The sequence below is a fragment of the Salmo trutta genome, chromosome 24, assembly GCF_901001165.1.
Source record: "Salmo trutta chromosome 24, fSalTru1.1, whole genome shotgun sequence".
Taxonomy (NCBI): domain Eukaryota; kingdom Metazoa; phylum Chordata; class Actinopteri; order Salmoniformes; family Salmonidae; genus Salmo; species Salmo trutta.
The window spans coordinates 23,347,763-23,419,851 of NC_042980.1; the positions used below are offsets into that span (position 1 = coordinate 23,347,763).

Genomic DNA, 72,089 nt, shown 5'->3' on the forward strand with positions numbered 1-72,089 from the left:
ACACTTTGTCTGAGATTGCTGGTGTTGTGAAGGACAGCACTGTGACAGGGGTCAACATCCCACAGCTGATTGGACTGGAGGATGGTACAGTTCTGGTGGAAAGCTATGGCTGGCAACACCTACTCCGTACTTCAGACAGATCAAGTAGTACCAGCACTTCGGGTGAATATAATTTTCATTGCAATGTACGAGGTTATTCTTATCTAAACTTGGGAGGTGAATTGATGTTGTGCAAGGTTGTAATGTCTTCAAATTTTTGTTTGTTATTTCCTGTTTTACAGCTTCAAAGCTCTGGAGCCTGGAGTTGTTGTCGCCAAGAAGCGTTCAGACTAGAGGTCGACCGATTAATCGGAATGGCCAATTAATTAGGGCTGATTTCAAGTTTTCATTTCAATCGGTAATCGGCATTTTTGGACACCGATCATGGCCGATTACATTGCACTCCACGAGGAGACTGCGTGGCAGGCTGACTACCTGTTATGCGAGTGCAGCAAGGAGCCAATGTAAGGTGCTAGCTAGCATTAAACATATCTTATAAAAAACAATCAATCTTAACATAATCACTAGTTAACTACACATGGTTGATGATATTACTAGTTTATCTAGCTTGTCCTGCGTTGCATATAATCAATGCGGTGCCAGTTAATTTATCATTGAATCATAGCCTACTTTGCCAAACGGGTAATTTAACAAGCGAAAAAAGCACTGTCGTTGCACCAATGTGTACCTAACCATAAACATCAATGCCTTTCTTAAAATCAATACACAGAAGTATATATTTTTTAAACCTGCATATTTAGTTAGTTAAAAGAAATCCAGGTTAGCAGGCAATATTAAACTAGGAAAATTGTCACTTCTCTTACGTTTATTGCACGCAGAGTCAGGGTATATGCAACAGTTTGGGCCGCCTGGCTCGTTGCGAACCAATTTGCCAGAATTGTACGTAATTATGACATAACATTGAAGGTTGTGCAATGTAAAATTAATATTTAGACTTATGGATGCCACCTGTTAGATAAAATACGGAACGGTTCCGTATTACACTGTTTTCGAAATGATAGTTTCCGGATTTGACCACATTAAATGACCTAAGGCTCGTATTTCTGTGTGCTATTATGTTATAATTAAGTCTATGATTTGATATTTGATAGAGCAGTCTGACTGAGCAGTGGTAGGCAGCAGCAGGCTCGTAAGCATTCATTCAAACAGCACTTTCGTGCGTTTGCCAGCAGCTCTTCGCTGTGCTTCAAGCATTGAGCTGTTTATGACTTCAAGCCTATCAGCTCCCGCGATTAGGCTGGTGTAACCGATGTGAAATGGCTAGCTAGTTAGCGGAGTGCCCGCTAATAGAGTTTCAATCGGTGACGTCACTCGCTCTGAGACCTTGAAGTAGTTGTTCGCCTTGCTCTGCAAGGGCCACGGCTTTTGTGGAGCGATGGGTAACGATGCTTCGAGGGTGGCTGTTGTCGATGTGTTCCTGGTTCGAGCCCAGGTAGGGGCGAGGAGAGGGACGGAAGCTATACTGTTACACTGGCAATACTAAAGTGCCTATAAGAACATCCAATAGTCAAAGGTATATGAAATACAAATGGTATAGAGAGAAATAGTTCTATAATTCCTATTATAACTACAACCTAAAACTTCTTACCTGGGAATATTGAAGACTCATGTTAAAAGGAACTTCCAGTTTTCATATGTTCTCATGTTCTGAGCAAGGAACTTAAACGTTAGCTTTTTTCATGGCACATATTGCACTTTTACTTTCTTCTCCAACACTTTGTTTTCGCATTATTTAAACCAAATTGAATATGTTTCATTGTTAATTTGAGGCTAAATGGATTTTATTGATGTATCATATTAAAATAAAAGTGTTCATTCGGTATTGTTGTAATTGTCATTACTACAAATAAATAAATACATCAAAAAAATTGTCCGATTAATCGGTATCGGCCTTTTTGGTCCTCCAATAATCGGTATCGGTATCAGCGTTGAAAAATCATAATCGATCAACCTCTAGTTCAGACTCAGTCAGGACCAGGTTTCAGCTGCTGCGCCACGCTGACATCCTTCCTCCAATAGATGGTCTGCCTGTACAAGCACCACCTGGACTGAACACAGCTAGACAAACGTATCATTTTGAGAAGATCAGGGAGTTTTGCGACGAAGAGGCTTTGTACATCAAATGGCCTGCACCAAAGTTAAGGGCAGGACAGAAACAGTCTCTCCGAATATAGATTCCTTTATTCACGCGTGGTTCGGACGGACCAGTCATCAGCGCTATCTGCAGTGCCTCTATTCAAATGACCCTCTCCTAACACACACGCCATACGTTGTTGCTACTATTTATTATTTATCCTGCTGCTCAGCCACTTTACCCCTGATTGTATGCATATAACTACCTCTTCTATCACAATTGTTATTGATATTGTTTATGTACATACTGTATATTATTTTACTTATATTGACACTATCTATTTCTGATATTGCTACTATGCAAGTAACCATTGGCTGTACCATTTACACCTTCTGTAGAGACCCATCCACATAGCAAGACTAAGCAAAATAATTATATATAAAATGAATCTTGATGTGTGTGATCGTAACATGATTTTGTGACATACCGCAACAATATCATGTGACCGTATCAAGTGTCCACCACATAAATATAGGGCGCATGCATCTGTTTATGTACTGTACACGTGCACCTCACTCAGGTTTTAACTCAGGTTGCATGACCTTAGCTTATGTATGAAATACTATGTGATAAGTGCGTGTGTAACAGTATACAAAGTATGCTAATGTACTGGTGTGAAGGCATTTGGGCAGTGGTGTAAAGTATTTGGGGGGGGAATCTGTACATTACTTTACTATTTATATTTTTGGCAACTTTTACTTCACTACATTCCGAATGAAAATAATGTATTTTTGACTCCATACATTTTCCCTGACACCCAAAAGTACTCGTTACATTTTGACAGGAAAATTGCCCAATTCACTCACTTATCAAGAGAACATCCCTGGTCATCCCTACTGAATTTGATCTGGCAGAGTGTGCCCCTGGCTATCCGTCAATAAAAAAAGGTTTAATATAAGGAATTTGAAATGATTTAAACTTTTGAGACTGAGGTACATTTTAGTCATTCCTTGTACTTTTGATATGTATTTTTAAAACCAAATACTTTTATACTTTTACTGAAGTAGTATTTAATGGGTGACTTTTACTTCAGTCATTTTCTATTAAGGTACCTTTACATTTACTCAAGTACTTTTTCCACCACTGGATGTGGCTGGGGGTTATAGCATTTCTTTCACATAACCCATCAATTTAAACAAATGTGTCTGGGTAAGCGTCATCTATTTATAAAATATTTTTATCTGGACACTTTCTGTTTACCTGGAATTTTTCCATATTGTAGGCTACCACCACTTTTAGGCTTAATCTTTACTACACTACTCACTGTTTAGCACAGTGAGTAGTGTAGTAATGACGGCCATATTATCTACGAAGAGAATTCTCTTCGATTATAATCACAGCCGTGTATATCCCCCCCAAGCAGACACCTCGACAGCCCTGAAAGAACTTCATTGAACTCTATGTAAACTGGAAACCACATATCCTGAGGCTGCATTTATTGTAGCTGGGGATTTTAACAAGGCTAATCTGAAAACAAAGCTCCCTAAATTTTATCAGCATATCGAATGCACGACCCGGGCCGGAAAAATCCTGGATCATTGTTACTCTAACTTCCGCGACACATACAAAGCCCTCCCTCGCCCTCCTTTTGGCAAATCTGACCCCGACTCCATTTTGTTGCTCCCAGCCTATAGACAGAAACTAAAACAGGAAACGCCCATGCTCAGGTCTGTTCAACGCTGGTCCGACCAATCTGATTCCACGCTTCAAGATTGCATTGATCACGTGGACTGGGATATGTTCCGGATAGCGTCGAACAACAACATTGATGTATACGCTGATTTGGTGAGCGAGTTTATTAGCAAGTGCATCGGTGATGTTGTACCCACGGCGAATATTAAAACCTTCCCCGACCAGAAAACGTGGATTGATGGCAGCATTCGCGCAAAACTGAATGCGTGAACCGCTGCTTTTAATCAGGGCAAGGCGACCGGAAACATGACCAAATACAAACAGTGTAGCTATTCCCTCCGCAAGGCAGTAAAACAAGCTAAGCATCAGTATAGAGACATAGTAGAGTTGCAATTCAATGGCTCAGATATGAGAGGCATGTGGCAGGGTCTACAGTCAATCACGGACTACAAAAAGAAAACCAACCCTGTCGCGGAGCACGATGTCTTGCTCCCTGACAAACTAAACAACTTCTTTGCTCGCTTTGAGGACAATACAGGGACACCGACACGGCCCACTACCAAAACCTGCGGGCTCTCCTTCACCACAGCCAACGTGAGTAAAACATTTAAACGTGTTAACCCTCGCAAGGCTTCCGGCCCAGACGGCATCCCTAGCCGTGTCCTCAGAGCATGCGCAAATCAGCTGGCTGGTGTGTTTACGGACATATTCAATCAATCCCTATCCCAGTCTGCTGTTCCCACATGCTTCAAGAGGGCCACCATTGTTCCTGTTCCCAAGAAAGCTAAGGTAACTGAGCTAAACGACTATCGCCCCGTAGCACTCACTTCCATCATCATGAAGAGCTTTGAGAGACTAGTCAAGGATCATATCACCTCCACCCTACCTGACACCTTAGACCCACTCCAATTTGCTTACCGCCCCAATAGGTCCACAGACGACACAATCGCAATCACACTGCACACTGCCCTAACCCATCTGGACAAGAGGAATACCTATGTAAGAATGCTGTTCAACGACTACAGCTCAGCATTTAACACCATAGTACCCTCCAAACTCATCATTAAGCTCAAGACCCTGGGTCTCGACCCCGCCCTGTGCAACTGGGTCCTGGACTTTCTGACGGGACCCCCCCAGGTGGTGAGGGTAGGAAACAACATCTCCACCCCGCTGATCCTCAACACTGGGGCCCCACAAGGGTGCGTTCTCAGCCCTCTCCTGTACTCCCTGTTCACCATTGACTGCGTTGTCATGCATGCCTCCAACTCAATCATCAAGTTTGCAGACGACTTCACTGTGTCATTACTAGATATGTTAATTGATTTACTTATTTTTAACTGTTAGTTTGTTTTGCTAAAATATCACTTGTTGTGTCAGGTTAACAACTTAGCTAACGTTAGCTAGCTAGCACTATATTGACAGGTGTGATTCTGTGGGAAAACTGACTGAGACATCTAGATAACATTAGCTAACAACAACATAGCAAACGTTAATTTGACCAAATAATTCTGTAACATTAAAATTAATTTACTCAACCACGAAGAGACTGAGAAATCTAGTTAACTAATTAACGTTAGTAACTAACTAAGTATGGTTGTTCTATTCTTTTCTACATGGTCCCAGGGGTAGGGCCTACCTGCTTTTAACTTGTGCCGTCCTGTGTGATGCTCCAGCAGCATGGCTCGTCACAGCTGCTTCGCCCATGGCGTGAACCTTTATTGATTTGCCATATGGATGTCCCATGGATCTTTAACAAGCCAGTTTTTTGGTGAGCCACGAGTCCAGGAATTTACATTTTCCAGGCATAGCTTTAGGTTCGCTTAACGTTAGCTTTCTCGCTTGCTTGCTGCTGTTTAGCCTGCATCATTCGACTTCAATCACTCATGCACGCACGTGACCGTTGCAATTTCTCGAGGCAGGTGGCGTTAAAAAAAATCTAAAGAACTTCAATTTCAATTCTTGCACAAAATATATAAATTAAAGCACTTTCAATGACCCATGTCTATTTATGTCTATTTTCAAAAACTTTCAAAGCCTTGATTTTGTTTTTGCAAATTCACAAACTTTCAAGGATTCCAAAGACCCGTGGGAACCCTGTGGAGAGCTCTCCTTTGTGTACACCCATTCAGCATTGTTCATACCCTCTTAAGCCAGACCCACCCATCTCTTTAAGGATTCACATGTGAGGTCATCAAATCAAATTTTATTGGTCACATACACATGGTAGCAGATGTTAATGTGAGTATAGCGAAATGCTTGTTCTTCTAGTTCCGACCATGCAGTAATATCTAACAAGTAATCTAACAATTTCACAACAACAAAGGAATGAATAAGAATATGTAAATATAAATACTAACTTTGTCCGTGATGTGTACGCCGAGGAACTTAAAACTTTCCACCTTCCCCACTACTGTCCCGTCGATGTGGATAGGGGGGTGCTCCCTCTGCTGTTTCCTGAAGTCCACGATCATCTCCTTTGTTTTGTTGATGTTGCGTGTGAGGTTATTTTCCTGACACCACACTCCAAGGGCCCTCACCTCCTCCCTGTAGGCCGTCTTGTCGTTGTTGGTAATCAAGCCTACCACTGATATTTGAAAATAAAATAAACCTTAACGTTACGTTAGCCAACTTGCGGCAAGCAGAGCTGGGCAGTGAACATTTAAAATAAATGACAGTTTGCTAACGTTAGCTGAAAGTTTACATTTAGTTAAAGGACGTTCACTAGAGTTGTTAGTGACAACGTTTAATGACTAATGCTAGCCAACGTTAGCCAGCTAGCTAGTCATTCATCAGACTTGGACACTTATTTTCTTACAGCTCTATTGAACTATGTGGAAAAGTCATCGTCATCTACATCACCACCTAGACAATCTTCTACAACTGCTACCACATTCACCACCTCCTCAAGATAGTCCATCATTACTGGCGTACCCAAAGAGGACACATTGCGGGCTGAGACATTGTGGTGTCTGAATATTATGGGTGAGTGGCATGGTTTATAAACTGTCACCTGTAACATGAAATTATTTTTAGGAACATGTTATGTTTGTTTTCATATTCTCTCTCTGTGACACACACACACGTTCTCACACAGGCTAGAAACAGAAATAAGGGTTTGATTTTAATCTTCTTCTTTTTTTTTACTCGTGGGTGTGCTGTTCTCATCGATGTTCCCAGACAGTGCAATAGCCAAGACCTTTGCATGCTGGGCAACAATTCCAGCTATGTGTGCACACGTGGCATGGCTCCTAATTTCAAGCATTTGTTGTCTAAAAAACTGTCTGCTGGGGAGGAGGACTATCTACTTCTCTTTGATGAGAGCCTTAACAGAAAATCACTTTATGGAACATGCGTCTGCGTTGGACCTTAAAGTGGTCTATGAGAAGAGCACCGAAGATCTACCAACGAAAATCATGGTTTATTCCATGGATGGACCAAATGTAAATTGGTAATTTTACTCAAAGGTTGAGAAGTCCCTCCTAGATTTTTATGTACACCTTATAAACATTGGCAGGTGCGGTCTCCATATTGTACATGGAGCATTTCAGAAGGGAGTGGAAGAAACAGTGGAAAGTCGATAGTGTACTGCATGCTATGTACCAACTTCTGAAGGATACTCCAGCCCGTTGGGAGGACTACTTTAACATCATTGGATCATCAGATCCCCAATGCCACTTAAGTTTTGCAAGACACGATGGGTTGAAAATGCGCTGGTGCTTGAAAGACCTTTAGAGTTTTAACCCCATATGGCAACATATGTGAAGGCTGTAGAGAAGAGATGTCTAAATACAGGCACAAAGTCCTTTGAGGTGATTCAGGAGGCTGTTAAGGACCCTCTCAAGACAGCAAAACTGAATTTCATCTTGTCAGCGAGCAAAGAAGTGACACCATTCCTCACACGCTACCAGACCAATAAGCCCATGGTGCCTTTTCTCTCTACAGACTTGTTCAAGCAGCTTAAGAGCTTGATGAGCAGATTCATTAAGCCAGACCTCATGAAAGAAGCGAAGACCCCTTAAAACTTCTTGATGTCGAGGTGAGCCAGTCATCCAATCACATCGACTCCTCACAGGTCGACTTGTGCTTTGTTACTCAAAGAATTGTGAGAGACTTGTCCGCAGGGATGAAAATTGGACAGAAAACATTGATGGACTTCAAAATCGCTTGCAAGAAGTGTATGCTCAAAACTGTTAACAAACTTATTGAGATCTCCATTGAAGTACTCTCTGGTCTCGCATCTTTCTTTCTTGGATCCAAGGGAAATGGCAGGCACAAATGGAAAGATGCTGTGTACAGAAACATTGAAGAAGGCCCTGACCTACCTTGTAAATAGACATTGGGTGAAGGAAGAAGTTTGTGATGACATCATTCATCAATACTCACATTTTATTGATGATATTGTCCAGGCCCAACACTCAGACTTTGCAAACTTTGATCCTGTCCAAGACAGCGTGGACACATTTTTACATATCAAAGGACAAAGAGCTCAGAAATCTATGGAGACTTTGCTGCCAACTCCTCTTACTGTCACACGGGCAAGCCTTAGTAGAGCGCGGATTCTCCATCAATCGGCAGATTGAAGTGGAGAACTTGAAGGAAGATTCGTATGTAGCACAGAGATATACAGTTGACCACATAAGAGCTGTGGGTGGCATACATGTGTGCATTGACAGACCGCTGCTGATGTCAGTAGCAGTTGCAAGGCAGAGGTATGTGACACATCAAGAAGAACAGAGACAGAGAAGAATGGATGAGCAAAAAAACAGAGAAAATACCTTATAGATGAAATAGATGAACTGAAAGGGGAGAAAAGACGACTGACAGATGACATAAATGCTCTCTAGACCCCAGCAGACAAATTCACACTCAAAGCAGCGAGCACAGGCAACCTCACTCTTATTGCCAAGTCCAATAGCCTGAGAAAGGGTGCCAAAGATAAAAGAGCACAAATAGCTGAAATAGCAACACTACTCAACAAAAAAGTGAATGACCTGAAAAGCAAATGAAGGGGCATAGCAGCAAAAAGCAAGGGTTGGGCACTGTTTTAACAGTTTGAGAAAGGGCAAAACACTACTCAATGAGTAAGTGATAAAAAAAAGAAAAAGCAAATGAACCAAAAAGGCCAACAACCCCAGAACACAATGGTTGGGGAAGTGTTTTATTTATTTTGATCCAATTCATTTTCATCTAATCTTTTATTGTTGCAAAACATGTTATTTATGGTCATGTGTTTTTGTTTATTTATCTATTCATTCGGTCATGGTCATGAAAAAAAGGTCATGTTTTTGCTCTGTGCCATGTTTTGTGTTGTTAAGCTGGTGCTAATGAAATAAATGAGAAATTACTTAGCTCTTCAACTCGTAAATAAGTCTCTGTCTCTGTCGCTCAACTTACACAATATATTGTTTTGCTGTGCTGTGTTAGAGAAGGCAAGAGACCACGTAGTCTGCCATCACTGTAACACAGCACAATTGAGAAGTGTTCACACATTCAAGCCTCTCTCTTTTTAATTGTTGTCTGTGAGCTTCTGTAAAGCCTGCTAGTTGTCATTATAAAAATGATCAGTGTTTACAGTAATTAACCTTGATCCGTATCTCAAACTATGCCATTTGGGTCCTTGAATTTGAGGGAATTGGGCCTGGAAAGTCCTTGAAAAGTCCTTGAGTTTGATGTTTAAGAAGGTGTGGGAACCCTGTCTCCAGTCCAAAACATTCAAAGGCCCTTATCTCAAAAGGGAGTTTACAAGTTTATCAACTTTCAAAGCAGAATTACTTTCCCATTGTTCCTCAACAATGCAGTGTATGATATATAATTTTGTAGCTCTGAGTTTCTACTTTAACTTGGGGTCTGTGGTAGATGTGACGTTAACGTTAGCTAGCTAGCTAAAAAAATAGCTAAAATCCCAATCCATAGTGTAACGTTACTAGCAATACAAACCGATTGTCATTGCTAGCAAGCCAGCCTTTGAACTTCAGCTGGCAAGCTAACAGCAAGCTTTAACTAGCAATTCAAACCGATTGCCATAGCTAGCTAAAGTTAAGAAAATAGGTTCAATGTTAGCTTGTTAACATTAGGCTATAACTAGCAATGCGAAATGGCATTCTGAGAAAACATCACTAACATTACACACACTTCATACATTTAAGTTAATGTTAGCTAGCAAGCCAGCCATTGAATTCCAGCTGGCTAGCTAACCGCAAGCTTAAACTTGCAATGAAAACAACTTTCTGACAAAATTAAAAACTTATAATATCTGAAACTGTAGCTAGATTCTTTCCCGAATACATGGATGAAAGCCTCACGGCAGACTGCAACCCCTTTTATTACATTTTCAGAGTCAGAGTCAGAATGGCATGAACGTCCTCCAGAAAGTAATCCATCACAACTTTTTACACTGACCATTGTCGATTATGCCTGATAAATTCAGGGCAGCAATGTTATTGAGAGCAGTAGCAACATATTTTCAGCTCTCCATGGCTAATGTTATATCTTTCGAAAAAACTTCAGGAGAAAGGATTATCTACTCATAACGAGCAGCTCATTTTTATAGACACAAGCTGCTACACCGCAGACCAATCCAAACTCATCTCTCGGCATGTCCAGCCCACTCATTATCTCAGCCAATCATGGCTAGCGGGATGGTTGCTGTCTTTTTCTGTGGCTAAACCAACTAGGTTCGTAATTTAACAATTTTATTCATATTTACAGATGGCATACAAGTTTGTTATTAAGGCACATGAAAGTTCACATGTTCGAGAAGGCATTTCTGTCCAAAAAATGTATTACGTTCAAACGGCTCTCCTGTGAAGTTGTAACTTGCGACATACGCCAAGTTTCCTGAATCGGGTCACATATATGGGTATGTGTATGTATATATATATATAAATATATATTTTTACCCCCAAAATATATGGGGGATTGGAAATGATGCAGACAATTACATTGATGGAAGCTACAATCTATCCGCTATATTAAAGCTGATCCACCTTGTAAAAAAAAATAAAAATACTTGTGTAGTGAGAGCGGCTTTATCTCAATGCTACCTCATACCTGCCAAATTTCTGTCTGCTTGAACGGAAATTTCTCAGATACACATGAAAACATGAATTGACCCAGGGAACCGATAGAACATCACTCAGCGATGCACACAAACAATATAACATTCAAAATGGGTGAATATTTACCTTAATAGGCACTTAATATAGTATTTTTTTTTTACCTGTTGAGATGGGAAGACATGTTTTTTATTAAGTTGAACATTTGCTCTTTATGACAGAATGTTAAAATTAATTTAAATAAATTGTTACGGTAATGGTTAAGGTTTGGGATACGGTTAAAACCCCAAAATGCAAAATGAGTGTCTAGCCAATTTGTAAGTCGCTCTGGATAAGAGCGTCTGCTAAATGACGTAAATGTAAATGTAGCCCTGGGATTGAAAACTCGACCCTCGGAGCTGGAGCTCATCCGCCATCCCCGTTTGCAACACCCTACTTTATTGTAATAGCTCTCACCGTTGCCCCAGTGACCGGTTTTCAGTGGTGTAAAGTACTTAAGTAAAAATACTTTATAGTACTACTTAAGTAGTTTTTTGGGGTATCTGTACTTTACTTTAGTATTTATTTATTGACAACTTTTATTTTTCCTCCACTACATTCCTAAAGAAAATAATGACATTTTTACTCCATACATTTTCCCTGACACCCAAAAGTGCTTGTTACATTTTGAATGCTTAGCAGGACAGGAAAATTGTTGGGAGATGAATTCAAAACCGGCAGTGGTGGAAAAAGTACCCAATTATCATACTTGAGTAAAAGTAAAGATACCATAATAGAAAATGAAACAAAAGTGAAAAGTCACCCAGTAAAATACTACTTGAGTAAAAGTCTAAAAGTATTTGGTTTTAAATATACTTAAGTATCAAAAGTAAATGTAATTGCTAAAATATATACAATATTTCAAAACCAATGTGTTAATTGGGGATATTCTCCCTTTAGAAAAAATTAAATGAAACACCATTTTCAGTAAGACAAAACATTAAAAAAAATCAATATTTTTCAGTATAAACAATTTCATACTTAATAATGTGGTTTAACACTTGGTTTAACATTGACAACAATGTCATTTTTTTAAACTATCTAAAACATAACACTTGGGAATATAGGTACAATGATATTTTTTTTGATTCTCTGCAAAATAGATTTGCTGAATTGTTTTCTTAAATCTGAACGATTATTCAGCTGAATTAACAAAGATTAAGATATGTACAGTATATTTGGGACTATGTTATGTGGACTAAATAACACCTTAGCATGGGAACGCTATGCATCAACAGCTTCATCACACCCCTCTCTTTGTGATACATTTCCATATAAATATATACATTTTTCTTTTAAATACAGTGGCTTGTGAAAGTATTCACCCCCTTGGAATTTTTCCTATTTTGTTGTCGTACAACCTGGAATTACAATAGATTTTTGGGGGGGTTTGGATCATTTGATTTACACAACATGCCTACCACTTTGAAGATGCAAAATATGTTTTATTGTGAAACAAGAAATAAGACCAAAAAAAAACGGAAAACTTGAGTGTGCATAACTATTCACCCCCCAAAGTCAATACTTTGTAGAGCCACTTTTTGCAGCAATTACAGCTGCAAGTCTCTTGTGGTATGTCTCTATAAGAATGGCACATCCAGCCACTGGGAGTTTTGCCAATTCTTCAAGGCAAAACTGCTCCAGCTCCTTGAAGTTGGATGGGTTCTGCTGGTGTACCACAATCTTTAAGTCATACCACAGATTCTCAATTGGATTGAGGTCTGGGCTTTGACTAGGCCATTCCAAGACATTTAAATGTTTCCCCTTAAACCACTTGAGTGTTGATTTAGCAGTATGCTTAGGGTCATTTTCCTGCTGGAAGGTGAACCTCCATCCCAGTCTCAAATCTCTGGAAGACTGAAACAGGTTTCCCTCAAGAATTTCCCTGTATTTAGCGCCATCCATCATTCCTTCAATTCTGACCAGTTTCCAAGTCCCTGCCGATGAAAAACATCCCCACAGCATGATGCTGCCACCATCATGCTTCACTGTAGGGATGTTATTCTCGGGGTGATAAGAGGTGTTGGGTTTGCGCCATACATAGCGTTTCCCTTAATGGCCAAAAAGCAACATTTTAGTCTCATCTGACCAGAGTACTGTCTTCCATATGTTTGGGGAGTCTTCCACATGCCTTTTGGCGAACACCAAATGTGTTTGCTTATTTATTTTTTTAAGCAATGGCTTTTTTCTGGCCACTCTTCCATAAAGCCCAGCTCTGTGGAGTGTGCAGCTTAAAGTGGTCCTATGGACAGATACTCCAATCTCCACTGTGGAGCTTTGCAGCTCCTTCAGGGTTATCTTTGGTCTCTTTGTTGCCTCTGTAATTAATGCCCTACTTGCCTGGTCCATGAGTTTTGGTGGGCGGCCCTCTCTTGGCAGGTTTGTTGTGGTGCCATATTCTTTATATTTTTTATAATGGATTAAATGGTGCTCCGTGGGATGTTCAAAGTTTCAGATCTTTTTTTATAACCCAACCCTGATCTGTACTTCTCCACAACTTTGTCCCTGACCTGTTTGGAGAGCTCCTTGGTCTTCATGGTGCCGCTTGCTTAGTGGTGTTGCAGACTCTGGGGCCTTTCAGAACAGGTGTGTATATATACTGAGATCATGTGACAGATCATGTGACACTTAGATTGCACACAGGTGGACTTTATTTAACTAATTATGTGACTTCTGAAGGTAATTGGTTGCACCAGATCTTATTTAGGGGCTTCATAGCAAATGGGGTGAATACATATGTACGCACCACTTTTACGGTTTTAATTTTTTTTCATTTTTTGAAAGAAGTAATTTTTTTCATTTCACTTCACCAATTTGGACTATTTTGTGTATGTCCATTACACGAAATCCCCCCAAAAATCTATTTAAATTACAGGTTGTAATGCAACAAAATAGGAAATACGCTAAGGGGGATGAATACTTTTGCAAGGCACTGTAGTTTACAAAATGCCATCCCTCTCTCTCTGGGTCAGAGGTCAAAGCTCAGAGGTCAGCCAGTGTCATCTGCCACACAGAGATGACCGTGTGTCTAACTAAGGGCTTTCCCCCCAGCACCAGTAGCAAATCAGGCAGATTTTGTGCTATGCTCTCATGGCTTTCCTCTGGTTTACCTGAACCACCCTCCTCTATATTCTCACAGCTCCACTGCTTACTGAAGGCCTCTTGGTTCTCAAAGGTCAGACAGTTCCCAAACCGCTGAGCGTCATTCCCACTTAGACCATTACAATAGTCCTCCACTTCAGTCAATAGCTTCTCCGAGCTACTAAACGTCTCCAGCTCTATAGTGCCCTCTGTCTCTGAAGAGGATGGGAAGCATTTGTTCTTGAATGGCCGTATCTTGCTGTCAAGTATGTTTCTGATGGTGGTGCTGGGGGTCAGGGTGGTGCTGGTGGTGGTGTTGATGGTGGTGGTCACGGCAGGCTGGTAGCTAGGGCCCAGGCCAGCACAGCAGTGGTAGATCCTGTGGGGAGGTGGGTTGGAGCCGGGTAGCACGGCTAGCTTCCCCCAGGTCTGGGTGGTGAAGCTGTACCTGTGGATAAAAAGCATCTGCTAAATGGCATATCTTATATTATTATATATTCAATGTAGCTTGCTTTAGCAAGCACACTCTAGATATTTCTCTTACTTCTGACTTATAGTTATTACTATTATTTAGGATGCAATTTCTCTTACACCATTTACGATAGAAACTTCATTCAAAATGTGAAGAGTGACTCAGGTTTGAATGGTGAAGCTGTACCTCCATAGACAGCTCCTGGGTGTGTGCTGGCTCTCTCCTCCTCCAAACAGAAGCATGCTGTCCCTGTAGGCCACAGTTGAGTGGCCCACCAGCTTAGAGGGGCCTGATCTATATAACACATCCACAGGACAGACAGGAAGGAAGGAAAAACAATACAACGCATTGTTAAACAAGCGACACAATTAATCTATTGTTAGTTTTTTTGCTCCGTGTGGAAAAGATAACATCACTTAGATTGTTGATTTACTTAATGTGCTGTGTATACATAAACTGCACAATCCAAATTATTTATTAAAATGTAACAATTGATAGTGAATGATGATAGAGGTTTGTGAGAGGTTAATGCTACAGGTTAAGCAAATTAATCTGGTCACTAGGCGCCAGATAACATATTGTCTGGTTTCAGCTGTTTTGCATTTCCTGTTGAGAGTAGAAATGCTGAACAAATTGCCACACAAAATAATTGAGCCCATAAAGAGAAATTATAATTGACATGATTGTCACGACTTCCACCGAAGTCGTTTCCACTCCTTGTTCGGGCGGTGTTCGGCGGTCTTCTAACCATCGTCGATCCACTTTTCATTTTCCATTTGTTTTGTCTTGTTTTTTACACACCTGGTTTCCATTTCCATCATTAATTGTTGTGTATTTAACCCTCTGTTCCCCCCATGTCCTTGTGTGGAATTGTTTGTTTGTAAGTGCTTGTACGCTATGTTACTGGTGCGCGTCGGGTTTTGTACCTATGCAGGTTTCTTTTTGTATTGCCGTGGGTTTTTGAATTAAAACTGCTCCGGCTATTACCTATCTCTGCTCTCCTGCGTCTGACTTCACTGCCACCAGTTCCGCAACCCTTACAATGATATTGCCGTCCATAAGGCTGTTGAGGTTGTCAGTGCCTGAAACAGACCTGGGTCAAATACATTATCTCAAATACTTTCAAATACTTGACCGGAACTTGATTTAGCTTACCCAGTACAACGGAACCAATGGAATGGTCTTAAAAGTGTCCTCCATAAGGGTATTGAAAGTTGTCAGTGCCTTAACTCTATTTTCATAGATCTGTAGTATCCAGTGAAACCCCAGAGGCAGAGAGAGAGAGAGATAGAGACAGAGACAAATAAAGAGGGAGCAGAGATCACTCACGTGGCGTTGAGACAGCTCCAGGAATGACTGGTAGAGTTCCATCTCCACAGATCCCTCTGCTCCCTCAGGCCTCTCAGACCCCCGAACAGGTACATGCAGTCCAGGTGGGTCATGGCAGAGTGGCTGTGTCTGGGACCAGGACCCACCTCTGTCTGGGTACAGTCCAGCAGGGACCACAACATTGTGTCTGACACACACATGGATGGACACACACACACCCAAGACAGTGTTAAGTGAAGTGTTGGTAAATTCAAAACATATTCCAGTCATGACATCATTATTGTTTTCTCTGGAAATGTGACGGCAATGCGTTGTTATTAAATGATAATCACGAAAACCAAATTATCTATCCATAGAAAACGTCTAACTCACCAAATTCTAACTTCCAAAACTCCTGTGATGAGGCTCTCATGTCAATGTATCCTCCGTAGATGTACATGGCAGAGCTAAACACCACCGCACTGTGGCCCTTCCTGTTGACTGGCACCTGATTCTGTTAACATGTTAGCACATGGACGGCCATGAGGGATGTCATCAGTATCAGTACAAAGCATGGGAACCGTACTTGATCAGCTACTACTATTAATCATGCTATGGATCAGTTAATAGAGCTGCCATATGCTGTTACATTTAGTTAATCAACTGATTATGTTTTTCATGAATTGCAGTTAAAACCGTACTTGATATGAGAGGGTATACAAATGAATATGTACTGTTCTTTTAATAATTTATAGTGGTGCATGTGTGCGAGTGCAAGCTGTGTACAATGAGCATGGTTACATTATCACTCTCAATTTCCCTGGTATGTGGAGTATTTACTTTTACATTACATACCTGAGGGGGGTTCCTTTCCTGCCAGGACACCCACTGCTCTTTCACTGTAAGAGATATGAGAAAGGACACTGACAACTGTGCAGGACTCACATAGAAACAAAGGCAGAATGGCAGCTTTTCTTTGCCGTCACTCCCTATGAGAACTGTGAGCTAGTACCAACTTTTTAAGTTGTCAGGTAGGATTTTAAATGCCAGATGCAAGTTTTAACATGTTTTAACACTTCTTTGTTGTGAGGAGTACAAGTGTTTTGGATGTTGTTGGATCAGTATGATTGTGTCAGTAGTTATTGAGGTGTATGTGGCCCACAGTGGATTTTACCAATATCAAACACCCAGAGGGGGGTTTTCCATATAGTGTACGCAGAATCAATCATTCCACCGAAGACATACAGAACACCCTGTAAAGATAATGATTTACAATCAACATTGAGCTACATGAAGCCTACCATGTACAGCAATGCTAAGCAGTCTGAGATACAATGACATTGATATTATCTTGATATAACCATACAGATGACAGATAAAACCCTACCTGATGGGCCACCATGGAATGTTCCTGAAGCTCCTCAGGTGCTGCCTCACAGCTACAGTCCAACTCTGTCCACTCATTGCGTACTACATAGACACACACAGTGGTTAGGTCCATACCCACATTCCTAATGCATAACAACATCACTGTATAACACTGTTATAACATGATTGAATCACAGTCTGCATAACTGACATACAGTTTGTAGCAGACCAGGTTAGAATATAAACAAAGTTATAATAATTATGACTTAGAAAAAGTATAGTGTATCTGACACTTAGTAATCTTGGAATGAACTTAGAAGAAAATATTGCCTGCATGCTGGCCAGCTATATTAACAGCCTGTCACCAGAGACTAGTCACTTACCAACATTATACCTCCAGAAGTCCCTGAGCGAGTGGCTCTCCCTCCCTCCCAACACAAAGACACTGCCCCCGAAGGAGCAGCAGGCGTGCTTGTAGCGTTCACATGGTGCAGGGCCACTCTGAGGCAGTACGGTCCACAGGCTGGGGCTGCTACTGCTCCTCCGGCTCATACTAGGGCAACCTCAATCTCAGCTGTCATTGGGCTGCTATTCTCCTCAGGAAAACGATTGCATAGTGAAGAATAGGGCACAGCAACACTAGTTGTCAACCACTAACCACTACGGGTGTCATGTGACTGTTCTCCTCAGTTGTTGTCTTTGGAAAGAGATTCAATGGACACAGTGAAGAAAGCTTTAACCAAAACAGTTAGTGTGAATTCGAATTCCTCTGCAGCTGTAAGAAAAAAAAAGTTCAACGAACTATTATCCTCAGGAAAAAACTAAGAGTGAGGTTTGTGATGTCATGCTTCTCTCTGGGGGGAATGGACAAAGTCGGCCACCACCACACTCCATTATGTCGCCAACGTATTGATGACAGTCCTACACAGACACAGTTGCCAAGACAGCATTTGTTGTTGCTGCTGAAGTATGCTTGTGTGCTCATCTGACACCCTCTACAGGCAGAGCCCCTGACTCTGTGGGTAAGGCAGCGAGGAGACCCTCCCTATGCAGGCAACATATTCATTATTGTAACTCCTCACACTCTTATGACTATATAATAGCCTGAGCCTATATCTGTTATGTTGTCTTGCCAACTTTGCCAGGCCAAACATACACAGCACAATTAGATCTGGGACCAGGCTAACTGTATACAAGTACTTCCTTATATAATCAGAACAGTCAGCTTCATACCCAAAAAGAGACATTTGCCTTAGTACTTTGTATGGTTTTTGTGTATTCATAATACATGTGTATATTAATTTGTATAGTACAAACAAGCAACAAGTAACCAAAGCAACAGTACACATGTTGTCACCACGAATGATGCAGCTCCCCCTTGGCCCAATCAGTGTAATTTTGTAAATGCGAATCTCTATGGCAAGACATATTATTCACCCAAGTTTCATCAACATTGGGCCAGTGCTGTCTGAGATATCGCATGTGACTAACGTACTAACGACAGTATTATAAACTCAGCCTGTCTTTTCAATCTTCCTGGTAGTTGCCATGAGAGAAAAATTACCTTTTAGAATGACTGTTCAGGACCTTTAACATACTTATTTAAAACATTTTTGGAAGGAAAACTATTTCACTCATATTGTAATTAATTCTAGATCATATTTCATAGAAATCTGGAAACACTGGAGAGTTATTTTAAAAGGTTGACTTTGGGGAAAAAAAACAAACAAAGGCTTTAAACTGTATAACTGATAAATGCACCATATCAGGTAATTTAATGGTTACATTTTTTTTTAAGAATACGATATTTTGCTACGGTACTGGAGGAGTTACTGGCTAGCTACAAATGGCTAGCTTAGCTAATGAACTAGCTAGGTTAGTCACAGCCTTCATGACCAGAATGACACATTGATGAACCACCAAAGGCACACCTCATTTCAGTAAAAAGAATTCAGAAGGAGTTGGATCGTTTTTTTGTGCCCTAAGTCGACAGTTAAAGCTAATTTCCTGCAATTCTGCACATTTTGCCACTGCTTATGACATGTTCATATGCTATCTGGGGGGCCCCCAACCTCAAGGTTGTTTTTGTGTTCTAAAAAGAAAGTAGGTAATTGGGAGCAGCACCTACCTTCCTCTATCTTGAATTAAGAATTTAGATCATTGCAAATGAGTCAATATGATGACATTGATTAAATTGAGAAGCATAAACACAGCCCCATGACTGTGTGAAGGCCTACCCTATGTGAACAGGAAATTATATAGTTCATTCCTTCACTGATATTCTATTCTATTCTTCTATCTCAACTGTTTTCAAGTGATTTTCTGAAGGCTTCTATTTCTCTGTTCAATCAACTAGCCTACCCTGATTAGAAAGGTTTGGATTAAGAAAGGTGCATTGCAATGTTATTACAAACGACAAAGCACAAACTATTATTACATTGTTATTAAGAAATCGAAGGAATAGTCAGATCATGGAAAAATACAGGTTTGACATCTCTGGAAGAGAACGTCTAGGAGGGCCACGTGACCGTTATTTCAGCACTCAGCGCCCGCTATTTCACTCTGTGCCTGTTTCTTACCACATTCTTCCTGCTGACTTTACAGTTCCATGCTGTTATAGGCTACTACAACCTAGTCAGTAAAATTAAAAGTACGCCTACATCTCAAGATGTAGCCTAGGATACTTATTCTACAAATATCCTTTGCCTAGGCTACTACATACAGTACATTACATGAAGTGTCTTTTCCAGAAGAGAAACTCACAAATGACAAAAGTTTAGCTACAATGTGAGCACGGTCACTGGCCAGAAACGTTTCACTGTGTAAAATAAAATGAATATGGCATTAGAATAATTGTTGGTTTCATTGTGGAAATATATAATTATAAAACCCTTGCGAAAAATAAACCAAAACCACTATTTCAATAGCTAATAAAAAGGTAATGTATTTTATTTTCCTTTTAGGCTACATTTTACTAGGCTACATAACCTACACAGCTAAAGCTGAACTCACTTACTGCATCGTTGAATAGTCTATAAATTGAAAATGTAAAGTTACATCATAGAAAATAAAATTACCGATTAGATAGCCGATATCTCACCCGTTCCTCCTCATTGGGTTTTGCTGCGCCGCTGTGATCATCCGGGCTTTGAAGAGCATTTCAGAAGGAGGGGCATATTGTGGTTTGAGCAGGAAGTGTGGGTGTTTCTGTAGATTGAAAAATGAGAAACTTTTCCCCAGCACTGGAGAAAGCACGTGATAGTAGACTACTATTTGCACTTACATATTACAGTCAAATGTAAATGTTTGCCTGTCAGTGCAATCTGCATATGTCCACTTTATTACTATAGGCTACTATGACATAAGGAGAAAAAGATAAGAAGCACGAATTAGGCCACTATGAAAAGCATGTGATTGTTTATGATATCGAAATATTCCATTCAAACGTGGCCTTGAACCTATAAAAAGTTATTATTGCATACTGTCTATGACAATTAGGTGATATATATTCCTTATCAAAATGCCAGCTCAGTGGGATATTTTCTGTTACTGGAAAACTATCCCCCCAAAAATGATATCCTAAATTATTTGTGAAATCTTATCTGTTGGCTCCATAATTAGAATTGGCCCTCAAATCTGTAAATTAAGGACAAAGAGCTGGCTAATGTACTGTTCCGTATTACATATTCAAACATAATAGACTTGGGGGGATTAAGAGTAATATTTGTACTTGTTATATTCTCCCGTAATAAAAGGTCACAGGATTTTTGTATTGTTTGCTATGGCATATACACTGAGTATACCAAACATTAGGAACACCTTCCTAATATTAAGGTCAAGTGAGCCGACACTTGCAAAACGAGGTCAAGCCATCCGCACGTTTCCACTTTACTGTATTACGATTTTTCTGGTAGGGAAAGTGAGTCGGATGCATGCTCATGCACAGACAGAGACGATATAGCTACAAATAATTCCAATTAAACAGTTTGAAGCACACGTAGTCAGTATTCCATAATCAAAATGATACAAAATCATGTATTTCATTTTCACGCCTTATAAAACATTTCTTTGATATCACGATTAGAGTGAGGCTGTAGAAGCTGCAGTAGCCTAACGGTGATGCTGTTTAGGAAATATAAAATTGTTAAACTGTTATAATTTTAAAATGTTAAACTGTTATAATCTCAACCCGGCACAGCCAGAAGAGGACTGGCCACCCCTCATAGCCTGGTTCCTCTCTAAGTTTCTTCCTAGGTTCCTGCCTTTCTAGGGAGTTTTTCCTAGCTACCGTGCTTCTATATCTGCATTGCTTGCTGTTTGTGGTTTTAGCCTGGATTTCTGTATAGCTAGCACGTTGTGACATCGGCTGATGTAAAAAGAGCTTAATAAATCAATTTGATTGATTGATTAAAGCAAGATGTGTTTACAGTCATGACAAACGAACACAGTACACAGACACACACAGACGCACACACACACACACAGCTTCACAGCAAGATCTAAGTGAACTTTTTTTTTTGTAGATTACTAATCCATTGTGATGACCATTGTTATCATACAATGACCATGTTATGCCAGTTTAAAATGGGTTAATATAATTGGTTATTATATATTAAAGTGAACTTTTAAGTAACATAATACCATTTTAGCAAAGTAAAATTGGATGGTAAACATTTTGTCACATCTGCCACTAGTACATCATTAATCCATTGTCATTAAAATTGTGAGGTATCTGTGACCAACAGATGCGTATCTGTATTCCCAATATTTGTGAAATCCATAGATTAGGGCCTCATTTATTTATTTAAATTGACTGATTTCCTTATATGAATTGTAATTTAGTAAAATCTTTGAAATTGTTGCATTTATATTTTTGTTCAGCATAGGTGAGCTTGATATAAGGAAATCAGTCTATTTAAATAAATAAATTAGCCCTTAATGGATTCCACATGACTGGGAATAGAGATATGCATCTGTTGGTCACAGATACCTCACAATTGGCCTCCGGATCTCCTCACGAGATTCACAATGTTGACATCAGAAAACCGCTCGCCCACACGACGCCATACACGTTGCCTGCGATTGTGAAGCCGGTTGGACATACTGCCAAATTCTCTAAAACGACGTAGAGAAATTAACATTCAATTATATGGCAACAGCTCTGATGGACATTCCTGCTGTCAGCATGCCAATTGCATGCTCCCTCAAAACTTGAGACATCTGTGGCATTGTGTTGTGTGACAAAACTGCACATTTTAGAGTGGCCTTTTATTATCCCTAGCACAAGGTGCACCTGTGTAATGATCATGCTGTTTAATCAGCTTCTTTATATGCCACACCTGTCAAGTGGATGGATTATCTTGGCAAAGGGGAAATGCTCACTGACAGGAATGTAAACAAATTTGTGCATTTGAGAGAAATAAGCTTCTTGTGCTTATGGAACATTTCTGGGATCTTTTATTTCAGCATATGAAACATGGGACCAACACTTTACATTGCATTTATATTTTTGTTCAGTATATATCATGACCGTAAACACATTTTCCTTGAACAATTTAACGTTTCCTAAACAGCACCACCATTAGGCTACTGCAGCCTAACTCTACCTGTGATATCAAAGTAACTTTTGATAAGTCGCGAAAATGAAATAAACGATTTGGTATAATTTTGATAATGGAAGATTGAATATCTATTCTTCAAACTGTTTGCTTGGAATGATTTGTAGCGTATTGTCTCTACCTGTGCATGACGGTGCACCAGACTCAGTTCCTCTACCAGAAAACACGTGATACCGTAAAGTGATGTGTATTCACGCAAAAATGGTAGGCGTAAACTGAAGAGCTGATGGCTTGATCGATTTCCGGCTCTTTTCAGTGAGCCGGCTCGTTCGGCTCAGCTCACCAAAAAGAGCCGGCTCTTTTGGCTCCCAAACGTCTCTTTAAAAAATACATGTTTTGTATTTTTTCAAGTCAAACCGTTTGCGGTAGTTTGACTATGATTGGTGTTAAAACAATTCTAATTAAATTATTAAATGAAATCATACTCTACCTTAATCACAATGTATTTCAAATGCATCGGTTTGTTATGAAAAAGAATGCTATTAAACATTTGCATTTAAAGTATAACTTTTTAATGTATATAAATAAATGTAAAAAAGAAGGATGCTATTACACATGTGTATTTAAAGTATAACTTTTTTAATGTATATAAACAAAGTGCATATAAATGTAACAATTCAAAACGAATACAATCTGAACAACATAATAATATAATATTGCACCATATCAAAGAAAAATAAATAACAATGTGCAAAACTGCAGCATCCCACTTAAAACATTAAACTGGTCCCTCTTTTCTCTCTCTTCTTTATTGCCATGTTATAACCAGCAGAACACATCAATGCTGACCATATTTTTCTTTTATGAGAGATTTGCATTCTGAAATACAAGCTGCCTCACTTTCGAGGGGCTGATGCGGTTTCTTCTCTCAGTAATTATTTGTCCCGTTTTCGAGAAGACCCTCTCAGAGGGAACGGATGTGGCCACTATGCAGAGTCTCCCTGTCATGACTTTAGTAAGCCGTCGGGAGACAGAGGCCTTGTTCTTCCACCAGCTCAGAGGATCTGCAGATCTTTGGAGGAGGGGCTCCTCCAAATAGGATCGGACCTCCATTATGGCATCTGCTGAGGGATTCCTTCGTGCTGCATCCCCAGTTGCTCTCTTGTCAAACAGCATCCAAATAGCAGATGTTTGTGGCACTACTGCTGGTGCTTCTGCTCCATCTGATCCCTCTTCTTCCTGTTGCCCTGGTGCCTGAGCCAGCTGACTGATGGGGCTGTTCTTCCCTGCTGCTGAGGTTATTCTTTGAAGAGCCTCATCAATCGCTCTGGCATCACTGAAGGCTAACTTCTTAAACCTGGGGTCAAGTGCAGCGATTTCTGATAGCATGTGATTATATTCCATTCTGTGGAACTTTCTGTCCATTGATGAACATAGGGTGTCCATCAACTCTGTCACATGTCCTGTGGTTACATGCGCCCCTCCTTAGCAGCTGGCTGTGATTCGCTGCAGACCACACGGGAGTATAATTTATTGAGGCTGTCACAAAAAGAGAGAAAAGTAACTTATTAGTTCAGGTTCATGTTTTGTCTACTGATACTACATTCTTATCTACTGCTCATATACATACATAATACTGGATTAAATAATGATGTAGTAATAACTGCTTACTGTATCTCTCCCCACAGTGACCTGCTCAAAGGGTTCCAGGACTCTGCACACCTCCTCCACCACCTCCCATTCCTCTTGGGTCAGAGCATCAACAGGTGCATTGACAATGGCCAGGGTAGAGATGATGGCATCCTTTGACTCAAGAAACCGCTTCAACATATAAAATGTTGAATTCCACCTAGCAGTGCAGTCTTGTTTAGGCCTCAGCTCAGCATCCCCATCTGGCGTTGTGTAGACTTTAGTTTTTCAGCACCTACTGTGCTCCTGTGGAAGTATTCCACAGCTGCTTTCACTTTGTCCACAGTGGGCTTCATCACCTTCAGAGCATCTCTTACAATCAGGTTGATTGTGTGGGCAAGACATGGATGATGGGTCCATATAAACATTTTCATGGCTTTGGTTATGTTAGCTTTATTGTCGCTAACACAACAGACCACTTTTCCATCTACTTGCCATTCTCTGGACACACTCAACAGTTCCTCTGTCAAGTTCTCTGAGGTGTGTCTGTCACTGAACTCAAAGCAGTCCAGAAGACAGCTAGGCATCAAAAACTCTTCAATGAAGTGACATGTAACCGACATGTAAGAAGTGGTTACCCTTGATGTCCAGCAGTCAGTGGTAAGGTAAACTGCAGTAGCTTTTTGGACTCTTTCCCCCACTGAAGCCTGTGTGCTCTCGTACAGTTGTGGAATAAGTGATTTTGAAAGGGTTTTCCTGCTTGGAATTGTGTACATTGGATTTAGACTATTGCTATAATTTCTAAAACCTCTGTCCTCCACGGTCAAAAATGGCTGGAAATCAGTGAAATCATTTTAGCCAATGCAATATCAGTTTGAGCTTGTTTTGCTACAGACATAGACTTTGGCATAAACTGGTCCATAGAAGAATGCGTTGCTGTGGGTTGCGGAGTAGGCCTACTTGACTGAGTGGATACATCTCCACGTGTGGAGGTGCTGGCTCCACCACTATCACTAGCAGACCCGCTAGTTTCTCAAAGCTCTGCTACAGCTAGCTTCACAGTTGGGTGCACAGTTGGCATATGCCGGTGTAGGTTGTGTGTAGAACCGGCTTTATATGAGATTTTGTTTTGGCAAATTCTACACTGTGCTCTAACATTGTCTACATTATTATAATGCATCCAAATGCTACTGTGCTTCCGACTCATTTTCCTGCTGTTGTATTCACAGCTGTCCTTCCTCTCTCTCCTCGGCAGCTAAGTGTGTGACTGTGAGTGAGTAGGCTCGGACGTCCCTCATGTATCTTTGGTTCATTGGTTGATACTGCGTGTCTGATTGACAGGAACAACAGGTGAGGCTGTTAGTCTGAGCAGACAGTCAGAACGAATATGTGTACGCTTGAGCATTTAGGCCTATATTCTTTTTTTTATTATTTCGTTCTTTGAATTAGTTAATTCTATTCATTTAAATCTTTTGATTATTCATATCTTAATTTTTTAAATATTTTTATAAATAGATCTGGCTCTTTTGATATGCGAGCCGGCTCCCAACGTTCACCTACAAGAGCCGGCTCTTAGAGCCGACTCGTTCGCGAACGACCCATCACTAGTCGACTCACTTGACCGCAGCCTCAATATGTCGGGGCATGGACTCTACATGTTGTCGAAAGCGTTCCACAGGGATGTTGGCCCATGTTGACTCCAATGTTTCCCACTGTTGTGTCAAGTTGGCTGGATGTTCTTTGGGTGGTGGACACGAGAAACTGTTGAGTGTGAAAAACCCAGCAGCGTTGCAGTTCTTGACACAAACCGGTGCGCCTGGCACCTACTACCATACCACGTTCAAAAGCACTTACATCTTTTTGCACATATACACAATCCCTGTCTCAGTTGTCTCAAGTCTTAAAAATCCTTATTCAACCTGTCTCCTCCCCTTCATCTACACTGATTGAAGTGGATTTAACAAGTGACATAAATACGGGATCATAGCGTTCACCTGCATTCACCTGGTCAGTCTATGTAATGGAAAGAGCAGGTGTTCTTAATGTTTTGTATACACAGTGTATTCTGCTTTATTCTGTTTATTCTTATCAACAGGTGGCACTATGATACAACATTATTTAGGCCTATTACCAGCAGCAAAACATCCTACACATGTTATTTAAACATCTGTCAAATGTAAACCAGAAAGAAAACCAGACAAAATATAACTGATAACTGATTCTGTGTTCATACATTTACACAGACGAAAGACAACTAGGCCTGTGTATGAAGATCAGTATTCATACAAGGTGCAGTGTTCCTATTCAAATGCTTTTAAACGAACCCCTAACTTTCATAAAGTAGCTCACTGCCCTAACACAGATGGATCGGTGAAACAAGAGATTTATCCCAAAGCTTTCATCGATCCATGTCACTCCTGATCAGAGACGAGCCTACTACTTCAAGTAAGGAGGAAAGGAAGGATCCATTTGGACGATATTATGACGGGGCCATTTGGAGAGACAGCGCAAGTGAGCTGTTGTTGACATCATATCCTGTCGGGTTTCTGCCTCCCTGTATGTCCGGAAGGTGGGGTTTTGAGTTGCAGCGGACGGTCGGTCTGTGTTGGAACAGTGGAACTCGGCAGCCCTATGCCTCGCTATTCACCATTAATGCACTCATCAAGATAGCAGCAAGAAAGGGGAAACGTCAAAATCTTGCTTTGGTAAGCTTTCATAAATATCTAATAAATAAATGTATATTTATTACAGCGCATTTCTATGTAGCCATAGGGCTACTACGTCTCTGTTCTTTCAGAGTGAGGAAAGGAAGGAAGGAAGGGAGGGAAAACATGCCTCGATTGGTAGGTAGTCTAACTCAAATCTATAGATTTGCAGACTATAGGAATAAATGCCCATATTTGTGACTTCTGTTTGAAACGACCTTAATACAATTATTCCAAATAGTGGTAGGGCCTTTACCAGTTGCACTTATCCAATTGAAAGCACATTCCCCGAGGCGTAACGGGGATGTGGCACGATGATAATAGAAGTCCTTTAGAAACCATCAGTATTTTTATACATTGTTGCACTCGGCGGTATTATGGACTAGTAAAACAACAATGTTGCTAAAGTATTGTTCTTGTATCAAGGCCAAAACAACGATCATTGATGGTTAGGCTAGGCTACTGTATCACTGCGATCTTTTCTTATGTTTATTTATTTTATTTTAGTCAGCTGTTTTGCTGAATGTAATTTAAATCATATTTTAATCCAAGTTTTTGATCTGATCCCTGGCCATGAGCCACACACATAAAACAAACACATTTCCATTTCACACCACACACTTGTACAGGTTACACACTTGTAGATGTGTGAAACAAGACAAATATATATATTTGTATAAATATGTTTCCTTTAGATACAGTAGGCCTATTAGATAGGCTACATATTAGATCCAGTAAGAGTGTCTTAGGCAGCTGTATCTCAGACAGGCTTCCCCAGATACAATGTTTAATTTAACTCTCCCACCACTGATTATCCTAACAGACCATTTTGTAGGTTAAAACAGAATATACATAGGAGGATACTTCACATCTTGTTCCATATTTGCCTTATGCATGTAAACAACACTGCTGCCGACATGGTTTTGTACCATTCATACATTGATTTTACAGATGTCTAACGAGGTTGCCACACCCAAGGTAGCTCACATGAATGTGTGTTTTAGTCAAATCTGATCGATCAGCAAATCTGTCTTTTCCCATAATATCTTGTCTGTACTTTAGGACACATTTATCATACATGGGTTAGTATCTTGTCTCTTTAAAAAAGGAATGACATGTATGTACTGCCCTGTCAAAATAGTTCACCAGCTCAACAGAGCAAGGCTACTTAGGCCTATAAGTAATGGCATTTTCATTTGTTACCAAAACCGATGCAGAGTATTTAGACTGAATTCTTTTTGGTTTTGAAATGTATTTTTTTGAAATATGTAGGCTAATAACACAGATCCTTCCTGGTTATGCTCAGCAACAATCATGTCATGTAGCCTTTATGAAGTTTATAAATGACTTAAATATTGCCTTTTTGCTTTAATTTGATACAGCATGCCCATTATTTTGCTACTTCTTATTGTTGTTCTTCAAGTTGGGTGTAACCTTTATATGGCCTTTATCACATGATATGACAGACATGGGCTGTATGGTGTGGAACAGTTACATCACCCTTATCACCAGGGTGTGGGAGGGACACACACACACACACACACTTTCCTCTCTCTCCAGCGTTCTGACCGTACTGTGCTGTAGTAAGTTAACATAAGACACTGGCCTTGCAAATCAATATTAGGAAGGTGTTCCTAATGTTTGGTATACTCAGTGTAAATTAAATAAAAATAGCCTAGTAGACACACCAAAACTTTTCAAATGTTCAAATCAAAAGGCTATTGCACAGAAAAATGTGGACAGTCAGGTGCATCACAAGTTCAGAACCGCTGGTCAGCAACATAATAAACTAAAGCACTGATCATTGAGAACAAGATCAGAATGACTGCTAAGGCTTGATCCATAAATGCAATAATTAAATAGGTAGCCTAGCCTACAAAATTTTAACAATCCATATGTTCAAATCAAAAGGCCTGATTACCATGACATCAATACAGCAGCCACATACCGAGTCCCCAGTGCCGACACATTCAGAAATCAAAAGATGGTTTAATATTTAGTTTAAAAGCTCTGACAAAGGCCAAGAGAACAATAAACACTTTTCAGTGAGGAAACAGAAATCCACATAGGGGGAAAAAAAATATAAAAAAAGACTTGTTTTCAGATGTACACTCTTAGAAAAAAAGGTGCTGTCTAGAAAAGGGTTCTTCGACTGGTCCCATAGGAGAACCCTTTGAATAACCTTATTTGGTCCCAGGTAGAACCCTTTTCTTTCCATGTAGAACCCATTCTACAGATGGTTCTACATGGAACCCAAAAGGGTTCTACCTGGAGCCAAAAAGGGTTCTTCAATGGGGACTGCCGAAGAAGCCTTTTGGAAACCTTTTGTCTAAGAGTGTTGTAGCCTACGATGCAATACTTGTGATCATTTTAATTCGAACACCACCACAGAAGCTTTGGGCACTTTCCCAATTAAGTAGCCTAGTTTGGCTACTTGAAGAGAACTAGGGCCTATGATTTGCAGCCCAACTCTTCCAATGCATTGTGGAAAAGTGTGCATCGAATTCTACTAGATGATGACCCAAAATGAGACTAACATCCTGGCATTTAAACCATACTCGATTTTCGAAATGTCGTATACTATTAAACATTCTATTTTCGCACACTGAGAATGTATCATGCGTGATTGCGTTGTTTCCCGCTATTCGTTGATTTCGGTAGTGCATCTCCATATCTAATTGATCAGCTGTTGTCAAAATGAAATGACTATGACATCCCGGCATTTAAAGTATACTCAATTTTCGAATTGTCGCATACTAGTAAACCTTTTTTCCCCCTCGCATACTCAAACGGACTACTATTTAGGATGCAAGTATGGGTATTCAGACACAGACGGTGAGCTGTGTAATAGTAACATCCCCATATTAAGCTCTCTGTGCCTCAGGGTGGACCAAGCCTAGTTTCATTCTCTCTCTTGAGGAATAGAGCATGAACAAAATCCACCCATTTTGAGTATATTATGTGTTCCTCTGTTTGTCATGTGGTAGTGCCACATTGGACACTCTGAAGTGCAGCCAGTTAACCTTAACATTTACCTTGTTAAGTGAAACTGCTGACTACAGTATATCCTCCATCAACTGGACCAGTTGTTGTTAGCTGTAACACATTCCTGACAATATTGCAAAAAATATTACAGGAAATAATCATTTAAAAATCAAGGGAATCAAATCAAGGGAATCACAAGGAGATGAATGATGCCAAAGTGTGGTAGCCTAGATATTCCATATGTAAACATAGGCCTGTTTGTTCAGCCTTGTGCTTTCCCTCCCTTGTGCTTTCCCTTCCGTGTGCTCTTTAAGTTTCAGAAGGGCACCCAAAATAAGGTTGTATTCACAGCATTCTTCTGTCTTTGAAGGCAGAATGTAGAGACCGTCCTATCATATCCTCATTTAGGTCCCTTTAACAAGATAACATGTCGTTTTACAGCAGGAGACCTGTCTAGTCTTAATTCACATCTTTTTTAAGTTTAACTTCATACGACCAGACCAGTGTGTCTGACTGCATGTGAAGGCATTCACATTCTCCTTCCCACAGCTGGTGTTCGTGTTAGGTGTCTTTGTCCCTAACTGAATAAACAGTTTTGTTTATAATCCATTAAAATCAACAGACTTTTGTTAAGGGAAGTTCTGAGAGATTCTGAAGGTCTTATGACAAGGATTATTAATGGGTAATGGTCTAGGCTAGGGTATGCATGGTGGTCATAAATGAATGCTTTCGCAGATGAGAAAAAAGTGGCATGCAAGGCCTTGACTTTCTGATCCTGTTCTGTCTCAGTGAGACTGCTTTATTTCCCTCACTGATTGTGAAGGACTGTCAGAATCTTTGTTTCTGTGGAGAAAGGTCCTGAGATTGGTACTGGACTGGCCCTGAATTCTTTCTCTCCCCCCGAGCCCCAAGACAGTCACTCAGGCTGTGGATGTTTATGTGACTGTCTCAGAGCTACTCAAGACCTTTCGTTTAAAATGTAATCCTTGTGGTTATTTCCTGTTACTGGGAGCTGTCAGAAAGAATATGGCAAGTATTATCTGATATAGCAGGAGAGCTGAAAAAATGGGTTTCCTTCAGGGTTCTTTCTTTCCAGTTTAACCTGATGACAGTTCCGCTCCGATCCATGACAGAGAACTTCATGCACCATTTAAAGATCTTCCTAGTGACTTTAGCTGACCGTCTCTGGCCTCCTGTCCTGTCTTCTAGAAATTCATTCAGAATGTAATGACATCTGAGTAAGAAAAGGACTGTCTACGAATGATGTTGGCGGTGGAGGTTGGGCTAGACAGGCACAGACAGAGCCATTTTATATGACTTGGGGAAAAGCTCCTTTTCAGAGAGGAGAAAGAGAGACGGATCATCATGTCATCAATCGTCTGCTCTGCATCGGAGTCAATGCTGTATATTTTGTTGTGAGAGTCAGGTCCTATCAGTGACCTCCTGGTGATGAATGCCTTGTTGGCTGGATGCCCCTTGTGCCTACTGGAGAGAAGAGAGAGGAGTTTAAGTAGTGGGAGCCAGCTACACCTGGGTTCAAATACTATTTGAAATTCAAAATACTTTAGGTGTGCTTGATTTGAGTATGCCTGTTGCAATGTAGCCAATGGGAAAAGTCCCAAAAGGTGCAAGCCCCACATGCCTGGTATTCCAGATAGACTAAAGCACGTCTTTCTTTTTGACTGAAGCCGGGGATGTCTTTACGAAATGATTGTTTTCTCTCTCTTTCTCCCTTTCTCTCCTTTATTCCACGCATTTCTGACTGAAGACAGGGATGTCTTCACGAAATGCTTGTTTTCTAACTGCATGTCCCAGCAAGTCCTGGGAGGTGGCTGGTCCCCTCCTTTTGCAATGGCGCCAATGGGAAAGTTCCAAATGTTGCAAGCCCCACCTGCCTGGTATTCCAGGTAGACGAAAGCAAACGCTCAATGTATTTTAAATACAGAGTATTTGAAGTCTGGTCTGGGCGGTATTGGGTACCAGCCCTTCACCCTCCCTGGACCATAAACATGTCCACAAGCAGGGCCTCTCTAGGGAGGCTGGGCTGAGGGAAGCTCTCCTCTCGCCACAACCCCATCCTGCTTGTCACCGAGTAAGCTCCTCCAGCTCTGCTCAACTTCACCCAGAGCCCAGACCCACTCATAGTCTGTTGACTTTGACAAGGAAAAAGTAGGCCTTCATGTGGAAAAAGGGTTCTTATAACTTCTCTTTTTGGCCCTGCTTAACTTATGTATCTGCCAGCTAGTTTGTGGTTTTTGTATCCCTCTTGCCTTCTTTCCCCCTCTCCCTTTGCGTTCTCTCCTTCCTTCCACATCTTTCTCTCACTCTCTCTGACTGAAGCTGGGGATGTCCTTATGAAATGCATGTTTTCTCACTCTCGCTTTCTCTTCTTCCTTCCATGTGTCTCTTTTTGACTGAACCCGAGGATGTCTTTACAAAATCCTTGTTTTCTCACTGCATGTCCCAGCAAGACCTGGGAGGTGTCTGGTCCCCCTGAGATTGTGCTCCTAACACATGAAGTTAAGCCTAATGCATATGCTCACTACCATTAGTAACAGGCTTTGATTATTAGAATCAGACGTTTTCTCCTTAGGCCTAAATGGTATGCAATCCAATGTAGGGATTCTATGTGTTTAACTTTTTAAATTTTAAAACCAATAACACCAAGCAAAATGACTACAAAAGCAAACAGGACTATATTCTGCCTTACATCTATGTACAGACTACAGAGAGAAGCTAGCTATGCATTTTTCATGATCTATTTTTCAAGACATGGGCCTTATTCTGAAGTAGGTCGGTCCGGACCGTCGTTGCAAAGGTTATTCTTATCTCCTCCCTCTCTTACATACTCTACTGTAGTACATATTACATAAAGCCATAATCTGTTTTTAGGAAACAAGGCTTGATGAGGCTCTCCCACAGGCCTATACCATTCTACTCAAATTTTTCAATGAACAACAATGTCCCATGGTCTCATAGCCTAGGCCTAACTCTGCCGTCAGTCTGTCCCTGACTGTGTGCTCTGTTGAGGTAAGTCTTAATAATCACCTTCATGTGGCTAGGTATGTTATGCTGTCTCTCTCTGTGCCTGCTGTGTATGCTAGTGCCTCTCTGTGCCTGCCTGTGCTCTATTGAGGTTGTAGGCCTACATCTCATTTGACTAGCTCAGGCTGTGTGTGTCAGTGTCTCTGACTGTGCCTGCCTGTGCTGGGGGACGCTGCTCGAGGGCCTCTCAGGCTGATTACAGTTCATGCCACTGCAGATGTGTGGCATTCTCCCACTCATGTCGAGTGCTGGTAATCTCTATTGGTGCTGGTAATGGAACTGTGGGTTATGTTGCCAGAGCTGCAACTAGCAGCACGTGATATGGCTGTAGTGGGAGACAGAGAGCCAGCGGTCTGGGGTTTCTTCAGTGCTTAGAAGACCCCGGCCGTGTCAGCAGTTGGATGAGGGGCTGATATGTTTATCGCCATCTGACTAGGAGGTTTTGATTCCAGGCCACTATGGTCACATAGCATCTGAGTCAGAAGGATGTGAGTGGGATGTGTTGGATAGATATGAGCGTCGCCATCACTCTGATTGCTGTCGTTTGATTCCAGGCTACCACATAAAAGCATCTGTTAGCATATCATTTAGCACAGCATATAATCTACCGTAGTATAGCATCTATCATAGCATAGCATCTAGCATAGTAAACTCAGCAAAAAAAAAGAAACCTCCTCTCACTGTCAACTGCATTTATTTTCAGCAAACTTAACATGTGTAAATATTTGTATGAACATTAGAAGATTCAACAACTGAGACATAAACTGAACAAGTTCCACAGACATGTGATAACAGAAATGGAATAATGTGTCCCTGAACAAAGGGGGAGTCAAAATTAAAAGTAACAGTCAGTATGTGGTGTGGCCACTAGCTGCATGAAGAACTGCAGTGCATCTCCTCATGGACTGCACCAGATTTGCCGGTTCTTGCTGTGAGATGTTACCCCACTCTTCCTTCCACCAAGGCACCTGCAAGTTCCCGGACATTTCTGGGGGGAATGGCCCTAGCCCTCACCCTCCGATCCAACAGATCCCAGACGTGCTCAATGGGATTGAGATCCGGGCTCTTCGCTGGCCATGGCAGAGCACTGACATTCCTGTCTTGCAGGAAATCACGCACAGAACGAGTAGTATGGCTGGTGGCATTGTCATGCTGGAGGGTCATGTCAGGATGAGCCTGCAGGAAGGGTACCACATGAGGGAGGAGGATGTCTTCCCTGTAACGCACAGCGTTGAGATTGCCTGCAATGACAACAAGCTCAATCCGATGATGCTGTGACACACCGCCCCAGACCATGACGGACCCTCCACCTCCAAATCGACCCCGCCCCAGAGTACAGGCCTTGGTGTAACGCTCATTCCTTCAACGATAAACGCGAATCCGACCATCACCCCTGGTGAGACAAAACCGCGACTCGTCAGTGAAAAGCACTTTTTTGCCAGTCCTGTCTGGTCCAGCGACAGTGGGTTTGTGCCCATAGGCAATGTTGTTGCCAGTGATGTCTGGTGAGGACCTGCCTTACAACAGGCCTACAAGCCCTCAGTCCAGCCTCTCTCAGCCTGTTGCGGACAGTCTGAGCACTGATGGAGGGATTGTGCGTTCCTTGTGTAACTCAGGCAGTTGTTGTTGCCATCCTGTACCGGTCCCGCAGGTGTGATGTTCAGATGTACCGATCCTGTGCAGGTGTTGTAACATGTGGTCTGCCACTGCGAGGATGATCAGCTGTCTGTCCTGTCTCTCTGTAGTGCTGTCTTAGGCCTTAGGCGTCTCACAGTACGGACATTGCAATTTATTGCCCTGGCCACATCTGCAGTCCTCATGCCTCCTTGCAGCATGCCTAAGGCACGTTCCCGCAGATGAGCAGGAACATCTTTGGACATCTTTTGTTTGGTGTTTTTCAGAGTCAGTAGAAGGGCCTCTTTAGTGTCGTAAGTTTTCATAACTGTGACCTTAATTGCCTACCGTCTGTAAGCTGTAAGTGTCTTAACGACCGTTCCACAGGTGCATGTTCATTAATTGTTTATGGTTCATTGAACAAGCATGGGAAACAGTTATACCCATTACAATGAAGATCTGTGAAGTTTTGGGGATTTTTACGAATTATCTTTCAAAGACAGAGTCCTGAAAAGGGGACGTTTCATTTTTTGCTGAGTTTATATAGCATAGCAGATAACATCTGTTAGCATCTTTTTCCTGGTTATGCTACCACCATGTTGAGCTCCAAGCTCCCTTTTGGAGATCCCAAAGACCCCCTTGCGTCCTTCACTCTAGGCAGCCAGGCACCCATGATCCCTGAGAGGGAGTTGAGATGAAGTGGGACATGCCCTGTCTCCATGGTAACCCATTGACTGGAGCCTAGGGGCCACTGTGTGTGTGTGGGGGGCTGCTTTGTTTCCCTTGAAAACTTTCAGAGGATAATTAGGCCTTGTAACGGCCGTCGTCAAAATGAGACCGAGACCAAGGTGCAGCGTAGGATGTGTTCATCTTTCAATATATTTAATGGAACGCATGAACACTACAAAATAAACAAAACGACCAGCAACAGTTCTGTCCGGTTACACACTAAACAGAAAACAATCACCCACAAACCCCAAAGGAAAAACAGGCTGCCTATGTATGACTCTCAATCAGCAACAACGATCTACAGCTGTTCCTGATTGAGAGCCACACACGGCCAAACCAAAGAAACAAACCAACATAGAAAAATAAACATAGGACGCCCACCCATGTAACACCCTGGCCTAACCAAAATAGAGAACAAAAAACCCTCTCTATGGCCAGGGCGTTACAGGCCTACAGCTGACAACTGTTAGCCGATAGAGTTAAGAGATGGGGACAAGACAACTAGGAGAGGAGGATGCAGTTTCTTTATTGGAAAAAATGGACAGTGAGCTGTAAATTAGTACTACAGATCAAGAAATGTACCCGAGTCTCTAATGAAAGGAAATAAATAGAACAGCTGATTGAGTGCTTAGGAGTTGTATGAGTGTGTGGTAGCAGTATGGGATGGGATGGCGGGTGAGTATCTGGGAGGTTCCCTGTATAAGTCACCCCCCCACCCCCACCAATCATCCCCAGATAGACTCCAGTCCTCTTATACTGAACCCCAACTGAAAGACTACTCCTCTCTGATGTCATCACAAAATTACATATGGTGTTTTTGCTCTACATATTCAAGAACATTGTGCATAGCTATATGTTCCTATAAGACCTATAAACAGTAAAAGTGTGTTAGATCAGCCCTTATATATGATCTATTCTCCCTATTTAAATACTAGGGAATGCCCTCCACAAGTGCATTTATGAAGGTAGTGAATTAGGGGTGTTAAGAATTCAGAAGAGGGAATGTATTACTAAGCAACTTGGGCGGTTGGATCAGGCTTGAAACAGAGACCCAGTTTAGCACCCTGCTGCCCAAATTAGTCAAAGAGTCCTCTGTGTGTTCTTCTGCTGGGGATGGTTAGTATGCATTGTGGGGTGTCGGGCAGCTCAGATTGGGGAGCTGATTTACCTCACAAATTAGCCACAGAATCTTTATTTTAACTGAATGGACCTTAGATACTGTTTCAAATATGATCTTTAAAGAAAGTAAACATTGAACAAAAATGCAATTAAAGTTCTAATAAATCCCTCTCTCCTTCTCAATTATTCATAAGCCCTCTGATGATAAACAAGGGGTGCTTCCCAATAATATTTCCTTTCTCCTGAAGTGTGTACTCGTTCACTACTTCCTACAAATCTAAAAGCATTGGATTGGTCGAGGCATGGGCATTTAACCATATTTCTTATACTAGTCAATTCTTTTTAAATCAGTGAAGGGACGTGAAGAACTTTACACTTTGGGAGAAAGTAGGTAATTGGGACATTGCCAGAGTCTGTGAGTATTCCCCTGAACTCCCTGTCCCTCTGTGCAGGGTGCTGCTTAGGTTACAGATGAAATCCCCTTCCCCTAAACACCTGCCTCATGACTTTAACTGTAGAGTCCACTCTGGCCACAATCAATGCAACACTAGTCCATAAGCTATCTACTAGAGAAAGACTAGAAGGGAACTTGCTGCTCGTACCATTCACTTTGTGGAAATATAAGAAAGAGAACAATAGCTTTTTGTGCATCTCTTTCTCATCAGTTCTGTGCCCCTAGTGCGTGATGTACTGAACAGGTGATGAGGTTCTGTGCCCCTAGTGCATGATGTACTGAACAGGTGATGAGGAATTGGCTAGTCCTGGTACTGTTTTGGAGGGAAGTGAGATGTGAGTTCGTCCAGAGGAAGTGCATATACTGTAGCTTGGGGTGAGAGCCAGGGTTTTAGAAAAGGGAAGGGAGGCCTGGCTGGGGGATGTTTTCTGGGCCATCAATCCCCCTGTTTTCCCCATCACATTTTTCAGAAAGTCCCCAACTGGCCTTTAAGGTGAAGGCAGGAAGAGTCCTACCAGACAACTGCATTCTAAACACTTTACCAGAGTATGCTAACATAGTGGTCACATCATGGCTCATGTTTTGAAACTCATCACGTTTTATAGCTTCAACTTACTTTTATGATGAAGACAGGAAGGACTGACTAAGATTTGTTGAAGATGCCGTAGCATGACAAACTGAATGAATAACTGATCTGTTGTTGATGAAGTTACATGATCTGAATTAAATTAAATTAGATTGTTTTCCAGTACTATACTTCTATTTCAGTCAGCGTGTTATTGATGAGTCAGTGTAAAATAAAATGTGTAAATGGCAGGATATGTTCTGTATCACATTAATATGGACCTGACTCTGGCTTCTGAAACCCATAATTTCAGTCAATGTTCTATTAGGTTGACTACTGTTTAATTGCAGTAACCTGTACACCATGTTGCTGTCACCTGACTTTATCCTGACTGATATATCCTGGCATGTCTCTAGTAGAGGTCGACCAATTATGATTTTTCAACGACGATACCGATTATTGGGGGACCAAAAAAAGCCGATACCGATTAATCGGCCAATTTTTAAATTTTTTTTTGTAATTATGACAATTACAACAATACTGAATGAACACTTTTATTATAACTTAATACATCAATAAAATGTAACTTATAATACATCAATAAAATCAATTTAGCCTCAAATAAATAATGAAGCATGTTCAATTGGAGAAGAAAGTAAAAGTGCAATATGTGCCATGTAAAAAAGCTAACGTTTAAGTTCCTTGCTCAGAACATGAGAACATATGAAAGCTGGTGGTTCCATTTAACATGAGTCTTCAATATTCCCAGGTAAGAAGTTTTAGGTTGTAGTTATTATAGGAATTATAGGACTATTTCTCTCTATACCATTTGTATTTCATATACCTTTGACTATTGGATGTTCTTATAGGCACTTTAGTATTGTCAGTGTAACAGTATAGCTTCCGTCCCTCTCCTCGCCCCTACCTGTGCTCGAACCAGGAACACATCGACAACAGTCACCCTCGAAGCATTGTTACCCATCGCTCCGCAAAAGGCCCTTGCAGAGCAAGGGGAACAACTACTTCAAGGTCTCAGAGCGAGTGACGTCACCGATTGAAACTCTATTACCGCGCACCCCGCTAACTAGCAAGCCATTTCACATCGGTTACACCAGCCTAATCTCGGGAGTTGATAGGCGTGAAGTCAAAAACAGCTCAATGCTTGAAGCACAGCAAAGAGCTGCAGGCAAACACACTAAAGTTCTCTTTGAATGAATGCTTACGAGCCTGCTGCTGCCTACCACCGCTCAGTCAGACTGCTCTATCAAATATCAAGTCATAGACTTAATTATAACATAATACACAGAAATACGAGCATTAGGTCATTAATATGGTCAAATCCGGAAACTATCATTTCGAAAACGAAACGTTTATTCTTTGTGTAATACGGTACCGTTCCGGATTTTATCTAACGGGTGGCATCCATAAGTCTAAATATTCCTGTTACATCGCACAACATTCAATGTTATGTCAAAATTACGTAAAATTCTGGCAAATTAGTTCACAACGGGCCAGGCGGCCCAAACTGTTGCATATACCCTGACTCTGCGTGTGATGAACGCAAGAGAAGTGACACAATTTCCCTAGTTTAATATTGCCTGCTAAACTGGATTTCTTTTAACTAAATATGCAGGTTTAAAAAAAATATACTGGTGTATTGATTTTAAGAAAGGCGTTGATGTTTGTGGTTAGGAACACATTGGTGCAACGACCGTGCTTTTTTCGCGAATGCGCTTGTTAAATCACCCGTGTAGCGAAGTAGGCTATGATTCAATGATAAATTAACAGGCACCGCATCGATTATGCAACGCAGGACACGCTAGATAAACTAGTAATATCAACCATGTGTAGTTAACTAGTGATTGTTAAGATTGATTGATTGTTTTTTATAAGATACGTTTAATGCTAGCTAGCACCTTACCTTGGCTCCTTGCTGCACTCGCATAACAGGTAGTCAGCCTGCCATGCAGTCTCCTTGTGGAGTGCAATGTAATCGGCCATGATCGGTGTCCAAATATGCCGATTGTTATGAAAACTTGAAATTGGCCCTAATTAATCGGCCATTCCGATTAATCGGTCGACCTCTAGTCTCTAGCAGCATTCATCTGTTCTGCTCCTCGTCCCTTCCTCCTGCCCCTCCTCCCCCCAGTGTCCCAGGCTGAGCTCCTGTCCTGACATGTGCCTTGATTGACCCCAGCCCTCCCCTCCCCCTTGTCGCCTCTCTGCAGTGGAGACGGTTTGAGGTCACCCTGATCAAGCACTTCTCATCCAACAATGCACTGATCTACAGATAAGTATTTGTAGTGGACAGAGTAGTGCACATGCAGAGGACACCTGACTGAGGCCTGTTTCTATCTTACACTGCATATTGCACATTACACTGCAATAAATAGGCCTACTGGATAGGCTGTGGGAGGATAAAGCCTGGGCCAGGAATTTCCCAGTGTCGCACTGTGTTGTGGGCTATTCCATGTCGGAAGGTACCAAGACAGTGAAGAGAACATGGGACTGCCTAGTGGGCTCTTCTCTGCCGCTATATGGACTCACTGTGCTGTCTGTTGTATGGGATGTGGAAGGGTGTGTTACAAACCGGCTCAGAGTTCGCAACAAAAGGGAGACAACGTGGAGACAAGGAGTATCAAAAATATATATTTATTCGATACCATAACTAGCACAACCAAAAACAAGGTGTCTGCATGGAGAGAGTCTCCCCAATGACTGTGGAAGAGGTGCCTTTATCCTGGGACACACCCGAGCCCAGGTGTTTCCCATCTAGCTGACGACCCTTCCAACTCCGCCCACTGGCATCCTAATGAGGAACAAGAGCAAAGAGAGAAAATACAGCAGACAGAGTGGGAGGGTCGTCACACACCCCCCCCATAAAACCGGGGACCAACAAGGGCCCCGGAACAACATACCAGCCTCTGCGTCCCAAATTGACACAGGCCTCTGCGTCCCAAATTGACACAGGCCTCTGCGTCCCAAATTGACACAGGCCTCTGCGTCCCAAATTGACACAGGCCTCTGCGTCCCAAATTGACACAGGCCTCTGCGTCCCAAATTGACACAGGCCTCTGCGTCCCAAATTTACGAGGTTACATGTTCACCTTCCACTTGCCCCAGCCAACCTCCTTCTCCCCAGACCTCAGCAACCTTTGTGCACAGGAAGCAACATTTAAGAGGAAAGGAGAACACAAGACCAGGAGGGAACAGACAGGAAAGTTAGAACATGACAAAACCAAACAATAGTCAGTCACATAACACTCAGGAACAGGGCGCACAAGAGCCCACAAAGCAAACATCTCCCAACGGTTCATAGTCACTTCTCAACGGTTCAGTCATTTCCCAACGATTCATAGTCACTCCAACGATTCATAGTCACTCCAACGATTCATAGTCACTCCAACGATTCTGCTGAGCACACCAGATCACAACAAGAGAAAATACAATCACACCGGGCACCACAGAAAAGAGATGAGATATGGAGCTTCCCCAAAACCTACAATAACTCAACCCTAGTCTTCATGCAGATTTGCGGTGGGTAATTATGCACTGTAGCCCGCTGGCAAGGAAGTAACCCCCCAGCACGCTGGTAGATTCCACCAAGCCACGGATGTGCTCCCGAGACAACTGCTCAGTCCACAGACACCACACAAAAATAACAAACATTAACAATGCCCAACATATTCCAAAAATGAAACACGTCGCTAAGCCTATTAGGGGAAAAAGGCTATAGCTCCGGATAGTAAGTTTCACTACCCTATCCAAATCTCCCACCGAGGTACACAGCTGATTGTACTCACCTCCTCAGACCAATGTCCCAACAGCGAGCAGAACAAGCGTTTCCAGGCTGGGCAGAGGCCTGGAAACTAACCAATGTACTCTCTCCAACCCAGCACACAAACCAAACAAACAAAGGCAACCAGTACTGAGCACCAAACTCAAACTAACAAAATATACAAACAAAGTACCTACGGAATTTAACATACCTCCACGTTTTCTCCCAAACACAATCCGTTCAAAATCCCGGATGAGCTCCCACTTGTTACGAACCGGCTCAGAGTTCGCAACAAAAGGGAGACAACGTGGAGACAAGGAGTATCAAAAATATATATTTATTCGATACCATAACTAGCACAACCAAAAACAAGGTGTCTGCATGGAGAGAGTCTCCCCAATGACTGTGGAAGAGGTGCCTTTATCCTGGGACACACCCGAGCCCAGGTGTTTCCCATCTAGCTGACGACCCTTCCAACTCCGCCCACTGGCATCCTAATGAGGAACAAGAGCAAAGAGAGAAAATACAGCAGACAGAGTGGGAGGGTCGTCACAGGTGGAAGACAGTAGAGAACATTGGCTGCCTGGCCCTATGCCTGGCTGTGCTGTATGGACTCACTGTATCGTCTGTGTGTGGAGAACATAGGCTTCTTTCTGCCTGCTATATGGACTCAGTGTATCGTCTGGGGAATCCTAATGAATTCCTGCAGCCTGGTTGTACGCTCTAGTCATTTATATTTCAGCAGCTCCTAGCTGTCAGACACAGACCGATCATGCAGATAGTCCTTGTATAGCCTTACAACCCTCGTCTGTACTATGCTGTACATATAGGTCAGGTAGAAGGCAGTGTTTTCTGCTGGGGCCGGGCACGCAAGGCCGCCCTCCATTTAACCTTAGCGTAGACTTTCATTGACTGGCACTGAAGTTAGAGGAAATGGAGGATCCCAGGACTCTGACTCATTCTCGATGGGCCTCTCATTCACAAGTCATGTTTTTTTTATTTTCTTACATGAGCCTACAATGACAATGACGTTATCCATAATGAAACTGTAATGATACTATAATGTAGTGTATATTAGGCAGTAGCATTGGATTGGTACAACATTTTAAATTGAGACCTAACTGAAAGTGAATGAGTGAAAAACTAGGCTGAGTGGTAGTGTAGCGGTTCTGCTTTTCTTGCTCGGTCTCATTGTGTGTTGGAAGGAAGTAACACATTTACTGTACCTCCTGTTTTAAAGTGCTGAGCTCGTCACTCAGCAGGTTCAGCCTGCAGCCGGTGTGTCCTTCCTGTCCACTCAGGTCTGCCTCTGTCGGCCTCTAGAAACAAAGACAGGACGTTACATGGGCAGACCTATTTTTTCCCTGGCAGGAAGATCCAGGGTGACCTGGCATCCCATAAGGCCACTCCTCCCTTCATCCCCCCAGTTAGTGGTTTTACCTTCATGAAGCTATTTGTTTTCTGCTATAGACATATCATAGTTTTACTGTGACCAAGTGTGCAGGAAAAACAGTTGAGTGTCCAGGTTTGTTGATCGATATACTCTACAGCAGGTATTCCCAAACTGGGGCAATGCCGTCAGGGGTACGCCAAATAAAAATGTGATTTCTCACCTGAGTAGCCTCGTTCACTGCCAAAAATAAAATTAAACCGTCTAGTGTTCAGCGAAATAAAAACACAATGTCAAATACAGGTAGCTAGTCAAATAATTAACATCCAATCACATTAACCGTTACTCTCTCGCGGGAATTCCACGAATGGTCCGTATGTAGCCAAACGTAGCTGCTGCTCATTCCGTTTGCTCGAAAATTGACAAATGGTTAAAAAAAATGAAGGCCCGCGTCCAGAGAGACACATACCAGCTCTACTGATAGTACTGCTACTACCAGCAGTACTACACCTGCACCTGTCGACGACACAAGTTGTTCTGCTTCCACGAGCACATCCAATGCTAGCATCAGTAATTCTACATGTGTTGTTAGCCCAGCTAGCATGGACACTGACAGTTGTGATTCTGATGCAGCCGAAGAGCTACTGCCCCTTTACCTGGTAAAACACCAAACAACAGACCGGGACGTTGGACCATCGAAGAGGCGCAAATATGATGAGAACTACATTGATTTGGGGTACACCTATATTGGGAGCAGTGCCTTTCCTCAGCCACAGTGTGTTATATCTGCAAAAGTACTATCTCACAACTTGATGAAACCTTCACCCTTGCGCAGACATTTAGAAACAAAACATGCCAATTTCAAAAATAACCCACAGGAGTTTTTTGAGCGAGAATTAAGACGACTTTCGAGTAGTAAAACATGTATAAAAGCAACAGATACCATTAATAAGAAGGGGCTAGAAGAGTTTTATATGGCGAGCTACCGAGTGGCTAGGACAGGCAAGACCCATACTATTGTGGAGGACCTAATTCTTCCTACTGCCGCGGATATGGCTGGGACAATGCCGGGGGAAAAGGCCCAAAAAACTATACAGACAATGTCTTCATCAAACAACACTGTTTCACGATGCATCAGTGACATGGCAGGAGATGTTTTGAAACAATAACTGCTTCGCATACAAGCCAGTGAATTCTATGCGTTACAGCTGGATCAGTCAACAGATGTGGCGGGCCTGGCACAGCTCCTGGTATATGTCCATTACGTTTATGGGGGGGTCAATTAAGGAAGACATCCTCTTCTGGAAACCAGGACAACAGGAAAGGATATTTTTAAAATACTGGACAGTGTTGTGACATCAAATGGACTTTGATGGTCAAGATGTGTTGGTATCTGTACTGATGGCACAAACGCCATGACAGGGAGACATAGTGGAGTGGTAACGCGTTTGCAAGCAGTTGCTCCCGATGCCACTTGGGTACACTGTAGCATCCACCGACAGGCTCTTGCTGCCAAAGGAATGACTGACAGCTTGAAAGACGTTTTGGACACTACAGTGAAAATGGTTAACTTTGTTAAAGCAAGGCCCCTGAACTTTTGTGTATTTTCTACACTATGCAATGATATGGGCAGCAGCCATTTACAACATACAGAGTGCACTGGTTATCAAGGGGCAAAGTATTGACACGTTTTTTTGAATTGAGAGACGAGCTTAAAGTTTTCTTTACTGACCATCATTTTCATTTGTCTGATTGTTTGCATGATGACAAGTTTCTCACACGACTGGCCTATCTGGGTGATGTTTTTTCTCACCTGAATGATCTGAATCTAGGATTACTGGGACTCTCCGCAACTATATTTAATGTGCGGGACAAAATTTAGGCTATGATTAAGAAGTTGGAGCTCTTCTCTGTCTGCATTAACAAGGACAACACACAGGTCTTTCCATCATTGTATGATTTTTTGTGTATAAATGAACTCAAGCTTACGGACAATGTCAAATGTGACAAAGTGAAGCACCTGAGTGAGTTGGGTGCGCAATTATGCAGGTACTTTCCCAAAATGTATGACACAAACAACTGGATTCATTGTCCTTTTCATGCCCTGCCTTCAGTCCACTTACCGATATCTGAACAAGAGCCTCATCGAAATTACAAGCTGTTCTGTGAAAATTGTATTTAATCAGAAGCCACTGCCAGCTTTCTGGATTGGGCTGCTCTCAGAGTATCCTGCCTTGGGAAATTGCGCTGTTAAGACACTGATGCCCTTTGCAAACATTTACCTATGTGAGAGTGGATTCTCCGCCCTCACTAGCATGAAAACTAAATACAGGCACAGATTGTGTGTGGAAAATGATTTAAGACTGAGACTCTCTCCAATGCAACCCAACATTGCAGAGTTATGTGCATCCTTTCAAGCACACACTTCTCATTAACCTGTGGTGAGTTATTCACAATATTCGATGAAGGTGGCTAAATTAAGAGCAAAATGATTTGTGCCCTGGTCCTATAAGAGCTCTTTGTCACTCCCCCCCGAGCCGGGTTGTGACAAAACTCACACTCATTCTTATGTTTAATAAATGTATCGTATAGTGTATGTGTGGCATGCTTACAATGATGGCAAAAAACAACATTTGAGAGTGCACTGACTGTGGTGCTAGAGGGGGTACGCAGCTGGAGGTTGAATGTTCGTAGGGGTATGGGACTATAAAAAGTTTGGGAACCACTGCTCTATAGTAATGAAAAATGTTGTTTGCTTTAAATTCACCATCAAGATTATACATTCTCTGTCCCGGATGCCATTTATTTGACTTGACTTTACAGTCAAACAGTAATGTGCACACCCACTGAAACACTGTTTGAGTGTGTTTATGTTGAGCTGACAGGTTTGCTGGTATGGAGGATCAGACAAGAAGACATTCCCATGAAGCTGGGAAAGCTCTGGGTTTCCGAAGACAGAAATCCCCTGAGGCAGGATGAGAACCGGAGACCAGCAAAGTCTCCACCCCTCTAAACAGAAACTCTCAGACAGTTTTGGGCAAGTCTATGGGCTAAATGTCCCCTCCCTAATATGATCAGTGATGAAAAATCAGCGTGCTGGAACAAAGTTCGTCTTTAGTTGTCACGTCCCACAATCCGTCGACAGATGTCACTGGGCAATTCCACAGTAATAGAATATATTGTTTTCACTTTAAAATATATTTGAAATCAATGGTTTTTGTTTGGTATACATTTTAAAGTGGAAAATCTGAGTCTCAGCGTAATTTCGTTAACATGGAATTGCCCTACTACTATTTAACTTATGTCCATGAGAGTTTACCTGTATAGGTGTTGGTTGGGGGTTGTCATGGTAACCAGCTAAGCTTGGCTATGGCCATGCCTGGAGGGAGGGGTAGAGTGGAGAGAGAGATGTGTGTCAGTAGGCTACTATGCTACACAGAAACAGGAAGGACAGGGCTCTTTCTGTTGATAACTCACAGTTCAAACACTGCTCTAAGAAGTTCTAAACCTGTTCTCACTGAAGCTCAAAGGCCATGATTGTTAAAATATATTGCAGACGATATGTTATTAAACTGCTTTGTCAAAGGCTATCAAGTTGCCCAGAGCATAATATAATTTCACCCACTGAACTAGTTTGACATAATGTCCTTAGTCACTAAAAGTCACCTGAAAGCAATTGTACAGTTTTCTGTTTATGCAGATATATTGCCCTGCCCTGAAGGTGACTTCCTTTGAGGTTTTCTATGAGTTAGGCTGTCCTTAAAATAGGTATTTATCATGGTTCAAAATCCCACCCTACAGTAGGCATGTGTTTGATCGCTGGTATTGCCCTTAAGATGGTGAACCCCACTAAGCCAGCTATTAAAATCTGCTGTGAGATTCATGACCAGCCTATTTGGCAGTGTGGGGATGAGGTTTGGGACTAGCTGCAACGTAGGCTGGTTTGGTTTCACAAGCTCGGTTCAACTATGTGTAAGGTTTTGTGAGTGCTTTTCATCTAACAGGTTGACCATCAGTTTTAGTAGGCTCTGTGATTGACTGGGCAATGTGTGTGTGCACTGTGTGTATTTGGTATTTTATTAGGATCCCCATTAGCTGTTGCAAAAGCAGTAGCTACTCTTCCTGGGGTCCACACAAAACATGACATAATACAGAATGACATAATACAGAACATCAATAAACAAGAACAGCTCAAAGGACTGTTGCTGTGTGTATTATCTGTATTGTTTGTGTGTATGTGTGTGTGTTCACTGACTGACTGTTGTACTTTCTGTCTCTACAGGTGGTGTCAGTGAGTGTTTGGAAATAGTGACGGTGTGTGTGACAGAGACCAGAGATGGCTGCCAGTAAGAGTAAGACCCAGAGTTCTCTGGCCTTGCACAAGGTCATTATGGTGGGGAGTGGTGGCGTGGGCAAGTCTGCCCTCACACTGCAGTTCATGTACGACGAGGTGAGAGCACGACACACATACTTGTTAGGGCTGGAATTGCCAGGGTCCTCACAATACGATATTATCATGATACTTAGGTGCCGATATGATTTTATTGCAGTTCAATGTTCTAAACATATTGCTTACCATATGTCTGCTGCAGAGGGACAGGAGAGAGCCATAAGAAAATGAGTTTTGATCAGTCATGGAAATAAGTGCTGAAAACAAATTGGCTCCATATTTAAAAATAATATGGAGAACAAGCTATGAAGGAAAAAACTGGAATTTTGGTGCAGGTACAGCCAACTAGCGCAAAAAATAATATTGCCTCCCAGCCTATTTCCACATTACACTCTGTGACGTACTGTCGTGACGGATGAATCGTTCTGACGGTTCTGTGGTTCCTCCTCCTAGTTTGTGGAGGATTATGAGCCCACCAAGGCAGACAGCTATAGGAAGAAGGTGGTGCTAGATGGAGAGGAGGTCCAGATCGACATCCTGGACACGGCTGGACAGGAGGACTATGCGGCCATCAGAGACAACTACTTCAGGAGTGGAGAGGGCTTCCTGCTAGTCTTCTCCATCACAGAACACGAGTCCTTCACAGCTACTGCAGAGTTCAGGTTGGTACCATGAGTAACTCCTCATGTATCCTAGCATGGCATTGAAGGCAGCCTAATGTGATTCAGACTGAACGCTCACCATGACAGAAGACTCGGAAGCTATGATTTACGTGCGTGTGTATGTGTGTGTGTGTGTTTGCCTGCGATATAGACCTAGGAAATCATTTCCATGACTTCTTGATTGTAAGACCATACACCTCTATTCCCTTTTCCCTATGTTTGTCCTTTGCACCTGACCTCAATGCTTGTCTCTGGATCCAGATAAAATATTTGTAATGCTTGTAATGTGTGTGTTTCAGGGAGCAGATACTGCGGGTGAAGGCAGAGGAGGATAAGATTCCTCTGTTGGTTGTGGGGAACAAGTCTGACTTGGAGGACCGCAGACAGGTCTCTGTAGACGAGGCCCGAGCCAAGGCAGAGGAGTGGGGGGTGCAGTATGTAGAGACATCAGCTAAGACACGAGCCAACGTTGACAAGGTACTGTGTGTGTGTGTGTGTGTGTGTGTGTGTGTGTGTGTGTGTGTGTGTGTGTGTGTGTGTGTGTGTGTGTGTGTGTGTGTGTGTGTGTGTGTGTGTGTGTGTGTGTAATTACTGCAGACAATTATGTTCTATATGCCATTTTCAAGTTTATAAAGTGATACAGAAATAGTGGTGGACTATGACTGATAATTGTCTGTTCAGGTAAATGTGTCTGGCAACATTGTTTCTTTTCAATTCTCAAGGTATTCTTTGACCTGATGCGGGAGGTGCGAGGCAAGAAGATGTCGGAAAACAAGGACAAAAATGGCAAGGGAAAGAACAAGAATAAGAACAAGAAGAGTTTCAAAGAGCGATGCTGTTTACTCTGAACCCAACATAGACCTTTACAACACAAAACACCACAATCTATTGTTTCGCTGAGGAACCAACCAGCTCAGAATCACATCAGAACATCCATCCTCACGTTGAGTCAAAAGTTTTAGATTTGTTTTTAATCTGGCCACAGTAGGTTTGTTTAGCAGGTATGGGGTCAGTTCCATTTCAACTCTGTCAATTCCGTAAGTAAACTAAAATTCCAGGTACAGTTTTGCTCATCGCTTTTCAATAAGGGGAATTGGAATTTCAGTTTACTTATTGAAATGGAATTGACCCCAACCCAGGTGTTTACCACATTCTCAACCACTGTTTTTGCAACTAAAACTTAAGGTTAGATAGCCTGACTGTTTATTGTTTTTAATGGAAGGTGACCATTGTTCTGCTACTCTGTGACTTGAACTGCAATGCCTGATCGCTCCCCTGATAACAACCCAATGACCAAAATGCCTCCAACACTAACTTCAGTCTGCTTTGATCTTGTTCTGTCTGATCTTGTTCTGTCTATTTCTATAGATCTGTCTTTTATGATCAACTTATGATTATACCATTTATTTCCATCAAGAATGGGCCTTGGGACATTTTTGTCTAGAATGGGAATGGATCTGTGAATGGGGATTGTTTCAGTCAAGCACAGAAATGTAGAGAAACTCATTTCAATGCTTTTCACTGATGTCTATGTGGTCATGGACATCACCACTAAGCTGTGTTCCTTAATGAAATAAATATATATTTCCTAGTTAGTAAGAGTTAGCGACTAAGACTGAACTTGTCATTGTTTCCTCTACAATAGAATAAAGCAATTGTCAATCAAGAAGGCTCATTGCCTAAGGATTCAAAGCACATGTGAGGGCCAGGAGTTTCTTTGGGTCAGTTTACATTGTCAGGAAAAACTCCTGACCCTAGTCTAAGAATGATGATGGATGTTGAGGTGTAAAGTCATAAGAGTTTACTAACCAGAACTCCTGTGGCAGTTAGCAGGCAGTGTTTTTGGAGCCACCTGCTGGCACTTATTGTGTACTTCCTGGTAAATACAGGAACTGAAATGGAACTTCTGCCACATCTATTAGTCCGTGCAATATGGGTCAGTTGGCACCATAAGAGGAGAGTGAGATTTAAGTACACTCTGTGTTGCCATTAACTATCAGCCAGTCAACGTCAGCTTTGGGTTATTAATGTGTACTTATTATGGATTTTATTCTAATGCTTTTGTAGAAAGTGCACTACATTGTTGCCAATACCTTAAAAAATAAGAACTCTTCAAAGTTCCCATGCTGGAGAATGCTAAAGCAGTTTGTGCCAACACCATTAAGGATATCATGATATAGGCTACCAACTCACTGATATAGGCTACCAACTCACTCCTCTCTATATAAATAATGTTTGTATAGTAACTGAGTGTATGTATGTATGTAGGTATGTATGTATGTATGTATGTGCATCAGACAACAGTTGATACTTCTGGTTCATTTGTGTCTGTGTGAACGAACTTTGGTCATGTTCATAAGGCATCAAATTGAACAAAACGGACAGGCACAGGGAGGGACTACCTGGACTTGTCCAATAGGAAATTGTCATTTATGTTTTCAGCTATAAACATTTAAAAAAATGATTGTGCCCTAATGAATGCTACTCTGGTGAGGGACACAGCTCGTTTGCTGTTGTATCAGTCATTCTGTTCTGCCCTACAACAGTAAAGTAATATTTCCAACAACCACTGTCCTAATCATTCTGCTCTTTTATAACAACGTGTGTCCTACTCTTTTCTTTTAAAGCTAGTCTATTATTGCTAGGTTTTCACCTTCTTTTCTGAACAAAAAATACTTTATGTTGCCAAATAAATGCTTTTTCTTTGTAAAGTTGGTGGTCTTCAATCGCAATGTTAAATGGTCAATCATGAAATATTGGATTCAACCTGTTAGATTTAGACAATGTTGTCTTTGTTGATATGTGTTGAATGTATATTTTGAAATGCCTACTTGTCTCAGTACATGAAACATCTCATATTTCCTTCAGAATTCTAGTGTAAAGTAATGTAATGGTAGGGAAACAAACATGCCATACAGTATCCTCTACAGGTCATTCACAGTACATTGAGATCTTGCTTTAGATGCAAAAAGTGCATAGGAATGAATGGGTACCAATATTAGAGCTGTTAAGCATTTATATTAACCCTAAAAGCACCAAAAGGAGGACAATTTTGACCACAAGGGGTAAAAAAAAGTATATTTCGAAACCCTTGTTTTTACCCTTCTGACATTTTAGGACTTTGTCAAGCAGAATTAGTTCTATCCATCACTCAAGCAGGTGGAGTGAAACGCTGTTCACACTTCCCAATCCAAAGCTTAGTTAAAAAAAAAGATGAGAAACAAAGTCCCCAATTGAAGGTAAGTACTGACCCTGTAAAGAAACACATTTTACTGTACCTATCCGGTGTATGTAACAATAAAATAAACATCTACAGTTCAAGTGGGAAGTTTACATACACCTTAGCCAAATACATTTAATCTCAGTTTTTCACAATTCCTGACATTTAATCCTAGTAAAAATTCCCTCTTAGGTCAGTTAGAATCATCAATTTATTTTAAGAATGTGAAATGTCAGAATAATAGTAGAGAGAATGATTTATTTCAGCTTTTATTTCTTTCATCACATTCCCATTGGGTCAGAAGTTTACATACACTCAATTAGTATTTGGTAACATTGCCTTTAAATTGTTTAACTTGGGTCAAACGTTTTGGGTAGCCTTCCACAACCTTCCCATAATAAGTTGGGTGACAATTGGCCCATTCCTCCTGACAGAGCTGGTGTAACTGAGTCAGGTTTGTAGGCGTCCTTGCTCGCACACGCTTTTTCAGTTCTGCCCACACATTTTCTATAGGATTGAGGTCAGGGCTTTGTGATGGCCACTCCAATACCTTGACTTTGTTGTCCTTAAGCCATTTTGCCACAACTTTGGAAGTATGCTTGGGGTCATTGTCCATTTGGAAGACCCATTTGCGACCAAGCTTTAACTTCCTGGCTGAGGTCTTGAGATGTTGCTTACATTTTTGTTTCATCCGACCAGAGGACATTTCTCCAGAAAGTACGATCTTTGTCCCCATGTGCAGTTGTAAACTGTAGTCTGGCTTTTTCATGGTGGTTTTGGAACAGTGGCTTCTTCCTTGCTGTGCGGCCTTTCAGGCTATGTCGATATAGGACTTATTTTACTGTGGATATAGATACTTTTGTACCTGTTTCCTCCAGCATCTTCACAATGTCCTTTGCTGTTGTTCTGGGATTGATTTTCACTTTTCTCACCAAAGTACGTTCATCTCTAGGAGACATAACGCATCTTCTTCCTGAGAGGTATGACGGCTGCGTGGTCCCATGGTGTTTATACTTGTGTACGATTATTTGTACAGATGAACGTGGTACTTTCAGGTGTTTGGAAATTGCTCCCAAGGAGGAACCACACTTGTGGACGTCTACCATTTTTTTTCTGAGGTCTTGGCTGATTTCTTTTGATTTTCCCATGATGTCAAGCAAAGAAGCACTGAGTTTGAAGGTAGACCTTGAAATACATCCACAGGTACACCTCCAATTGACTCAAATTATGTCAATTAGCGTATAAGAAGCTTCTAAAGCCATGACATCATTTTCTGGAATTTTCCAAGCTGTTTAAAGGCACAGTCAACTTAGTGTATGTAAACTTCTGACCCACTGGAATTGTGATACAGTGAATTATAAGTGAAACAATCTGTCTGTAAACAATTGTTGGAAAAATGACTTGTGTCATGCACAAAGTAGATGTCCTAACCGACTTGCCAAAACTATAGTTTGTTAACAAGAAATTTGTGGAGTGGTTGAAAACAAGTTTTAATGACTCCAACCTAAGTGTATGTAAACTTCCAACTTCAACTAGCTGAAAATGTGGACTCAATAATAAAAAATAAAGTTTGTGATAAAAGGACCAGATTTGGCACAGAGGTAGATGTACAGTATGTACCCTGAAAATATACAGATATGGAGCCACCGGTCCACATATCACCTATAACGCCCATATCAGTGGCTATTTTAGGACATACCGGTATGTCAGATCAGCTCAATCGCCTTTGAATGAATAACAGAAACATGTCCATGTGTCACATCCTGACCAGTGAAAAGGGTCATTTGCCATGGTGGAGTGGTCAGGGCGTGGCAGGGGGGTTGTTTTGTGTGTTTTGGGGTTTGTTTGTTTCTGGGGGAATGTGTTCTAGTTTGCATTTTCTATGTTTCGTTTTCCAGGTTTGGCCGAGTATGGTTTCCAATCAGAGGCTGGTGTCTTTCGGTGTCTCTGATTGGAAGCCATACTTAGGCAACCTGTTTTCCTTTGGGTTTTGTGGGTGGTTGTTTTCCGTTATAGTCTTTGTACCTTACGGAACTGTTGGTCGTTGTTATTTTTCTGTTTAAGTGTTATCCTATAATAAATTAAGAATGAGCACTCTACACGCTGCGCCTTGGTCTGTTCACAACGACGCCTGTGATACCATGACAAGTTGCTATGGATGAAATGGATCAAAATAACTGCTCAAAACATGAAAAACATAAACATCACATCTGATTATAAATGTGTGAAAATGTTCAAATATATGCTTATTTGGGGATTTTAAACCATTTACTAAGGTTGAAAGAAAAAGTGTTACTGTTTGACAGAAGGTGTAATTTTGTCATCATTTCCAATTTGAGGTAAAAACATTACCCCTGTCGGTGCTTTTAGGAATTGAAATATGTTGGTGCTTTTCGGATTAAAACAGTTATATTTGCTTGTTTCATTACAGTCATAAAGCAGGCAGTATTTAATAAGACACTCCTAAGGAGTCTACAGAATGAGTCCGGTTATTTGAGGGGAATCCACAGCATTATTAGGGCCCTCAGCTTGATTTTACCCCTCTGAGACTGCAGGCCAGACTGTCTTGTTAGTTGACTTTAGATGGACTATCAAGCTAGTTAGCTAACTTGGTGTAGGCTATAGCTAGGTAGCTTTTGATGCTTATGACATTGTTACATTTATATGGGACTTTTTTATTAACTAATACTAATTTTCATTCTGATTTAGCAACCTAACCAGCTCAGCAAGCAATCTTGAAGCTAGCTAACTGACTGTAGACTATCACAGGCTAGCTAGCTACTGGGTATAATTTTTGATATGTTGTTAATTTAAAGGCCACACATTTCGGGAAACATTGTTAACATTGAGCATTTCATCATATCTTCTCTATTCTACCAATATTTTGGGATATGGCATTTTTTCTTCCTCTTACCAGCTGCTGGCTTGCTCCCTGAGAAGCTTCAGCCTGGTTTTATTTGGGGCCATTTGAATTTAGTGACGTCACGTTACACGTGAGGAAAGAGGAGGGATCGGGGAAAATGGCGGGTGCTAGGGCTCCCTGATCTGGTAACAGTGGCTAGAGGATATTTCACCTCAATCTCACCTGTAAACCATGCCCACGTTCAAATCAAATCAAATTGTATTTGTCACATGCATATAACAGGTGTAAACCTTACAGTGAAACGCTTACTTATATGCCCTTAACCAAAAATGCAGTTTTAAGAAAAATACGTGTTAAGTAAAAATAGAAAAGTAAAGAATAAGAAATAAAAGTAACAAATAATTAAAGAGCAGCAGTAAAATAACAATAGCGAGGCTGTATACAGGGGGTACCGATACAGAGTCAATGTGCGGGGGCACCGGTTAGTCGAGGTTGACCATATTGCAACAACTGAACACATTTCCATTAAACTTTTAACACTAGAAGGTAAATGCTTATTGCTCCTGAGTCCTGCCATCCACGTTTACATTTAAATACCAACTCAAAACAAGTCTGATCAGACGGACAGACCGGCAGCATGATTTGAAGCATAGTTTGAAGCATGCTAGCTTTAGTTAGCTAATGTTACATCCAGAATACCAAACTGAATAAATACAGCACTTTGAACCTCAAAACGTCTTAGCTAAACTCGAGGTCATGTTCCTAAACATATCTTGAGAATGAAATTGCAAAATGACTCACGTTTTTATTGTTTTAGTTAAGAATAGTCATGCCATTATGTATTAGGTATTACCAGAAGGGTTATTGTTTATTGTATTTAACCCCAATTTTTTTGCCAAGTAAGTTGACCGTTTTCCAAATCATTCTCATTTACTTACAGCAACAACCTGGGGAAGAGCGACACGGGAGAGACGAGGCATAAAGGACCCCATCATGTTGTCAAGTGAGTGATTAGTAAAGATGGCTCTTAGCCTATTACTTGCATCCCTGACATCAGACCAGCTGTGATACTTCTTCTTAGCTCTGCCTTCCCTTGCCCCTCTTAAGCAGATTAGGAGGTCTGCTAAACTCACAGTGTGGTACTTATTTAGAAATGTCTGAAAAGGGCAAACTGAGGAAGACTAATGACCGATGCAGTGTCACCAGCGCACTCCTAAGTCTTTTATCATTCTACAGAGTGGCTCGTCCTCTGTGTAACCCTCATTATATTTGAGCTGATGTTGGGGATGAGTATGGACTAGTGATAAAGCACCATCCCAGTCCTTCTATTACACAGGAAGAGAAACAGACTCAGTGTAATTGCTCTGGAACAAAATATAAATATAATGGACATAAAATGACTTATCTTTTATCAGGGTACCGCACCATAGGCTTCGTATTGGATAGTTTGGGAAGGGGGTATACTTGTTGGCCACAAGGTGGAAGTCACACCATTCATAACCTTTCATCTGTCTATATTTTCAATGTTTCTTATAGTCTTTATAATATGATGGATATGCCCATACTGCTGATTAGCTCTTTTCATATAGCCAGTAAATTATGTTTGATTGCACAGTAGAAGAGACACCTGTCAGTAAGACCAATTCCTCTTTGAGCAATTCTCTCTCTGTAGATGACTGATGGTGTATCCCCAAATATTCTATACAAACAAATCCCATATTTTGTGAACATCAAGACCTGGATCCATATTGTGAGATGGGATAGACTAGAGGAGATATGGGGAAAATGGTGGTGGCAGAGGTATAAGTACGCGAGGCTGTATATTGTGACATCCACCTTGCTTGAGAGTGCCGTTGTACAGTAGTTCCCTATATGGCTGGTTAAACAGACCCAGATTGTCCAGGAGTAAGCTTAAGCTGGGTCCGGGAAACCAGTGCCTTATCATTGCTCTCCTTATAGTTCACTAGCAGCCATGTTGTGTAGCTATCAGGGAGAGGGGATTGGGGACTGTGAAGTTCTCCATTGCATCTCACAGTAGATGACCCATAGAGAGAAGTTGCCTTAACGATCAGTGAAATTGTCTGTATTAATGGCAGAATGGAGCTGTGGGGAGTATACTGCACTGGGAAATGTTAAATAGGCTGTTTAATGATTCCAATTCAACAGCATCTCAGTATCTGGCCTCACCATTCATCAACCCTGTAGGTCTAGAGAACAATGCATACACAGATCAAAATATATATTTTCTTCTGCTTCACTTTGCAAATCGTAAGTTTTAATATACATTTTTACCATCATGAGCTGCTTGAGGTTCATGAACCTGTATTGTTTATTGCCACACCTGAAATGAACTACTCCCACACCCTCTACATGTAAAACACAGATGGAAACTTAGTACAAGGAGAGCCTGAAGGAGAGTGGAAAAAGTAAGGAAAATGTCAACCACAAGATCACATATCACGGTCAGCGTTGCTTGGTTTAACTAACTTGTAGAGCCATGTGAATAGTATGAATAACTTGTAGGTCTGAATAGTGTAATTAACTTGTACAGTATATGTAAATAGTGTAAAATGTGATCCTGAAAGCATAATTTCTAATCATACTCGGCCCTGACAACCTACTTAAAATCAGTCATCAGGGATGGGATGTTGTCGAAGATAACAATTTACTGATGACGATTCATTTGACCCTGGGTGTCAGAGGGCTTTGTGATGGAAGGGACTCAGCATGGGAGCTGAGAGAGGAAGGCTGCCTCATTACTTCTGCTTGATTGCAGGGGATTGAGAATGAGAACAATGGCAGGAGGCAAAGGTAAACTATCCTATCCTACTATCCACATTAATCTGCATGACGTGTGTGCAATGATTGCATCAGGAATTCAGCCTGCTTTGTTTTGATGGAGCTATAAAGTAGGGAATGATCCAGAGAGAGTGCAGTGAACTGAGGGGTGAATTGTTGGAAGTCCCCTAAACAATATGAGCAACGAGTAGAATACTAATGGGTTTGGAAAGAAAGAAATCAGATGAGATGTGGCCAAAACTAATGATTGTGATTCTGATCTGTTATTTGTAAAAACTGAAGAACTTGTCTGAGGAAGGACCTTGTACAGTAGGCTTGTAGCCTACAGTCTGTGCCTATATGTTATTAAGAAAGATCCAGGGAATGAGATGACGTGTTACATTCTATGATACATTTACATTCACATGTATGCATCCATCCTTTTTAAAACACATACAACTGTGATATTTTGATTCCCTCTCTGTGACCGGCCTAGCGTGTATACAGTACCAGTCAAAAGTTTGGACACACCTACTCATTCAAGGGGTTTTCTTTATTTTTACTATTTTCCAAATTGTAAAATAATAGTGAAAACATCAAAACTATGAAATAACACATATGGAATCATGTAGTACCCAAAAAAGTATTAAACAAATCAAAATATATTTTATATTTGAGATTCTTCAAAGTAGCTACCCTTTGCCTTGATGACAGCTTTGCACACTCTCTCAACCAGCTTCATGAGGTAGTCACCTGGAATGCATTTAAATTAACAGGTGTGCCCTGTTAAAAGTTAATTTGTGGAATTTCTTTCCTTCTGAATGTTTTTGAGCCAATCAGTTGTGTGGTGACAAGGTAGGGGTGGTATATAGAAGATAGCCCTATTTGGTATAAGACCAAGTCCATATTATGTCAAGAACAGCTCAAATAGGCAAAGAGAAATGACAGTCATCATTACTTTAAGACAAGAAGGTCAGTCAATCCGGAAAACTTCAAAAAGTTTCTTTAGGTGCAGTTTCAAAAACCATCAAGCACTATGATGAAACTGGCTCTCATGAAGACCGCCACAGGAAAGAAAGACCCAGAGTTATCTCTGCTGCAGAGGATAAGTTCATTAGAGTTAACTGCACCTCAGATTGCAGCCCAAATAAATGCTTCACAGAGTTCAAGTAACAGACACATCTCAACATCAACTGTTCAGGGGAGACAGCGTGAATCAGGCCTTCATGGTCGAATTGCTGCAAAGAAACCACTACCAAAGGACACCAATAACAAGAGACTTGCTTGGGCCAAGAAACACGAGCAATGAACATTAGACCGGTGGAAATCTGTCCAAATTTCTTATATTTGGTTCAAATCGGCAGTGTCTTTGTGAGACGCAGAGTTGGTGAATGGATGATCTCCACATGTGTGGTTCCCACCATGAAGCTTGGAGGAGGAGGTGTGATGGTGTTGGGGTGCCTTGCTGGTGACACTGTCAGTGATTTATTTAGAATTCTAGGCGCACTTATCCAGCATAGCTACCACAGCATTCTGCAGCGATACGCCATCTCTTCTGGTTTGCCCTTAGAGGGACTATCATTTGTTTTTCAACAGGACAATGACCCAAAACACACCTCCTGGCTGTCTATGGACTATTTTACCCAGAAGGAGAGTGATGGAGTGCTGCATCAGATGACCTGGCCTCCACATTCACCCGACCTCAACCAATTTGAGATGGTTTGGGATGCTTTGGACCGCAGAGTGAAGGAAAAGCAGCCAACAAGTGCTCAGCATATGTGAGAACTCCTTCAAGACTGTTGGAAAAGCATTCCTCATGAAGCTGGTTGATAGAATGCCAAAAGTGTGAAAAGCTGTCATTAAGGCAAAGGGTGGCTACTTTGACGAGTCTTTGTTTAACACTTTTTTGGTTACTACATGATTCCACATGTGTTATTTCATAGTTTTGATGTCTTCACTATTATTCTACAATGTAGAAAATAGTAAAAAAAAAGAAAAGAAAAACCCTTGAATAAGGAGTTGTGTCCAAACTTTTGACTGGTACTGTTTATATATGCTTTGAGGCGCAGACAGTGCCAGTAGAACCCTTGGGGATAGAGATGGGACTTTGGCCTGACACAAGATCACTTTTGATTTCCACGCTAATAAGCAGTATTTTCCATTTCCATTTGCTTTACTGTTGTATGGCCATTTGCACACAGGTATAGAGACAGACTGAGACAAACCAGGGATATTTACATATGCATTTGTGTGTCACGGCTGTCTGAAGAATGGGACCAAAGCGCAGCGTGTGTGTCGTACCACATTTTAATATAACTGTGAAACTATGCAAGACATACAAATAAACTAATGAACAAAACAACAAACCGTGACGAAGAGGTGCAACATCCACTTACGCAAAATACAATCTCCCACAATCTCCCACAAACCCAGGTGGGAAAAACAACTACTTAAGTATGATCTCCAATTAGAGACAACGATGACCAGCTGCCTCTAATTGGAGATCATCCCCCAAAAAAACATAGAAATACAGAAACAAGAACATGACAACATAGAAAATCTAAACTAGACACAACCCCGTCACGCCCTACCATAGAAAATAAAAGCTTCTATGGTCAGGACGTGACAGTACCCCCCCCCCCCCCCCAAAGGTGCAAAACATCTAACAAAAAAATGTAACAAAAAAGGGAGGGTTAGGGTGGGTGTCTAATGTCGGTGGCGGCTCTGGTGCAGGACGAAGAACCTTCTCCTCCCGCGAATCCTCCTGTATCGGAGGCGGTTCTGGTGCGGGACGAAGAACCCTCTCATCCTGCTTATCTACCAGCATAGGAGGCGGCTCGGGTGCAGGACGACGAACCCTCTCCTCCTGCGAATCCAGCATCATAGGAGGCGGCTCCGGTTCGGGGCGTAGCCCCCGCTTCTCCCACAGATCCCTCCACTTTTGTGTCACCGGACCGTGGATCGTCGGAGGAGGAACCGGACCGTGGTTCATCGCCAGAGGCTCTGGACTGCAGACCGCCGCTGAAGATTCCGGACTGGGGGACATCGCTGAAGACTCCGGACTGGGGGCCGTCTCAGGAGATTCCGGACTGGGGGCCGTCTCAGGAGGTTCCGGACTGGGGGCCGTCTCAGGAGGTTCCGGACTGGGGGCCGTCTCAGGAGGTTCCGGACTGGGAACTGTCGCCGGAAGCTCCGGACTGGGAACTGTCGCCGGAAGCTCCGGACTGGGAACTGTCGCCGGAAGCTCTGGACTGGGAATGCGCACTGGAGGCCTGATGCGTGGGGCTGGCACAGGTGGCGCCAGCCTGGTAACACGCACCTCAGGGCGAGTGCGGGGAGCAGGAACAGGACACACCGGACTGGGCAGGCGCACTGGAGGCCTGATGCGTGGGGCTGGCACAGGTGGCGCCAGACTGGTGAGTACGAGGAGCAGGCACAGGATGTACTGGGCTGTGGAGGCGCACTGGAGGTTTGGAGTGTAGGGCTGGCACAATCCATCCTGGCTGGATGCTCACTTTAGCCCGGCAAGTGCGGGGCGCTGGCACAGGACGCACTGGGCTGTGAATGCCCACTGGAGACACCGTGCATATCACCCCAAAACATGGTGCCTGATAGGTCACACGCTCTCTCAAGCGAGTGCATGGAGGAGACACAGGACGTACCAGACTGGGGAGGCGCACTGAAGGCCAGATGCGTGAAACAGGAGCATATGACACCGGACTGGTGTCATGCTCCTCAGCACGCCCGCTCTGCAGCGCTCTCAATGCTAACACCTCTCTCCGCAATCTTGCGTCGAGTTCCTCACTTGTCTCCCTGACTGGCTCTGGTTCACCCCTCAGCTTTCCACGGTAAGCACGATGAGTTGGCTCAGGTCCCAAACCTGACTCCACCAAACTCCCCGTGTGCCCCCCCCCCCCTTTTTTTTTTTTGGAGCTGCCTCTTGGGCTTCCGTCGTTGCCGTGCTAGTTCCTCATATTGTCGTTGTTCCTCTCTCGTTGTCTCTGCCTGCTTGCCTTGATGGTACAACGCCTCATAATATAGCCGTTTTGCTCTCACTGCTTCAATCTCCTCCTTAGGATGGCGATACTCCCCGGGCATTGTCCAGGGTCCTGCCCCATCCAGGATTTCCTCCCAGGTCCAGTCCTCCTGACCACGCTGCTTGGTCCGTTGGTTGTGGGAGATTCTGTCACGTCTGTCTGAAGAATGGGACCAAAGCGCAGCGTGTGTGTCATTCCACATTTTATTATAACTGTGAAACTATGCAAGACATACAAATAAACGAATGAACAAAACAACAAACCGTGACAAAGAGGTGCAACATACACTTACTCAAAATGCAATCTCCCACAAACCCAGGTGGGAAAAACAACTACTTAAGTATGATCCCCAATTAGAGACAACGATGACCAGCTGCCTCTAATTGGAGATCATCCCCCCCCAAAAAACATAGAAATACAGAAACAAGAACATGACAACGTAGAAAATCTAAACTAGACACCACCCCGTCATGCCTTGACCTACTCTAACATAGAAAATAAAAGCTTCTATGGTCAGGACGTGACATTGTGGACTATTCCCGGAAATGTATGTGGCAATTATATTTGGACAGACCATGCATAATATAACGAAAGCATTCAATAAAGTTATAAAAAAATGTGAACATACACTAAGGAAGTCTCACAGGATTTAGATCAAAGAATGTAAACTATAGAGAACCTCCTCTGGTTTGTGCTTTACTGTCCAAAATTATTTAGAGGTTGTTATTGTTGTTGTGTTTATTTCAATTTAAAAGTTGTTATAGTGCGGCATTTCCTCAATATTGCATGGAGATTAACATAGAGATTCCGTTATAAGGGCTGCCGGCAATAAAGGTATTTATATATGGACAGCTGCACTCACTGGCACTCTGCTCCCTGTCAATCAAACCTAGCCATGGGCAATGATGAAGTCCGTCTGAACAGTGCATGTCATTACTTCTTAAGTGCAACCTCTCAACTGACAGTATATTCAGCTTTATTTATACTGACATCATAGTCTATATTTACTAATTTAGTGGAAATAGCCTATTAGCCACACGTACGCATGCACGCACGCTCGCACACACACACACACACACACACACACACACACACACACACACACACACAGAGTGATTCATTATTAGTTTGTCTGTGCCGTTGAACAACGGTTACTACTGTATGCCTCATTTGATCTGGAAAAACACTCATTAAGAAAATATGGGCGATTGACGTACAACAACAAATAAAAAGTTAAAAAGCAATGGTATTGAGGGAGGCGAAGGTTTATAAAAAAGAACCCCAAATGAAATAAATGTGGTGCATGCCAATTAGTGTTGAAGATATTGTCTCTTGACTGATGCGTTGCTGCTATTGATACAGTATATCTAGGATCAAAGCTAGAGTTGAAGGATCACTTTTGGAGATTCTTTTGATTTCTAGACTTTCTGATATTTGGAAGAAAGTATATATTTAAAGTTAGATGGGAAGAGAAAAACTAATGTTGTATTGAAAATTAGGAGATGAATACTTTAAACATGCTGGTACTTACTCTTTCCCGATTTAATGATGACATTGTCTAGACATGAAACAATAATTGTCAATTTCAATTGGTACTGAGCATTCATATCTACACGAATCACAAAATGAATAGAACATTACGTTAATTAAAATGAAACCAACTAATTTGCTGGCCTTTTTTTTTAAATATAGATTTTTTTTGTTGCTCACTTGGCAATACAGTCCAAGAGATTGCTTTGCTTTGAAGAATCTGACGCAAAATGAAGGGGCAGACATTTTCAGGCACAAAGGAAGGATTTTATGTTTTGTACAGATATGACATACAAGCTTACATCCAGAAGCAATTTTTAAAGTAAAGAACAATCTCTGAAAGTGCAACAGCTCCCCATTCATAGTGTCACTTTGGCTTCAGAGAACGAAACAGATTCCCGCAATGCAACTGTCACATGTCATTCGCACTTAAAGTGAAAACTGAAGTGATATCCATAGATACATTTCTTCCTGTGTAAGGTCAATCACTGTTGTAAACAAGCCTGGGACTGTACTAGTCTATGCCACAGGAGGTTGGTGGCACTTTAATTGGGGAGGATGGGTTCGTGGTAATAGCTGGAACGGAATAGGTGGAATGGTATCAAATACATTTCCATTAAATTTGCTCCGTTAAAGCCATTATTATGAGCCATCCTCCCCCCAGCAGCCTCCACTGGTCAAAATGCTGGTGCGTTTTGGATTTCTAACCCCTTTTAAACATTGTGTTTTTGAGCTACAGACTTTTGGGTTGTCTGTCTCTGTAGATACCAACCATTAGTATGTGAGATTAACAGGGCTGAGCTAGAGCAGTGTTCATGAGACAAGGGCGGATTCCGAAGGGGCCCGGGGTCGAATCTTTTTACAAAAATTTCTGTAGAGTCCAAATGGTTTAAAACCTGTTGGGGATAGGGGGCAGTATTTGCACGGCTGGATAAAAAACGTACCCAATTTAATCTGGTTACTACTCCTGCCCAGTAACTATAATATGCATATAATTGTTTGATTTGGATAGAAAACACCCTAAAGTTTCTAAAACTGTTTGAATGGTGTCTGTGAGTATAACAGAACTCATTTGGCAGGCCAAAACCTGAGAAGATTCCAAACAGGAAGCGCTCTCTCTGACTATTTCTTGGCCTTCTTGATCATCTCTAACCAAAACAGGGGATCTCTGGCATAACGTGACATTTTCTAACGCTCCCATAGGCTCTCAGAAGGCGCCAGAACGATGAATGGTGGCTTTGCAGGCCATGGCTGAAAAACAGTAGGGCTTTTGGTAAGTGGTCGATCTGAGGACAATGAGACTGGAGGCGCGTGCACGAGCCGACACCATGTTTACTTTCTCTCTCTTTGAACGAAAACAACGACTCCCGGTCGGAATATTATCGCTTTTTTTACGAGAAAAATAGCATAAAAATTGATTTTAAACAGCGTTTGACATGCTTCGAATTACGGTAATGGAATATTTAGATTTTTTTTGTCACGAAACGCGAATATTTAGAATTTTTTGGTCACAAAACGCGTCGGGCGCGTCACCCTTCTATACCCTTCGGATAGTGTCTTGAACGCACGAACAAAACGCCGCTATTTGGATATAACTATGGATTATTTGGAACCAAACCAACATTTGTTATTGAAGTAGAAGTCCTGGGAGTGCATTCTGACGAAGAACAGCAAAGGTAATCAAACTTTTCTAATAGTAAATCGGAGTTTGGTGAGTACCACACTTGGTGGGTGTCAAAATAGCTAGCCTGTGATGGCCGGGCTATCTACTCAGAATATTGCAAAATGTGCTTTCACCGAAAAGCTATTTTAAAATCGGACATAGCGAGTGCATAAAGGAGTTCTGTATCTATAATTCTTAAAATAATTGTTATGTTTTTTGTGAACGTTTATCGTGAGTAATTTAGTAAATTCACCGGAAGTGTTCGGTGGGAATGCTAGTCACATGCTAGTCACATGCTAATGTAAAAAGCTGGTTTTTGATATAAATATGAACTTGATTGAACAAAACATGCATGTATTGTATAACATAATGTCCTAGGATTGTCATCTGATGAAGATCATCAAAGGTTAGTGCTGCATTTAGCTGTGGTTTGGGTTTATGTGACATTATATGCTAGCTTGAAAAATGGGTGTCTGATTATTTCTGGCTGGGTACTCTGCTGACATAATCTAATGTTTTGCTTTCGTTGTAAAGCCTTTTTGAAATCGGACAGTGTGGTTAGATTAACGAGAGTCTTGTCTTTAAAATGGTGTAAAATAGTCATATGTTTGAGAAATGGAAGTAATAGCATTTGTAAGGTATTTGAATATCGCACCACGGGATTACACTGGCTGTTGAGTAGGTGGGACGCAAGCGTCCCACTGGCCCAGAGAGGTTAATCTACACGCTACTAAACAAAAAGATAATAGGAAATCCCAGGACATAGTTGTCCCTGACTAGTTGGATATTAATTTTACAGTAAGCAAGCTATTTCTGTACTTACTGCATTCATATACATATATTTCTATCAGGTTTTTGCTTTGGTGGACCTTATTTTTTTATTGACATTTAAACTCATGAATGTTCTACTTGCAGCCCTGGTTGTCCTGAAAAGAAAATGGCAAAACCCTTCATTGTGAGGATAAATATAAGGGCTGGACATACAGATAAATGAAAGTCAGATAAATGAAAAGTAGATTTTTTCTGTGCTCTCAGGACCGATAGTGTTAAACCAACTTGAAAAGGACCACAAGCTTTGCGTTTGAGATGCTTAATGCACATTAAAAAATTACCTGAACAGAGGAGTGAATTTCTGTGAAAACTGCCCTTTGCAGAGTATTGATTGAACAGTGGAATTAAGTTGGATTGATGAGCAGAATTTAAACTCTGTATCCCTCAATCTAACAAGCACTCTCACTGTTCCAGGAGACTTAAGAAGTGGCTTTTACAGTTGGCAATTGAACATACATGTCACGTCCTGACCAGCAGGTGGAGTAGGTGTATAAGTTTTGGTCAGGGCGTGGCAGAAGGAGTTGTGTTTTCTATGTTCTGTCTAGGTTGGGTGTTTCTATGTAGAGTTAATTGGGGTGGACTTCCAATTGAAGGCAGCTGTGTGGTGTTGCCTTTGATTGGAAGTCCTATATTAGTTGGGTGTGTTTGTCTGTGTGTTTGTGGGTGATTGTTCTGTGTTCAGCCCTAGGCTTTGCCAGACTGTTTAGTTGTTCGGTCGTTTTCGTGTTTTGTTGTTTTGGAGTGCTCTTTTGATAATTTAAATAAAAGTCAAAATGAGCATACACGTACCTGCTGCATTTTGGTCCTCTTTCACCGACGACAGCCGTGACAATACATGAGTTAGGAGAGAGGATCAATTCTTGCTCACCTCATAACTGGATTGCCTTGGGCTGTGTCACAAATGGCACCTTATTCCCTATATAGTCCACTACTTTTGACCAGAGACCTATTCGGCCTGGTCAAAAGTAGTGCACAACATAGGGAATAGGGTACCATTTGGGATTCACAATATTGTGATGTAATTACACCTTTGTTGCTCTTCCCTACTCAATTTACAATCTGAACATATTTCCTCTAAAAATAAAGTTCAAAGTAAGTAAATATAAAGTACAGTCAGGGTTGGGGAGTAACATTACATGTTTAATCAGTTTGTGGACCCCAGGAAGAGTAGCTGCTGCTTTTGCAACAGCTAATGGGGATCCTAATAAAAAGTAATCTGATTACAAAAAAACTGCAACTGCAATCAGTTACAAAATATTGTAATAAGATTACAGACACTTTTGAAAAACTAGATGATTACTTTTTGGATTACTTTTACATTTAGAAAGTATGTTTGTGAGAAAAAATACATCATGACACCTTTCTGTTTTCTCAATGACATTCAATTCAGCATTGAAAAGAGTTTGTTTCACCTGAGTGAGTCTGACCACAAATCAGAGACCGCTATGATGACACACCAAATGCATTTGATGGAACTTGTTTTCTTCTTCTAAGGGACGGATCGCAATTTACTGGGGGATGGGTTAAATTTAACAAGGGGTTTTGGTACTTCCCTTATGCACTGTGCTTTTCCATGTGCTAACTTTTACTCTACCACAGGTCAGTATAGTCTACCAGTCTAACTGTCTATCCTGCCCAGGTTAGTATTGTCTACCAGTTTAACGGTCTATCAAGCCCTTTATTCACCATTATAGTGAAAATAGTGGTAGGTGGATCGTTTGTCCAGATCTGCAATTGGTTAACTAGCAATCATACCACACATACAGTAAAAACAATCAAAGCTGCATCAATATTGTATATGAATAGACAAGAACAAATAGGAATAGCTGATGTGTAGCTGAGAGGCCAGGTGTATCATTACGCATGAAAGAACAGTGAAGACACACAATAAAACATTTTTTGACCTTGTTTAGGGACAATACAATTATCCTACCTAGACTAACCTACAACACTACAATGCAATGAACGCTTTATTGTTTTCAAGTCAGTACAACATTCTAGCCTACTCTAAGCTGCAGTAAAAATGTCATTTGAATGATGGCGCAAAAGCCCTGTGATTTGAATGTTTCATTTGATTTAGATCAGTTGTGGGTCTACTCTCGACAGTTTATAAGGTCTAGAAAGGCACAGTAGCAGGCCAGTCTTGCTATATTTTTACTTCTGATACTGAATGTGCTGCCTGTTGCTGTAAGGACCGACGCTGGAGATGAGAAGCAGGTACGCAGAGTTGAACATTTAATAAATAATGGACACGGAACAGGACAGGAACAGCATCAGAACAAGGTACACAATGACAAACAACAAATAATGCAGAAGTGGAGGACAACCTCGGGAACAGACAGATATAGGGGAGGAAATAAACACAGGTGAGTCCAGGTGAGTGTAATGAATGATGCACGTGACGAGGGGAGCAGGTGTGCGTAATGATGGTGGCAGGAGTGTGCAATGCAGGGCAGCCTTGCGCCCTCGAGCTTCAGGGAAGGAGAGCGGGCGCCAGGGAGGGAGAGCAGGAGCAGGCGTGACGGTTGCAGATCATCATTCTCCCAATTCGCTCTATAATAATGTGGCCACATATGCTCCCAGCAGGCCCGGGGCTCGGTTGTATAAAACATCTTAAGTTAATGTTCACCTCATCATTTCCCTTAAGGTTTACTTAACTTTAAGTAAGTTGCACAAAACATTTTAAGGTAAATTTCTCCCTTAAATTAAGTGAAAAGGTTAAGGGTGCCCATGAGGTCCCTAAGTGCTTCATTTAGTATGGATATCAATGTAAACAGCATTTGTGGAGGTGAATGTTGATTCTTTTGTCCTGGTTTCAAAAGGAAAACATCCACCAACTAGCTAGCTAGATACTTAGCTAAACAATGGAAGGTGCACCATGCACAATCCATGGCTACAAAGCTAGCTGGCTAGCTAGCTACCTACTCTGTAAGTTAGCTTGACATGCTAGAAAGTAATCAAAACAAGTTAAGATAAAAGTAACTAAAATAAATGTGTTTTATTATCTTCTGAATCAATTTGTTTCTCCTGTTTTGAATGTAGAGGTTCTATTTTGCCATCTTCCAAAATAAATGTGATTTCTTTGACAAGAGGATCAGTCAGTGAATCAGGTCATTGCCATGGTAACCATAGACTCTTTCTGCCATACATGCCTTCAAACTACAGTAAAACCCTTAAATTATGCCCTTACCTAAGGAAATGTTTGAGGGGCTCTATGCAACACCCTTAAACAATTCCCTTAGGTAAGGGACAATGATTCCTTATGATAAAACCTTAAGGGGAACACTTAAGGGTTTGTTTTATGCAATCGAGCCCAGTTATTCAGGAGAGTTTAACACATGCTCTGCCTCCTCTCCAATCCGAGCGGCTATTCCTCGGGCACCTAGAACCTAACGCTTCAATATAGCCTAAATATTTATAATTTAACTTTTTAAATGTATTTCCTTTTATATGTGGCATAAATTTAACCAGTCGCAATGTTTAAATCTGATTAGGCTACTTCAAAAGTCTCCTGTAGGTATGTGCACGTTCATCTAAAATATAATTCCAGCATCCTCAAAATGGCTTGACATAAATCGGGTTTCCATCCAACCTTTTGAGTAAAGTAGCCTACATGTCTAATAAAAAATGTCACCACATCATGGGAATGAATGCAGTTTATTACAGATTAAATCAGTTATTCACAGGGTGATGTGAACTTCACAGGGTGATGAAAGTGCACAGTGATGAGGTTGATCCTCCTTTCAATAAATATTGAGTCTTCTTTTGCTGAAATGATGATCGATGCTTGGCTGCCATTTGACAAATAAAAATAATCTTGCACTTTTGTCCATAATAATCTCATCATGTAGTAGGCTATACCTGCACTGTATCTGCTAACTATTGGCTAGAGCGCCCGTGCCGATACCAGAGTAATGCGATGGAAAATGCGATGGAAAGCCATTTAAATGTTTTATTAAGTACATGGGAATTTGGTGGATTCTATGAAACATGACCCACCAAACCGCGCTTCTTAACACGTGCCTGCTTAAATGTGTCAGAGGAAACACCATTCAACTGATGAAGGAGATCAGCCTGCAGGCGCCCGACCCACCACAAGGAATTGCTAGAGCGAGATGAGCCAAGTAAAAACAAAAGTTAGAGGGAAAATAGTATGCCGATAGTGAAAAGCCTACAAGGGGAATTTCATATACATTTTAATATTGTAGTGGACTAAGATTAGAAGAATGCAGGCTACTGTTCAACTCCCTATTCAGGTAGGATGAAATTTTGGAACTTAAATGTATTTCTAATAATTTATTTTATCATTATTATTATTGTATATCAATGTTATTATTGTAAGCCTATTTATTAATCGAAACCAGTTCTTTAAATATGCAAAACCTGTTTTGTTCAATTCTGTTGAGACATTTTCATTGGCTAAATTAAATTAATTGTCTTTTTAATTGTGTGCTCTGTATTTGGATTATGGTTTTATTGTAAGTAGGTATGTTGTAAAATAAATAACATTAGCCTGTTTCTGTCATTTGTTGAGTATGGTAGGCACTTGCTTTTGTTGGTAATTGCGCAATATACCTTGTTCAAAAGTTTTGTAAAGGTTTAAACCAGTTTGAAAGTGTTTTGTTTAATTTTGTTGAGCCATTTTCTTGCTGATTTTGTACATTTGCCCACTTACAAAGAAATGATCAGTCTATAATTTCAATGGTAGGTTTATTTGAATAGTGAGCGAGAATAACAACAAAAAAATCCAGAAAAACGCATGTCAAAAATGTTATAAATTGATTTGCATTTTAATGACTGGTCTTCCGGTCTGGTCTTCCGGAGCGAGCAGTCGCACTTCGCTTCGCTACACAGGTAATATTACACTTCTTTACATTACAACGGTTTGGTTTATTTGATCTGAACAATTTTTTTTCTTCTTAGCTATCAAAGATAATTGTGTAGTTTAGAGTAATTAGAGTAATTATCGAGGCCAGCTATTTTTTTTCCGTCCTCCTAACGTAGTCAACACTGCTGGCTGCTAGCTGCTAGCTAGTCAACACCGCTAGCTAGCCAACCGTTACCGACTAGCAGCGCTGTAGATACTAATACATTACAACGGAACGATTTGACTATTGCAGTGTTAGCTAGCTAGCTACATAGCTGTCTTTGTCATAGCTTGATAATTGTGTAGTTTAGTAATAGCTAGGTTAGCTAGCCAGCTATTTCCGTCCCCCGCGACGCCATTGTTCCATACCCAACCAACTATTACCGACGAGCAGCATTGTAGAAACTAAATACGTTACAAAGGAACGTCTTGATTAGTGTTATGTTATGTTAGCTAGCTACAAAGTTGCTTTTGTATAATAGCCAACCTCTACCGACTAGCAGCATTGTAGAAACTATTGCATTACAACGGAACGATTTGACTAGTGCAGTGTTAGCTAGCTAGCTACATAGCTGTCTTTGTCATAGCTTGATAATTGTGTAGTTTAGTAATAGCTAGGTTAGCTAGCCAGCTATTTCCGTCCCCCGCGACGCCATTGTTCCATACCCAGCCAACTATTACCGACGAGCAGCATTGTAGAAACTAAATACATTACAAAGGAACGTCTTGATTAGTGTTATGTTATGTTAGCTAGCTACAAAGTTGCTTTTGTATAATAGCCAACCTCTACCGACTAGCAGCACTGTAGAAACTATTACATTACAACGGAACGACTTGATTAGTGTAGTGTTGTGTTAGTTAGCTAGCATTTTCGTCATTTTAGTCAATAAGATTTTCGCAATGTAAGCCTAACTTTCTGAACATTCGAGACGTGTAGTCCACTTGTCATTCCAATCTCCTTTGCATTAGCGTAGCCTCTTCCGTAGCTTGTCAACTATGTGACTGGCTATCCCTGTTCTCTCCCCTCTGCACAGGCCATACAAACGCTTCACACCGCGTGGCCGCTGCCACTCTAACCTGGTGGTCCCAGCGCGCACGACCCACGTGGAGTTCCAGGTCTCCGGCAGCATCTGGAACTGCCGGTCTGCGGCCAACAAGGCTGAGTTCATCTCAGCCTATGCTACCCTCCAGTCCCTAGACTTCCTGGCGCTGACGGAAACATGGATTACCACAGATAACACTGCTACTCCTACTGCTCTCTCCTCGTCTGCCTACGTGTTCTCGCATACCCCTAGAGCATCGAGCCAGCGGGGTGGTGGCACTGGAATCCTCATCTCTCCCAAGTGGACATTCTCTCTTTCTCCCCTGACCCATCTGTCTATCTCCTCATTTGAATTCCATGCTGTCACAGTTACCAGCCCTTTCAAGCTTAACATCCTTATCATTTATCGCCCTCCAGGTTCCCTTGGAGAGTTCATCAATGAGCTTGATGCCTTGATAAGTTCCTTCCCTGAGGATGGCTCACCTCTCACAGTTCTGGGTGACTTTAACCTCCCCACGTCTACCTTTGACTCATTCCTCTCTGCCTCCTTCTTTCCACTCCTCTCCTCCTTTGACCTCACCCTCTCATCTTCCCACCCTACTCACAAGGCAGGCAATACGCTTGACCTCATCTTTACTAGATGCTGTTCTTCCACTAATCTCATTGCAACTCCCCTCCAAGTCTCCGACCACTACCTTGTATCCTTTTCCCTCTCGCTCTCATCCAACACTTCTCACTCTGCCCCTACTCGGATGGTATTGCGCCGTCCCAACCTTCGCTCTCTCTCTCCCGCTACTCTCTCCTCTTCCATCCTATCATCTCTTCCCTCTGCTCAAACCTTCTCCAACCTATCTCCTGATTCTGCCTCCTCAACCCTCCTCTCCTCCCTTTCTGCATCCTTCGATTTTCTCTGTCCCCTATCCTCCAGGCCGGCTCGGTCCTCCACTCCTGCGCCGTGGCTCGACGACTCACTGCGAGCTCACAGAACAGGGCTCCGGGCAGCCGAGCGGAAATGGAGGAAAACTCGCCTCCCTGAGGACCTGGCATCCTTTCACGCCCTCCTCTCTACATTTTCCTCTTCTGTCTCTGCTGCTAAAGCCACTTTCTACCACTCTAAATTCCAAGCATCTGCCTCTAACCCTAGGAAGCTCTTTGCTACCTTCTCCTCCCTCCTGAATCCTCCTCCCCCTCCCCCACCCTCCTCTCTCTCTGCGGATGACTTCGTCAACCATTTTGAAAAGAAGGCTGATGACATCCGATCCTCGTTTGCTAAGCCAAACGACACCGCTGGTCCTGCTCACACTGCCCTACCCTGTGCTTTGACCTCTTTCTCCCCTCTCTCTCCAGATGAAATCTCGCGTCTCGTGACGGCCGGCCGCCCAACAACCTGCCCACTTGACCCTATCCCCTCCTCTCTTCTCCAGACCATTTCCGGAGACCTTCTCCCCTACCTCACCTTGCTCATCAACTCATCCTTGACCGCTGG

At 41.7% G+C, this 72,089-nt stretch overlaps 2 protein-coding genes across 5 annotated transcripts; one reads left to right on the plus strand and one right to left on the minus strand.

Annotated features, from left to right (window-relative positions):
- Positions 1-13,779: 13,779 nt before the first annotated feature.
- Positions 13,780-20,332, minus strand: klhdc3l (kelch domain containing 3-like). 4 transcript variants are annotated; one of them, XM_029711576.1, is made up of 9 exons: positions 20,227-20,332; positions 17,533-17,742; positions 17,169-17,251; positions 16,956-17,034; positions 16,637-16,680; positions 16,175-16,295; positions 15,803-15,989; positions 14,660-14,767; positions 13,780-14,449 (listed from the first exon to the last, which is right to left on the minus strand). In XM_029711576.1, the coding sequence occupies exons 2-9, from the start codon at positions 17,699-17,701 to the stop codon at positions 13,903-13,905; spliced, it is 1,338 nt and encodes a 445-aa protein (XP_029567436.1). In that variant the 5' UTR covers positions 17,702-17,742; positions 20,227-20,332; the 3' UTR covers positions 13,780-13,902. The 4 variants fall into 4 exon arrangements, with proteins under 4 accessions (XP_029567436.1, XP_029567435.1, XP_029567434.1 ...); XM_029711575.1 differs by having other exon boundaries at positions 17,533-17,737; positions 20,227-20,324; XM_029711574.1 differs by having other exon boundaries at positions 17,533-17,846; positions 20,227-20,324.
- A 6,557-nt stretch (positions 20,333-26,889) lies between these two features.
- Positions 26,890-50,483, plus strand: ralba (v-ral simian leukemia viral oncogene homolog Ba (ras related)). The gene is made up of 5 exons (XM_029711577.1): positions 26,890-27,041; positions 47,003-47,170; positions 47,564-47,772; positions 48,072-48,249; positions 48,495-50,483. Exons 2-5 carry the CDS (start codon positions 47,057-47,059, stop codon positions 48,618-48,620), a joined length of 627 nt encoding a protein of 208 aa, XP_029567437.1. The 5' UTR covers positions 26,890-27,041; positions 47,003-47,056; the 3' UTR covers positions 48,621-50,483.
- The last annotated feature ends 21,606 nt before the right edge of the window (positions 50,484-72,089 follow it).

What these genes read in the sequence shown, in the direction of transcription:
- klhdc3l (XM_029711576.1), bottom strand. Translation starts at nt 17,701, where the DNA reads ATGAGCCGGAGGAGCAGTAGCAGCCCCAGCCTGTGGACCGTACTGCCT. An exon ending in GTTTTGGAAGTTAGAATTTG is followed by an intron (nt 15,990 to 16,174) that starts GTGAGTTAGACG and finishes TGTGTGTGTCAG; the next exon opens with ACACAATGTTGTGGTCCCTG. An exon ending in CCCAGGAGCTGTCTATGGAG is followed by an intron (nt 14,450 to 14,659) that starts GTACAGCTTCAC and finishes TTTTATCCACAG; the next exon opens with GTACAGCTTCACCACCCAGA.
- ralba (XM_029711577.1), top strand. Translation starts at nt 47,057, where the DNA reads ATGGCTGCCAGTAAGAGTAAGACCCAGAGTTCTCTGGCCTTGCACAAG. An exon ending in TGCAGTTCATGTACGACGAG is followed by an intron (nt 47,171 to 47,563) that starts GTGAGAGCACGA and finishes TCCTCCTCCTAG; the next exon opens with TTTGTGGAGGATTATGAGCC. An exon ending in ACAGCTACTGCAGAGTTCAG is followed by an intron (nt 47,773 to 48,071) that starts GTTGGTACCATG and finishes TGTGTGTTTCAG; the next exon opens with GGAGCAGATACTGCGGGTGA.